General features: G+C 33.5%; 6 protein-coding genes and 4 pseudogenes across 6 annotated transcripts; 1 reads left to right on the top strand and 9 right to left on the bottom strand.

The window, feature by feature from the left end:
* Nucleotides 1–65: 65 nt before the first annotated feature.
* Nucleotides 66–5,047, bottom strand: LOC114732372 (kinetochore protein NUF2 homolog). The gene is made up of 7 exons (XM_028919660.1): nucleotides 4,781–5,047; nucleotides 3,763–3,975; nucleotides 3,356–3,446; nucleotides 3,090–3,269; nucleotides 2,105–2,194; nucleotides 585–692; nucleotides 66–247 (listed from the first exon to the last, which is right to left on the bottom strand). Exons 1-7 carry the CDS (start codon nucleotides 4,942–4,944, stop codon nucleotides 173–175), a joined length of 921 nt encoding a protein of 306 aa, XP_028775493.1. The 5' UTR covers nucleotides 4,945–5,047; the 3' UTR covers nucleotides 66–172.
* Nucleotides 5,048–6,157: 1,110 nt separating this feature from the next.
* LOC114732381 (cocosin 1-like) lies at nucleotides 6,158–17,609 on the bottom strand. Its single transcript, XM_028919665.1, has 3 exons — nucleotides 17,391–17,609; nucleotides 16,571–17,303; nucleotides 6,158–6,460 (listed from the first exon to the last, which is right to left on the bottom strand). The coding sequence occupies exons 1-3, from the start codon at nucleotides 17,584–17,586 to the stop codon at nucleotides 6,340–6,342; spliced, it is 1,050 nt and encodes a 349-aa protein (XP_028775498.1). The 5' UTR covers nucleotides 17,587–17,609; the 3' UTR covers nucleotides 6,158–6,339.
* A 15,255-nt stretch (nucleotides 17,610–32,864) lies between these two features.
* LOC114732382 (legumin B-like) lies at nucleotides 32,865–34,893 on the bottom strand. The gene is made up of 4 exons (XM_028919666.1): nucleotides 34,879–34,893; nucleotides 34,528–34,740; nucleotides 33,368–34,100; nucleotides 32,865–32,989 (listed from the first exon to the last, which is right to left on the bottom strand). The coding sequence occupies exons 2-4, from the start codon at nucleotides 34,721–34,723 to the stop codon at nucleotides 32,881–32,883; spliced, it is 1,038 nt and encodes a 345-aa protein (XP_028775499.1). The 5' UTR covers nucleotides 34,724–34,740; nucleotides 34,879–34,893; the 3' UTR covers nucleotides 32,865–32,880.
* Nucleotides 34,894–41,069: 6,176 nt separating this feature from the next.
* On the bottom strand, nucleotides 41,070–42,228 carry LOC114732378 (glutelin type-B 5-like; annotated as a pseudogene).
* A 197-nt stretch (nucleotides 42,229–42,425) lies between these two features.
* Nucleotides 42,426–45,489, top strand: LOC114732377 (uncharacterized). Its single transcript, XM_028919662.1, has 6 exons — nucleotides 42,426–42,456; nucleotides 42,590–42,673; nucleotides 43,783–43,866; nucleotides 44,274–44,432; nucleotides 44,613–45,122; nucleotides 45,428–45,489. The coding sequence occupies exons 1-6, from the start codon at nucleotides 42,426–42,428 to the stop codon at nucleotides 45,475–45,477; spliced, it is 918 nt and encodes a 305-aa protein (XP_028775495.1). The 3' UTR covers nucleotides 45,478–45,489.
* A 1,238-nt stretch (nucleotides 45,490–46,727) lies between these two features.
* On the bottom strand, nucleotides 46,728–48,535 carry LOC114732375 (11S globulin seed storage protein 2-like). The gene is made up of 3 exons (XM_028919661.1): nucleotides 48,340–48,535; nucleotides 47,220–47,913; nucleotides 46,728–46,836 (listed from the first exon to the last, which is right to left on the bottom strand). Exons 1-3 carry the CDS (start codon nucleotides 48,533–48,535, stop codon nucleotides 46,728–46,730), a joined length of 999 nt encoding a protein of 332 aa, XP_028775494.1.
* A 2,086-nt stretch (nucleotides 48,536–50,621) lies between these two features.
* LOC114732374 (uncharacterized) lies at nucleotides 50,622–52,844 on the bottom strand (annotated as a pseudogene).
* Nucleotides 52,845–58,380: 5,536 nt separating this feature from the next.
* On the bottom strand, nucleotides 58,381–60,218 carry LOC114732373 (11S globulin seed storage protein 2-like; annotated as a pseudogene).
* Nucleotides 60,219–62,623: 2,405 nt separating this feature from the next.
* On the bottom strand, nucleotides 62,624–65,252 carry LOC114732380 (cocosin 1-like). The gene is made up of 4 exons (XM_028919664.1): nucleotides 65,036–65,252; nucleotides 64,220–64,952; nucleotides 63,954–64,125; nucleotides 62,624–62,861 (listed from the first exon to the last, which is right to left on the bottom strand). The coding sequence occupies exons 1-3, from the start codon at nucleotides 65,229–65,231 to the stop codon at nucleotides 63,966–63,968; spliced, it is 1,089 nt and encodes a 362-aa protein (XP_028775497.1). The 5' UTR covers nucleotides 65,232–65,252; the 3' UTR covers nucleotides 62,624–62,861; nucleotides 63,954–63,965.
* Nucleotides 65,253–69,128: 3,876 nt separating this feature from the next.
* Nucleotides 69,129–69,766, bottom strand: LOC114732379 (probable 3-hydroxyisobutyrate dehydrogenase-like 3, mitochondrial; annotated as a pseudogene).
* Nucleotides 69,767–69,771: the final 5 nt, after the last annotated feature.

Genomic DNA, 69,771 nt, shown 5'->3' with positions numbered 1-69,771 from the left:
TCAAACAAGGTGTTTGGAGTTGAGTTAACAAGGACAGGAAATATTACATCCACAATATATCTCATATCTTGAGTAGAGCCGCTCTTGTATGAACTTAATTCAAATCAAAACTAACAAAAATAAAAGGTTTCAGTCTCCCATATTCATGCAGAATTCACAGCAACTAAACAAATCAAAATGTTAGAGGCAACACCTGATCTTGTATGGCTTGCATCTGAGCAAAGTGCTTTGACATTTTCTTCTCAACCTGAGAAAAACAATAGTAAGAAATATATCAGATCTGGCATGGCCTGTATGCATTCTTATATTTATCAGCAGTTGCATTATAAGATTTAAAAAAAGCCTAAACCTCTCATAGGGATATGAAACTGAAATTATTAAACCAATTGAAAACAAATAAAGAAATGAACAAGGTCTATAAGTTCAACTTTGAACTCTTTATCCAAGATTAACGTTCAAGAATTAAGGAAAATACTTTTTTTCACTTAGATAAAATATAGACCTCATAATATAATCGACAGAAGGGAAAAAAAAAAGAACATGCATATGAAGTTGAATAATTACCATGGAAATGAATAAAATACCTTTGAATAAAGGTCAACAAGGGCATTCTTCTCATGGAAAGTTTGCATGGCTGATCTTTCCGCATTCTTAGCTTCTTCTCGAGCTAGTTTTTGTTCCTCCAATGCTCTCTGAGCGAAATTGTGCAAGAGAATTTACGAGTCAAAGTTGGAAAACAAGTATTAGGTATCAAAAACAACCCAAAAGACTTCAACAAGCATCTATCTTTAGTCAGGTCAACATTTTATTTCGTTCTTTATGTCCTTGTAAACATACCTTGATTAAGTTTTTCCTTAAGCTTAATTTATCAATATTTTTCCTCATCCTAGAGGGCCTAAATAAAACCCCTTGTTCAGACTGGAATCATGAGAGAATCAGAGCATTAATTACTGAACCCTCGAATGATATCACAGCCTCATAGGCCTGATCCCTTTTTATGCCAAAATATGGTCAACAGCCAATGAAGGGATTGCCAATAACATACCAACGAATATCACTATTGACAAACCAACAAATTTAGTTACTTTGAATAGACTCAATCGCTGTCATATTCATCTGCAAGAAAGAGAAGGATGACTGCCTAAACAGAGAAGCTGCCCAGAAATGACTCAATGTAATGTTTGGAAAGCCAAGAACAAGCGAGTGATGTCTTAGCTTATAAGCTTGATGAAAACCAATATTGGAAAGAAGATTGATTATGCCATCCGAGTTGTCCCCAAAAGTTCTGGAGATCACATTTAATATATGATTAATTGCCGCAAATCACATTTAAAATGTCATATTCTATGTTTTAAGGTGTTTTTAACTTGTTACTGAATGTTACAATCAGACACATCTTACAATAAATTATACAATTCAGGAGTAAAAAATGTTTTCCAAGTCATGATACATGTCACAATCTGACAACTGTGGTTGTGTGTATTAAATCCCCTCTTGTGGGGAGCAAACCACATCTAAAACTTGTCTACCTTGTTGCAATATGTTAGGGTGGGAACAACCTGTTTCAGAGGGATAGGTGAGAAGTGGCTTGCGCAAATATCATAACCCTATACATGACTTAGTTCAAAGGTGCAGCTTACTGTAATACAGCTAGCACCAGCCAAGTGCAAATTCTTTCTTTCCATACTTCAACAATTGACAACAACTAATTAAGCGCTTATAACAATTGTAGCTTCAAGACAACACTAAAAAAAAAAAAAAATCTTGATTATGTAAATTTAAAGTAAGCATTAAAGGAAAAGGGAAACACTACCAAAACCAGCTACTTCATCAAAATTAGAAAAAGAATTAGATCTTACTGTGGTGAATGGTACCAACAAGAATGAAAATAATCCAATAACTGCAATAAAGAAAACTTCAGAAAAGCAAATCACGGCAGGAAAAGTAAAACTATATAACCTACTAATTGCTAAATGAGACACATAAAACTAATTGGTTCAATCATGCCTGCAGAAGTACCAGAGTTATTAACACCAATAAACTTGATGGACAAACATTTTTAACTGATGCCCATTGAAAACTAAGAAACGACTAAAAATAGTACCTGCAATTTATCAGGGGACTGAACAACTTTTGATCGTAGGTTTGCATTTTCTTGAACACTTTGTACAAGGGTAAACTCAGCAGAAGAGATCTGCGGTCAGAAAAGGGAAATGGATAATTGAGGACTAATATGACTGAGGAAAAAAAGCCAACCCCCCCCCCCCAAAAAAAAAAAACGCAGTGTTCTGACTGGAGGGAAGAGAGAATGGGAACTAACAACAAAGACTAAGTAAATCTCAATAATTAAATTGAAACAAAGCTAGAAGCAAGTAAAGTAGCAAGCTACAATGAGGCATGCAATGAAAACCCATCTGCTGGAACTATCTGGAAATAGAGTCATCTTCACACGAATGAATGATAACTTATCCAGAGAAATACAATGGAATTGCTGATTCTTACAAGCAGAAAATGGATATTGTAAGTACAGTGAGATCTGTCATAAATTTGGCTCTCCTATTTCCAAATGCTCTACAAAATAACCAAATTAAGACACAAAAATATAATCAGTCTTGCCACATATTTAATAACTCGCTCTGATAAAATTCCATTATCAGTCAGAGCAGTAAGAGATCTGCATCTACTATCAGTCAAAAGGCCCACTGTTGATATTAACATGGTGGAAAATTAAATGACATCTTGAAATACATACTTGCGGAAATTTGGTGGTCTGTATTTTTCATGTGTAACATATCTACAGTGCAAATGGGTTGAAGGGTATCTTAACGAGTGAGGTGTTTTGGCAAATAAGTATTGAGATGTAGTTTAACTGAAAGAATAGATGACTACGTGGGAGATTTATGACAAACTGAGTCAAAGAGTTCTGGTGAAATAATTTCCGATAAGAGGATTTCGTTGTAGAAATGAAAGTACAAAGTTTGCCTGAGAGACTCAACTCAATGGTGGAAATAAAAAGTTTCAGATGGAGGTGCTGGAAAAAAAATACTTGGGCTTTATCATTCATCTACTAAGTTCTAGCCAAGATTCACCTTCCCATCCATTTCCCCTGTCTTCTCCTTCAACTTCCGAAAAGTAGCTCTAAGTGACATCTGGTTGGTGTTAAGGGCAGCAATGGTTTGACGCAGTTCTTTAACTTTTGCATCCACCTCTTGAACAAGAGTTGCCTCCCTTTCCCTGGCTTCATTGTAGCCATCAATTTCTGACTTCAACTGTAATGGAAAACTGAAAGCATTCAATGAAATCTGATGCCCTGAAAATAGGTAAAATAAAAACAATTTTGGTATCAACTATAAACCTGCAAGATCTTTGTTTCCTGATCTCTCTGCTGTTCCTCAAGAAGGTTGACTTCATCCACTATGTCTGTAATCGAATTCAATCTCGTTTCTCTAAGATTACAAAAAAAAAAAAAGGTGCCATAAGATAATTGAAAAGCAATAACAGAAAACGCTGTGTGCCAGCTACTTTGAAGTCCTCGACAGTGCCTCCATGACGCAACTGACCTCTTGAGAGTTTCAACCCATCACCAAAGGTTTTTCCCCAAGTAGTTAACACACACAGAAAATCTCCATTCTAAACCAAGAACCCAACTTCATTAGCTCACTAAGGAATGTATTTTCTTCCCCTCTACATTTTAAGGCTTCTACTTTCTATGTTTACCTAATTTCCCACAAGTACATGGAGCCAAGGCAAAAAAACATTCACCTATGCAGACAGAAATTTAGAAGTGCGCCCAGGAAAAACTCTGTTCTATCAGCCTCGGGTGTTAAAAGATCTTTGAGGGTAAAGTTCCTCGGGCAATCCAACGAGGCCACTACTTCCTTTATTCTGCTGTACATCTTCATTACCCGAACAGAGTCAACATGGAAGTCTGGGTTCTCAAGATGCTCTAGAGCAGCAAACTCAACATGGTCTTCCCTGTCCAAATTAGAGACTTTGTAAGTAAAAGAAGGCAGCAGGCACTAAAGAAAAAGTAACATGGGATTTCCAATACTATAAAGACTTGAACAGAGGGAACAACATGAGAGCAACAATAATTTTAAAATTGAAATGTTCTGATTTCCAAATGGATAAGCCCTAGATTACAAATGGTCCAAATACATATGTAGTTATATATACCTATCATCAAATGAAGCATAACAATTTCATTTTTCCTATAACAATATGAAAAGTGCATGGTTTAATTGGAGAAACATACATTTGTTCAATTATTATTATTAGAGACTCATAAGCTTGTTGTTTTTTAATTGGAGAGCCTAATGGCAAGAATGTAGAAAATTGCACATAATTTTTATCCATTGCATGTAACGGAAGAAGCAAGTTGGGAAGATCCACTTTTCCGAGTCTTACAAGTGCATACTGAACTTTTGGGGAAGAGGAGATTATTCAACACGTTACTTACGGATATTTGTCTCTTGGATTCAAATTATTTAATAGTATACAGTTTCTGTATAATATAAAACTAAATCTGCTAAAAGTGCCCACCCCGCATTCAAAAAGCCCTCCTTGGCGTCTGTATGACATCCCTTTACATGAAAACATTCAGTTCAAGCTCACATTTCCTTTCCGTAAGCCATTACCGGAGCATGAGAACAAAAGCCCTCTTTGAAATTGCAAGGGGAAAAAAAACTTAAAGCCAACTGGACAGAAAACCAACACAGTCATGTCTGACAAAAATGAGCGAGAATGACAATAGGGTTAAAGCGGAGTGTGGAGATGTTACTCGGGAAGAGAGTCGAGGTGATTGAGGATCCGGAAGTAGAGGTCCCAAACAAAGTCCATGTTCGGGGTCATGAGTTGATGTTCGGACACATTTGCAATCTGAAATTGCGCCAAAATAGCAGTGATCTCGGGGCGCGAAAGCCTGGGGTACTCGAACTTGGACATCGCTCTGGGTTTTCGTTCGGTGACAACGTATGGATTATGGAGGAGAAAGAAACAATAGGGTTGATTCAGAGCAAAAAGGGAAAGGAAATTCAACTCTACATGTGAGCCGGTGAGACGAAAAGAACCAGGCGAGCGACGCAAGAAGAGACCTTTCCCGCCCTTTTCCTGTATTCATTTTCCCCTCTCTGGAAGTATTTAAAATAGTAAAGCGAGGCTCAATTATTTCCCTCATTCTTTGATATAATAACTACTATTCCCGGTGCTAATTATAAGAGTTAATTAATTAATTTAAAAAGATTAAAAAATAATTTAAATTAGTTATTTGTAATAAATAAATGTTGTTTTTTCTAAAATATCATTGCTAATCAAATGTGTTGCCTAAAACTATCATTATTAGAAGGATTATCTTAAAAAAATACATAAATATAAGAGATAAAGTGGATTGAGTTCTTATATTTAGAACCAAATAAAAGTCAAATAAGGTTTTATATTAAGGACCAGAGATAGTGTTTAATTAATTTAAATAAATTTAAAAACTCAAATAAATTATGTATTAGTTTATGAGTTAGGAAAATTATTTTTTTAAAAAAATAATAAATATGATAAATAAAATAAATCATAATATATTTACAATAAAATTCAATCTCTAAATATTTTTGACATTTGAGAGCAAAGGGAGTAACTAGATGTTGGGGAAAATAAACTATAATGTGTTGGTGAAACAATAAAATAATTTACCATTACATGAAGTTTGGCGTGAGATAAGTTACTCTTTTTATTGAATAGATATTTCCATTTTAGACCTTTTGTTTGGAATTGTTTTAGGAATACGAGGTCCAGTCAATATTTTCCACTATTCATCCTTTTCTTTTATTAATCTTATTCAGCCTTCTTTATATAAATAAATAATGCGTGTAAACTAAATTGTCTCCTTGGTAAATTATGAATGTTAAATAATGAAGGTGGCAGTTGTAAATTATTGTTATCTTGATGTCAAAAAATTGTTATCTTAATAAATAATAAATTTAGCACTTATTTTTAAATACACAATGCCAATGGGCCTTTATTTTTTATTTCTCTAAGATTGTAAATATTTACAACTTCTACTTCCAATATTTAACAAATAAAATAAACTAGATATTATATATTCAACTGAAACCATCGCATGTACATATAGTACTTATCTTTATTTGGACACAAGCATAAACATTTATTGAGTTTTGCTGAAATATATATAATATGCAAATGAAAACTCCATTCACTTCTAAAACTTGCTCAAATATTTTGAGTAAATTTTATTCTGACTCTTACTGGAATCACACAAATCACGCCCTTGTCTTCTTTGAAAATTAAAAGACACAATTCAATTAATTATTGAGATTTGTGGCTTCAATCCTAGTTATTGGACAAGAAGGGTTTCACAAAATCAGAATCCACATTGAGAGCCACTTCTAGCACTTGAGGAGACATGGCCTCCCATATTGACGGCTTCCCTGCTAACTCTTCAAACACAGGCCTGCAAATAATTCAATTGACATGAATATGATAATAATTGGAAAATATTAATATCTGAGGAACTGTATAGTTCATAATTTGTACATAATAGAACTTGCTATTAATTATATATATAATTGAGAAAGATATTTGAAGTCATTTAATGAAGTTTTTTAGTGAATGACATATCCAAAGAGCTAATTGTTAATAGATATGCTGCGTGATTCATATAACCAATGTGATGTTCTTATTATACTACCTCCAGTCCTAACTATAAAAGCCAGTTGACTAATTTGAAGAGAGTAAGGAAGTAAGTTGAGTTAGTTATTTGTCCTAAATAGGTGTTGTTTTTCCTAAAATATTCTTACTAATCAAGTGTATTGACTAGAACTATTATTATTAGAAGGGCCACTTTGAAAAAAAATACATATAAATATGAGAGACAAAGTGGGTTGGGTTCTTATATTTATGACCAAAATAAAAATCAATTAACAGGGTGTTATATTAAGGACCAGAGATAGTATATGTTTTGAATTTTCAAATGCGACATGTGTTTTTATAAAAGAGGAAAACTGTTTGGAACTGTGGTTGGATCTTTCAAGGCTTTCTTTGGTTTCGCGATTTAATAGTAGAAAAAGCAGCTTATTTAGCTCACAAGTATATTTTGGGGAAAAAAATTTTTAGTTATTTGGGTGAGTTTTTGACCCATCCTACTTATAGACCAAAAGGTGGATTGTGAAACATAATTATCGAAGTATTTAGATAGAATCAAAACCATGATTTTAAAAGCTTTTTTATACGAAGTAAAGATGTAGAGAAATTTATCTTGATTTGCGGAAAAGTGCTTTTCAGAAGCACTTCTGATACTTCCCAAACATCAAGCATATAAGATCTAAAAGCAACTTTTCAATTATGATTTACGTGATATGAGATAAGCATGTGAGGGGAGCTTTGTATTGGCACTACAAGAAAATGTTGAGTTAGCAGCGGAACACTTCTAGCGGTTCAAGCAAAACCGCTAGAAACTCCAACATTTCTAGCGGTTTTAAGAAAAACCGCTGCAAATTAGCGACGCTTTGACCATTGCCCGCATATTTCTAGCGGTTATAACCTAACCGCTAGAAATTCAGAGCTAGAAAATTTCCCGGGGTTTGGCGGGAACTTGGCGCCAAAATTGTAGTGTTTATTTTCTAGCGGTTCGGGCCAATAAACCGCTAGATTAGGAACATTTCTAGCGGTTAACACATGAACCGCTAGAAACTTTTTAATTTCCCGAGGAGTTTTTATGTGACCGTTGCAATGCAGAGAAACCGAGAGAAATTTCTAGCGGTTCATGTAAAAACCGCTAGAAATTACTAGCGGTTTGTCTAAAAACCGCTAGTAATTTCTAGCGGTTTTTACATGAACCGCTAGAAATTTCTGTAAATTCCCGAGGTGCGGTAAATGGGTTGGTGACCGTTAGGCTTTTATAGCGATTTTTCCCAGAACCGCTAGAAATTTCTAGCGGTTTCTACATAAACCGGTAGAAATGCTCGGCCTATATATACCCCCCTTCACTTTCACTTCTTCAATCGTTCAGGAAGCGAAGCTCTACTGAATTTTCTCCACAAAATATATCCGAGTTCTGGTTTAGTTGCAAATCCTTATTTTCAGGTAGAAGTAGTAATTTATTGATAGATAATTTTTATTTTTATGTTTTATTTTATTTAATTTATTATGTTGTGGCTTATAAATAATTTTTCTTTTTATTTTATTTATAAATAATTACTATCTGTTGTTATTAGGATGAGTCGTCGGCCAGGGAAGGAGCCAGTTGATCCTGAGAGAGCTGGACCCAGTGAGGATCATCATGATGCTGGTGAGCCATTCCCCAGCATTATGACTACGATCTCAGCGAGGAGGATATCCTCAGTTTTATGGAGCAGGATGATATTGAGCGGACTGAGGAGGCTCATTTTACTGGGGATGAGCAACCTCATGCTGATGCTGATGCTGCTAACGAAGAGGAGGAGGAGGAGCAGGATCAGGGGAATGAGAACCCCCAGGCTGCGCAGCGTCCTGCTCCCAGACGTCAGGCTGGTTTTGAGGTGGAATTTGTCGGTAAGTATTTATTTAACTTTTTTAAATTTTGATAAGTATTTAATTTATATAGAAATTGAATTAATTCATTGATATATAATTTATTTCTTAATTAAATTTTGCAGACACTGAGGGGAACAGGTCCTATAGGAGGCTGACAGCCAGAGAGCTGTCGATGATGACGAGCAGACGAGTGGTTGTGCCGCTCAATGAGTTGGGCCAACCGATGAAAAAAGGTGGCCAGTTGTACAACAAGTACGTGCGCCTCCTTGGTCAGCAGTGGACGCTGTTCCCCATCTACGTGCAGGACTGGAAGAAGATCACCTCAGAGAAGAAGCAGCAAGGTTGGGAAATGATGAAGGTAATATAAAATTGTTATTTATAATTTTTTTAATTTAAATAAATGATTATATATTTTTTTCAAATAATTTAATTGTTTGATTATAATTTTTTATTTATTTAATTTGTTTGTTATTTATAATATTTTTAAAAGTAGTTAAATGAATATATATTTTTTATTTAAATTATTTAAAAGTAGTTAAATGAAAATAATTTGTTATTGATTTCATTAATTTATTACTTATAATAATTTTAAATTTAGTTGAGTAAAAATATTTTTTCATTTAAATTACTTAATTGTTTAATTATTATTTGTTTTTGATATAATTTATATTTTATTTATAATATTTTTAAATTAGTTAAAAACTAAATATTTTTATTGAAATTGTTTAATTGTTTGTTTATAATTTGTTATTTAGTTAATTTATTATTTTAATCATAGAGTAAATTTATTCTGGGGGAGGAGTTGAGGGCTGACACGATCAAGAGGCTTGGGATGGCATGGAAGAACAGGAGGGCCGACCTATGGAGGGAGAAGAAAGGTGACGGGACGAGGCCCCTCCAGGAGATACTGGCAGATGTACCTGGTGGAGTCCCAGAGCAAGACTGGTCCAGTTACGTCTATTTTAGGATGACGGCTGACCAGATGGTATGATAATATTGTATTAATTATAATTTCTTTATTTTTTATCCGACTTGACTGATTTAATTTAATTTTTTTACATTTTGCTTCAGGCTCTTTCTAGGAGAAATGCTGGGAGCGTCAGGCATCAGACGATACGTCATAGGACTGGATGCAGGAGCTTTGCGATAACTTATGACGAGATTGTGAGTACTTGAAATAAATTTATTAAATATGTATATGTATTTAATTTGTAACTAATTATTTCTTTGGTTTCATTTACAGAGGGAAAAGATACGGCAGGAGAGGGGATACACGGCCACTTATGGCGAGATGTGGCCGATGGTGTATAGACCTCGAGACGGGCGTGCGTTGGATGAGGTTGAGGAGATAGCAGTAAGTAATAAATTAAATATTAATATAATATCACAGTGTAAATATCATTATATTATAATTAACTTCTTTATATTAATTTTGGTAGGCACGGATGACTCAGGTCGATACTGAGTTGCGTGAGTCTCAGGGGTCTGCCTTGGACCCCACCGCCTCACTTTTAGCGGGTCGTGGCCGGCCGTAGCACCCTGGTCGAGTTAGCGGGCTTGGGCTTGGACCTACACCGACTAGGTTGCCCCACTCAAGTGGCGCTGGCCCTTCATATACTGCCAAGAGCTCTCAGGCAAGTGCGAGAGCGAAGCGGCCGGGTTCCTCATCCTCAAAGGAGTTGCGAGAGGAGCTCAAACAAGAGTTAGAGGCCAGCATCGAGGCCAGGGTGGGGGCCAGGATCGAGGAGCGTGATTGTCAGCTGCAGGAGCGTGATGCTCAGTTCCAAGAGCAGCTTGACCAGCTCTTGGCAGCTGCTACGACTATGCGTCATGTGGTGGTCAGTATGGCTCCAAACATCTCAATTCCAGAGATCCCCGACCTACGCCTGCTACCAGTCCCGCCCCTACCCCCCATCCGCCATTCCAGTCCTAGCAGGTTGAGCGGCCTGCCCACCCCCAGCCGGAGGATTCAGCGGAGGATGATCACGATGATGCTGCTTCTACCCCTCACCCATGATTTATCTTGCTTTCATTGTATCGGATTTTATTAGAATTTTGATTTTATGATTTTACTCAGAATTTAGATATTTATTTAAATTTTATATTTATTTGTTTACTTTATTTATTTATTTCTATAATTTTATTTATGTCAAGTATTAATTAATATTGAAATATTTATTTATTTATTACAACATGAACATTACAATTTATTAAACACGTTAAACATGTTAATTAACCAAAATAATTCTATAATTAAATATTAATTTAATAAATATTTATTTTTGTAATGTTATTAATTTATTGCGCAGTATTTATATTTAATATTTAAAAATAATATAATTTCTAGCGGTTAATAAACCGCAAGAAAATCAAGGCGAAATATTTCTAGCGGTTCTAAAATCGCTAGAAAATTCAACCTAATCTCATCTGGTTTTGAAACAACCGAAACTTTTCTAGCGGTTACAAAACCGCTAGAAAATTATAATTTTCTAGCGGTTTTGTAACCGCTAGAAATGTCAAAACCGTTGGAAATAAAATTCCCGTTAAAACCGCTAGAAATTTCTATCGGTTTGTAACTGATATTTTGAATTTCTAGCGGTTAATAACCGCTAGAAAATGAAAATTTCCGTTAAAACCGCTACAAATTTGTAGCGGTTTTGTAACCGCTACAAAAAAATGACCGTTCCACTTCGTTGGCAGCCTCCTTTATAAGCTGAAGCACTTCAACTGAATTCCATTTTAACTTCTCTTTGAGCTTCCTGTGTCATATTTTCACGAAATTTGAGCAATATTAGTGATGGATAATTCGTGGATCAACTTGTACCGGTCGACTCCGCAATACTTGGCTGGTCTAAACTATTTCTTGGATTTTGCTTTCGCCAATGCTGCCGTAAATGGTAAGATTCAGTGTCCCTGTCCTAAATGTAATTTCAAAAAGTAGCATCCTAAAGATATTGTTAGAGAACATTTAATCTTTAAGCCCTTTCCGCGAGAGTATGTATTTTGGCAACTACATGGGGAACGGCTAGATATGGGTGCTGAGTCAGTTCCAGTAATTTCACGGATGGGAGTTCGAGTGGATGAAGCCGATGCCGTGAATGATGCTGTGCGTGATGCTTTTGGTGTTCACGAAAGCCCGAATCCCAATGAAGATGAAGTAGAGGGACCTCAACCGGAGTTTCTAAGAAACGAAACTGCTCGGGAATTTTTTGACCTCATGACCGAAGCTGACAAGCCTCTTTATTCTGGGTGCACAAAGTATTCAAAGTTGTCATTCTTGGTGAGGCTGTATCACATCAAATGCTTGTGCGGTATGACTGACAAGGCAATGTCCATGTTGCTAGAATTACTGGGAGATGCTTTCCCCTAAGCTAAATTCCCTCCATCTTTTTACGAAGCAAAAAAGATTATTAACAAGCTTGGCTTGAACTATAAGAAGATAGATGCATGCCCAAACGACTGTATGCTATACTGGGGAGATGATGCCAACAAAGAGATTTGTACGAGATGCAAGACGTCACGCTATAAGTCGGTACGGAAGGATAAGAAGCAAAAGAAGAAACCGGCCAAAATTCTCAGGTACAAATTATTACAGTGTGTTACTTGTTCCGTCTCTAAATATTCGATATTTGAAATTCTTAAAACTATTGATTATGTCATCAATTTTTTTAAATTGAGTCGATATTTAGTATTTAAATATTCGGTATTTTAAATTTTTAATATATTATTTTCTTAGATACTTTCCTTTGAAACCACGGTTGCAAAGAATGTATATATCATCAAAAATGGCTCAGCACATGAGGTGGCATGCGACTGAGGAAAATCTAGATGGTAGGTTAAGGCACCCACGAGACTCGGAGGCGTGGAAAGCATTTGATGCGAAATTTCCAGACTTTGCCAATGATCCTAGAAATGTACGTCTTGCATTGGCAACCGATGGTTTCAATCCCTTCGGAAACATGAGCACAAGTTACAGTATCTGGCCGGTGGTGTTAATTCTATACAATTCACCACCTTGGATGTGCATGAAGCAGAGCTTTTTTTGCTTTCCATGATCATTCCTGGCAAGAAAGCACCAGGAAATGATATTGACGTATACCTACAACCGTTGATACACGAATTGATCGACCTATGGACGAATGATGTTGAGGCATATGACTTACATGACAAGCAACTATTCAATCTCCGTGCAGCCTTGATGTGGACAATAAGTGATTTTTCCGGTTTGGGAACTTTGTCTAGCTAGAATGTGCATACTGGGTTGGCCTGTCCTGAGTGCAATTTTGATTCTGTGCCATGTCGCCTTCCACACAGTCGCAAGTGGTGCTTCATAGGACATCGACGGTTTCTTGATTCCAAGCACAGACTTAGATTGCAACGGATTCGCTTTGATGGGAAATAGGAGAAGAGAGATCCTCCTGTTACTTTGTCTGGTATGGATATTTTGCGGCAGTTAGAAGATGTTAATGTCGAGTTTGGTAAGAGTGTGGATCCCGAACGATTGGGACGACGATCTCGTGGGACATCTGATACGCAACCTATGCAATGGCGGAAGAGAAGCATATTTTTCACTCTTCTTTATTGGGAATCTAATTTGCTACGACACAGTTTGGATGTTATGCACATTGAAAAAAATGTGTGCGATAATGTGCTATATACGTTGATCAATGAAGCTGGAAAGTCCAAAGACCATCTCGCAGCTAGAAAAGATTTACGGGCCTGGGGAATTCGTGAAGAGGCTTGGCCTGATGAAAACGACAAGTTTCAACCAGCTAAATTCACCTTGACAAAGCAGAACAAGGATATCTTCCTCTCGACGTTGAAGAACGTAAAAGTACCAGATGGATATTCTAGCAACATCTCAAGGTGTATCGATCTGCAGGCTCGAAAGATTACTAGGTTGAAAAGTCATGACTCTCATGTTCTTATGCAACAGTTACTTCCATTGGCCTTGAAAAACACACTTCCTTCTGATGTATCAGTGGTTTTAGTAGAATTATGTTCATTTTTCAAGAAGTTGTGTGTGAAGGTCTTGATAGCGAAAGAGTTTGATCAGCTGCAAAATAAAATTATTCTTACACTTTGTCACTTGGAGATGATATTTCCTCCATCATTCTTTACTGTTATGGTTCAATTGACTGTCCACCTTGTTCGAGAAGCAAAGGTTGCTGGCCCAGTTCACTATCGATGGATGTACCCTATAGAGAGGTACTAGAGTATCTTTTATTCTCGCCTCTTTAAATTTCATATTGTTCTTTCATTTACTCGTAATTATTAATGCAATTTTAACTTATAGGTACTTGGAAAAATTAAAATCATATGTTAGGAATAAGGCATGGCCTGAGGGGTCAATAGCAGAAGGTTATTCCGAAGATGAGGTCCTAACTTTCTGTTCAAGGTACTTTGATGACATGGAGACATCTTTTAACCGCTCGCGTCGCGTAGATGATTCTCCTCCTGGTCCTTCCACGTCAACTTTATTTCCTCCTGTTGGGAAACCAGTTGGAGGATATGAATTCTTCAGACTCACTCCTACAGAGAAACTCCAGGCACACAGACACGTTTTGATAAATTGCAGCCAAGTTGAACCCTTCATGCAGTAAGTATATATATCATATAAGCTCACTAGCTTTTACACTTTATATTTGTTTCTTACTGACTCTTCTAACAAATTACACTTTACTGTAGTGAGTTTAGGAGTTACCTCAGGCGTCAGCTACGGGGGCATGCGCGTTCTGCTGACATTGATAAAAGAGTCCACAAAGAGTTTCCCAGTTGGTTTACACGTCGAATACGTAATGACAACAGCCCATACACAGATGAATTCAAAGCTCTTTTTCTCGGTCCGTTAGACCATGCACGAAGGTTTACCGCGTGCAATGTCGACGGCTTCAAGTTCTGTACGGTTGGACGTGATCAGGGATTGCTCACACAAAACTCTGGAGTTTGCGGGACATTCGGAACGAGATGTTATGCTAGCAGTAGTGATGGCGATATGCGCTTTGGAGGCGTCACTTACTATGGAAAGCTAATTGACATTATTGAGTTGAGTTACCAGCTTTTCACTGTGACACTGTTCAAGTGCTCCTGGGCAAATACGACAACTTCACAGGGACTCGCTACTGACCATTTGGGCATCACCTCAGTTAATTTCTCTAAACTTATTCATACGGGGGCATCTGAAGATGATGAGCCATATATCCTTGCTTCTGAGGCACACCAAATTTACTATGTCGAGGAGGAGAAACATAAAGACTGGAATATGGTCGTTCACCTCAAGCCACGGGATCTTTATGATATGGGTGATGGTGACATTATTTACGACAGTGAACCCTTCCAACCCTCGAATTTCAAAGACTTCTTTCCTCAAGGAGATGATGATTTGCCAATTATCAGGTACACGTCTTTTCTTAAATTATTTAAATAATTAACTACTAATTACTAATTTTTTCCAAATACATTATAAATTTAACAAATTTTTTTAAAATGTGTCCTTTCAGGCCGGATGATAATGGAGAATAGCAGCATCCAAAATTTTTATTATTAAAAAAATTTTCCGTCTATAAATACATATGTATAAATTAAAATTCGTACAGATTTTTTAAAAATAAAAAAAAATTTATAGCGGTTACATAACCGCTACAAATACATATGTATAAATTAAAATTTATTATACAGAATTCTAATTTGTAGCGGTTATTAACCGCTACAAATACATATGTATAAATTAAAATTCGTACAGATTTTTTTTTAAAAAAAATTGTAGCGGTTACATAACCGCTACAAATTTATTATACAAAATTATAATTTGTAGCGGTTATTAACCGCTACAAATATAACCGCTACAAAATACTAGCGGTTAGGTATACGCTAGAAAATGACTAACAGCTACAAAATGCAATAAAACGCTACAAAAACACCGCTACAAATGTGTCGCTGATCTCTATAAATATCATATCTTCTCTACATTCATTTACTCCATCTCTTTTCTTTCCTCTCCTATTCTTCTTCATAATTCTCTCTTTTTTTCTTACTCTCTCATATGGTGGTTTCTTTCTCTTTACTGTATGGTAAGTGAATTTTATTTTATAATTCATTGTATCTTTTATTTGTTTTTACTTAAAATTTACTAACATATTTATTTCTCCTTTTCTTTCAGATTTTTCTTCTTCACACTTGTCATACCCTCCTCAACTGATTCAAATACTCCTCAACTTAACACTATAGGTTCAATATTACAAACTATCTCATCTTCAATTCAACTATCTTATTAAATATTCAATTCAATTATCTTATTAAATTAAATTCACTTCTTTTGACACACTCATAATTTAATTACATATTGTTTATTACAAAATTTAAATATATAAAATGTAACATATTACTAATTATACAAATTAACAAAAATTCTTCAACATAATTTATTTAATGGTTTGTAAAATTATAATATGAAAAACCACAAATTTTTTTCTGGCACGGTAAAAATTTCTAGCGGTTCAAAACCGCTACAAATATTTCATGAAATTTAAATTTTGCGCCAAAATTTCTAGCGGTTCAAACCGTTAGAAAATTTTTTTGGCGCCATTCCAAAAATTTAATTGGCGGGAAAATTTAATTTCCCAGAAATTTCTAGCGGTTCTATAACCGCTAGAAATTTTGGCACGCTAATGAAATTATTTAATTCTCGGCAAAATGAGATTTGGCTTATAATGTTTCTAGCAGTTATAAAACCGCTAGAAATTTTTTTCCTTTAAGCATTTTCTAGCGGTTATGAACCGCTAGAAATTCTCTAGCGTTTTGACCATGCTGTGTAGCGGTTGCCGTAACCGCTAGAAATTTTTTCTTGCGCCTGGTTTTCTAGCGGTTTTGTTAACCGCTACAAATGTTATTTGTTGCGGTTAGAACCGCTAGAAATGTGTCACTTTAACCACTATAATTGACATATTTTTTTTGTAGTGTGGCTTACATAAAAGTGTTTATAAGTACTTATTATCACAAGCAAATCCAAACAGGTCATCGTTCACTTTAGTATTAGAAGAGATGAACTCACTTTTTTGTTGTGACGATAGAGTAGAACTCCATTCCATCTTCGCCAGCAATCTGTGCAGCCACAAACAACTTAGGCACAACAGTTAAATGACCAGCTTCAACTTTATATTCCAACACAAGCTTGCCTTTCAACCCCACAATCTCAATCTTCCCGCTTCCTCTAGCAACATAAATCAATTGAACTGCAGGGTTGGTTAGATATTGTGGTGCCTTAACAGCATTAGGTTCAAGCTTCACTCTGATCACACTCAGCCCAACATCTCCAACAAAAGGGAAATCTAAGTCAGTCAAAGTTTTGACCAACCCTCCATTATTTTTGATCCCATGGTCTGGTTCTGCAGAATCAATGTTGTATACCATCTGTTTGGTCTTGTCCATCTGGGGTTCTGGCATTTTGTGTTGGCCTTTCTGAAGCTTAATGATCAAAGCTCCTTGTTGGCTCTTTGTGAGTTTGTTTGCTTCTTTGTTGTTCAAATTGTAAGCTTTGGTTATGACCTCAGAGGAAAAGCCGCCCATAATTCCTTGAGTTCCACTAAGAAAGAAGTAAGTGAACTGCCCAGGAACATAAGCCTGAGATGTTTCACCCAGAAACTCTATGATCAGTTCAGAATCTCCATTGTTGAACCACCATGAGAGTGCTCCCAAAGGTACTGGGATTACATCTCCTTTCTTCAGCCCCAAAACGACCTCTTTATCAGCGTTTGGGAGCACCATCCCAGCTACGCCATCAGTTCCTGCGTTCAAGATCAAAACTTTAAGGTTAACATATTGATATAAAAGGGTGAATGCTTATATATACAGATACAAAGTTCTTAAGCTACCTCGGAGGACATAGCCAATTTTGGAAGAATCTGCATAGTGAGGGAGAGCAAAGCCTTGAGGTTGAAGAACAAATCGACTAGCACCAACGCTGTTGCTAGCCAGAGCAGGTACCTGAGAAGGTGGCCATAAGTAGTAAGATCCACCATCTCCTTCAAACATGGGTACCGCCTTCTGGGGTGTTAAGTCCATCTCCATTTGCTTTCTCTAATTGGTTTCCGCCAAACGAGAAAAATTTAAACACTTTCAGTGAAAATGTATAGAGACAATGAATATTCTTTCTAACTGTTTCTCTTAATAACTCTTTATCAGGAACATAAAGTCACAGAGAGAGAGTGAGAGAGAGAAGAGAAGAAGAAGAGGAAGAGGGAGAGGTACCTTGTTTTGGAGGAAAAATGGCAGTGAGAGGTACAAGTTATGGGTTTTTATTACAGAGCCAAAGGCGAGTGCTTTATAGATAGAGCCATGCACAGGCCTTTTTTTTTTTCTTTGAAATATGCGTGATCCCTAACTTTTTTTTGGTTGAAATTCCCATTTGTTAGACACCGACGGTAAATCTTAATCACAGATTGATGTAAAAGGACTAGTTTTTGTCTTCATCTTTGCCTCACTTTATGATTTTTCTCATCTGAAGATATCACTAATATCGTTATTTTCTTTTATGTTTGTCCCAAAATGCACGTCATATCATAAATGTTTTCATTTGACCAAAGAGAAATGGAATTTTTATTTCAATAATGCAATGTCACATGGAAGTGTTCAGACCTTTGAAGGACAAGATATAATTGATCTTGCTGTTCTACAGCATTTTAACGTGCCTGAAGTGAACAATTTGAAAATGATTTGGTAAATAGTTAATTATATACATAATTTGATAATACACTAGCGCAAAATAAAATTTTTGCATCAATCCTTCTGCACCAGTTGTTGCAACGGGATGGTAAGTGTAATCAGTGACATTTTCGTACGAGACACTTTTTGCGTTAGTTAACTTAAATAAGATAATCATATAATTATCTAATTTTGTTTAAAGGTAATACTCCAATCCTTAATATAAAAACTAATTTGACTCTCAATATGATCCTAAATATTAAACATCAATCTATTTTATCTTTTATATTTGTATATTTTTCTCAAACATAATCCTTATAGTAATTACACATGTTAAATATTTTATCAAATGATAGTTCTACGTAATACACATGATTAATAAAGGTATTTTAAAAAAGACAATACATATTTCTTACAAGATACCCATTAAGTCATAAATAAGATAACCATTGCTTGGATCTTTAAATACATTATTCATTGAAAGATAGGAGAGTATATATAGTTGGATATTCTTGTTTGTGAGAAGTTCCAAGTTATGTTGAAAGATCCTTCCTGCATACGTACAAGTCTCAAATCAGTTATCTTTTTATTGTATTCAAGAAGAAAATGCAATTGAAAGAAATTTGATTTGAAGATTATTGCTTATGATCATGGAAGAACTCATCAGGACTAGCTTGTTTTTTAGGTAAGCTATTTGACCATTAATAGATACATTAATAAGAGTTTGGCCCAAAAAAAAAAAGTACATTAATAAGAGGTAAAAATAGAAAATAAAGCTTTGGCCTAAAAAAAAATAAAGCATTTGATAGCTTTTTTAGAGCCTAAATTGACAGGAAAGGTAGAAAAGAGATTTTCTTTTTTATTATCAATTAATTTGCCAAGGCTCGCCGGAATTTCGTTTATTAGAAAAATATTCTATTAGTTTTATCTATATTAATCTATATAAATCTATGGTCTATATATAGATAACTTATAATCAATAAATTTCTTACTACCTCCAATCCTAAATATTAGAGCCAGATAAGGAATTAATCACTTTAATCTTAAATATAATACCTCAATCACTTTACATCATAAATTTTTAATTTTTTTTCAGAATATTCTTATTAATTGCATGTAACAAGAGAGTTCTCATTTAGTTACAATATACATGTTTAGAAAAGGATATTCTTAAAAGTTTGACATATATTTGTTGTAAATAATAAACTTAACTAATTTTTAGTTATATCTTTTTGGTGATTTTATAATTTGCACTTTGTTTTGACTAAAAAAAATCTCACAAAGCATGACATATGATCTTCACCATTTAACTAGCTAGTTCAATAGTCAAAATCAAATAGGGTCGGTATATATTGACGAGAATTTATCATTACTATAAAATTTTAAGAAAAGAATATAATCACTAAAAATTTTTATAATAACTAAATAGTATATAATGAAAAATTTCAATACTAGAAATAATAACAGATATTCATGCTATTCATTTGTTATTGCAACTTTTTAATTTAGATTTCCCATATAAGGGGTGTTTTTGGGAACATGCATTGATTACGCCTAAAAATTTGAATGTAGAAATGTAAAAACTGGGACTTATGTTAAAGGACTAATGAAGTACTACCATAAGATTAAGAAAAAAAGATATCGTGAATATTAATTTGGTTTTTTTTAATCATTCTTCACCTCTCAAGTAGAACTGGCGTATTCACGTATTCATTATGGTCATAAAAAGTCCAACATACAGTATCATGCTTAATTAAAATTTAAAGAGATACTTAATATAATTTGGGCCAAACTGCATGACCCTAATATACTCCTCCAATTTTAAGTATAAGATCCATTGTGTATTAATCCCTCTGATCCTGAATATAAAACCCATTTTATTGTACAATTTGCACTACAAAATAAGTCTTATATTTAGGACTAGAGGAATACCTTTGATTTTTAATATAAGATCCAATTAATTTATTTGAGAAGATTAATGAAGTTAATAAATTATCTTAAAGTATATTCATATTTATTGTTTTTTTTAAACTAATTTGCTGCTTTTATAACTTGATAGATAATATAATGATTCACGTAAGTATCTTAAAAAGATCATGTAACATAGGTTGTAATTAAATAATTTAGTAGCTTTCTTAATCTCTCTAAATTAGTCAAGTGGATCTTACATTAGTGACTAAATAGAGTATTACTTTTTTTTAAAAAAACATATGTTTCTGCTGAAAATTTTAATTTCACCGTATGATCACTGATCCCCACCCTGAAAAAGACTCAAATAGAAGTTGTCGAAAAACATACAAAACTATCTCTATCGTTCAATCCAATGAATCAGTTTTGGTATCCAATGAATCAATAAATTACGGATCTTGTTTGTTTCTTCAAGTCTTTGTCGAGTTGTGTACTAGGCGTCTAGGATGTATGGACATATATTATCAACCTAAATGAAAAGGACCCCACACACATGTGACCCGTAATTATATTCGAAGAAGCAAATTAAAACTGTACAAATTATATCTCTCACATGTGCACAATTAATTAACATCAATATCTTCAACATATATCTAAACAAAGTGTAAACTGTATAAAAAAATAATGCTATCTATGCTTCCTCATTTTTCAAGCTTCATGCAATGGATTTCTCCAAGTGAAAATACTATATGAAGTATGAAATCCTCTTAACTCGTCATAATTATATGCAAGAATGATATTTAAATCTTTAAAAAAATTAATCTAATGACATTTTGGAATTAAATTTGCCCATCTTTATCTTTAATACCATAAATTACATGTGAGAAGTCATAGAAGTTGCAATTAATGATATTTTAAATAGGGAAACTTAAAAAGTTATGATTAATATCCTATCTAGCAACTCATAATAAAGATGATATATTTTTTTTGGTCCAAAAGAAGTGCCCCATAATAAGAATTGGAGAAAATAGAGAGAAAAATAGATTTGAGTCTTATAACTCATGGAGGAGGATATTTTAGCCAATATACTTAATTAGTAATGATATTTTATGAAAAATAATATCTATTTATTACAAATAACTAATGTAACTAATTTTATTAATCAACTAAATTAGTCAATTAGTTCTTATATTAAAAACTGGAGTTAGTATTAATTAGTTACAACTACTTGCATGTATTGGTTAAAAAAAAAAATGGCATGTATGGTACAAGAAAAGGAGGGGCAGCCATGGCGAAGGAGGACAAAAGCTTCGGCAGGTGAGAGTGGATAAAAAAAAGCCTCAAATGCGTTAAATAAAATTACTATATACCATCCTTAATATAAAACTTAGATAATTAATTTATAAATAATAAAAAAATTAATTAAGTTAGTTACTTATAATAAATATATACCTGACTTTTAAGAATATCCTTTTCTAAACATGTGTATTGTAACTAAATGAGAACTTTCTTATTATGTACAATCAATAAAGATATTTAAAACAAAATTTATGATATAAAGTAATTGGGGTGTTATATTTAACACCAAAATGATTACTTCCTTATTTGGCTTTTATATTTAGGATTGGAGGTGGTAAGAAATTTATTGATTGTGAGTTATCTATATATAGACCATAGATTATACTCCTCCGGTCCTAATTATAAGACCCAATTGACTTATTTGAGGAGATTAAGGAAGTAAGTTAAGTTGGTTATTTATAATAAATAAGTGTTGTCATTCCTAAAATATCCTTGCTAATTAAGTATATTGGCTAAAACTATCATTATTAGAAGGATTATCTTGGGAAAAAATGCATAAATATAAGAGACAAAATGGATTGGGTCTTATAATTAGGACCAAATAAAAAGTCAAATTGGGTCTTATAATAAGGACCGGAGGAGTATATAGATTAATATAGATAAAACTAATAAAATATATTTCTAATAAATGAAATTACGGCGAGCCTTGGCAAAATAATTGATCATAAAAAAAAAATCTCTTTTCTACTTGTCCTGTCAATTTAGGCTTTAAAAAACTATCAAATGCTTTATTTTCTTTCTTTCTTTCTTTTTTTTGGCCAAAGATTTATTTTCTATTTTTACCTCTTATTAATGTACCTATTAATTGTCACAAAGCTTGTTTCAAAAACAAGCTAGTCTCGATGAGGCCTTCCATGATCATAAACAATAATATTCAAATCAAAATTCTTTCAATTGCATTTTCTTCTTGAATACAATAAAAAGACAACTGATTTGAGAGTTGTACGTACGCAGGAAAGATAGTTCAACATAACTTGGAACTTCTCACAAACAAGAACATCCAAATGTATATACTCTCCTATCTTTCAATGAATAATGTATTTAAAGATCCAAGCAATGGTTATCTTATTTATGATTCAAATAAGACGTGCCTAGTCCAAATGATCATAACCAGACATATCCAAATTGCTTGCCCCATTTTACAATTACTTCAATTATTTTCTGCATCCCTTGTTTTTAAATCTGGCGTTGAAAACACTTTCTACACTAGTTGGATGAACAATGGGAGTAGAAAGTTACTACCTCCTGTTTTAAATATAAAAACTAATTGACTAATTTGAGTAAATTAAAAAAGTTTGTTGAGGTAGTTACTTGTAATAAATATGTGTTCTCTTTTCTAAAATACCTTTACTAATCATATGTATTACCTTGAACTATCATTTGATGAAACATTTAATATGTGTAACTACTACAAGGACTACTTTGAAAAAAAAAATATAAAAGACAAAGTGAATTGAGGTCTTATATTTAGGATCTAATTGAAAGTCAAACTAGCTCTTATATTAAAAACCAGACGTGGTACTGTCAAATATTTGATTATTTGACTTTTTTTTAATGATATACTCTTTGAGAAAACCACTACAAAGTTCTTATTTAGAAAATTTTGTATAAAAAAATATATCAGATCTTTTTAATCAATAAAATTTCCAAATAAGATGTTTTGGCTGATTTTTCTTCCTATATCTTTCTCCTGACATTTTCCATTTTGTCATGTGATCGAGTTCTGTAATTGGATGTATATATGCATTATCAACATAAAGGAATAAGGGCCACAAATTATTTTTGTAACTCATCATCGTTAAAGAAAATGCAAATTGGACAACAAGTTATATTATTTATAATTCATGAATCATGTGCTTTATGAAATGAATCTTTTCAAGTTAAAATATTATCAAATCCTTTTATCTCAGTAAAATTATAATATGCGTGCATGATATCCAGATCTCAAAAAATTAATTGAATTCAGTAAAATTTTTGTTTTACCAGAATTGCTCTGTTTCTAATAATGATTTGCGATCGCCATTCTTTATATTAATTAATTTTCAGAGTATATATTTATAACTAATTTTTCAAGTAAATCTTTAATTTGTAACTTGATCATCTTTAAATTGATCTTTTTGGGCTCAGGTTTTATTTCCTTTTCCCCCTTAACATTTCTCATGTTTAAAAATTTGTCTTGGACGGCTTAGCCAGTTAAATAAGCCATCATATTATGTGGCTTTTCTTTTTTATTGTTTATTTTGCTTTTATTTTGTAAAGCTGCTCTATGATATTTCTATCTTTTTGGTGATTTTATAATTTGCATTTTGTTTTGACTAAAAAAAAAAAATCTCACAAAACATGACATATGATCTTCGCCATTTAAGTAGCTAGTTCAATAGTCAAAATCAAATAGGGTCGGTCCATATATTGACGAGAATTTATCAATGAGAGAATTACTATAAAACTTAAAAAAAGAATATAATTACTAAATTTTTTTGTAATAACTGATCAGTATATAATGACAAATTTTTTCAGTGTAAGAAATAATACTCCTCCGGTCCTAATTATAAGACCCAATTGACTTATTTGAGGAAATTAAGGAAGTAAGTTAAGTTGGTTATTTATAATAAATAAGTGTTGTCATTCCTAAAATATCTTTGCTAATTAAGTATATTGGCTAAAACTATCATTATTAGAAGGATTATCTTGGAAAAAAATGCATAAATATAAGAGACAAAATGGATTGGATCTTATAATTAGGACCAAATAAAAAGTCAAATTGGGTCTTATAATAAGGACCGGAGGAGTAACAGATATTCACGCTATTCATTTTCTTTCTGCACCTTTTTAATTTAGATTTCCATATAAGGGGTGTTTTTGGAAACATGCATTGATTACAACTAAAAATTTGTATGTAGAAATATAAAAATTGGGACTTATGTTAAAGGACTAATGAAGTAATACCATAAGATTTTAAAAAAAAAGGTGTCATGAATATTTATTTGTTTTTTTTAATCATTCTTCACCTCTCAAATAGAACTCACGTATCGACGTATTCATTATGGTCATGAAAAGTTCAACATACAACATCATGCTTAACTAAGATTTAAAGAGATACTTAATATAATTTACGCCAAACCGCATGACTTATAAGATCCAGTTAATTTAGTTGGGAAGACTAATGAAGTTAATAACTCATATTATAGTATATTCATATTTATTGTTTTTTAAACTAATCACGGAAGTATTTCAAAAATATCATATAACGTATGTTGTAATTAAGTAATTTAATAACTTTTTTAATCTCTCCAAATTATTCAAATAAGATCTTATATTAATGACCAGAGATCTTATATTAAGGACCAGAGATAGTATTACTTTTGTTTTAAACAAATGTTTCTGCTGAAAGTTTTAATTTCACCATCTGATCACTGATCCCCACCATGAAAAAGACTCAAATAGAAGTTGTCGAACAAAACACAAAACTGCCTCTATCTTTCCCTCTATCTCCATCATATAAAAGTGGCTCGGGTTGCTGAAAGAGTTATTCAAGTTTTTGTCCTCCTTTACCGCAAGGGCACAGCCTACTATTGGTATCATCATCCATCCCTTTCTCTCTCTATCTCCATTAGAAGGATCAGACGTATTCAAAAAATTGTAACTTTCATCAGTTTTGCTATTTAATGAATCAATAAATTATGGATCTTGTTTGTTTCTTTATTTCTTTGTCAAATTGTGTACTAGGATGTATGGGAATATATTCTCAGCATAAATGAAAAGGACCCCACGTACATGGGACCCATAGACCCTAGTTATAATCGAAGAAGCAAGTTAAAAGGGGAAATCACAAATAAAGACCCTTGAATTAGCAAAATTACTCTATGGTCACCTGAATATGCTAAATTACTATGAGGGACCCGGTCTCAAATTGTAATTATGAAATCATGGCCAAATTACCAAAATACCCCTCTTTAATTTTTTTTTTTTAAAGAAAGCCACTGCCTCACCGGAATCCGGCCACCGGCGCCGGAGCTCCGGCGGCCGCTTCCGGCCATTGTCGGCGGCAGGACGCCGGAGTCCGGCCGCCGGAGCTCCGGTGCCGGCGGCCGCTTCCGGCGGTCTTCCTTTGTTTTTTTTTTTGAAACTGTTTTTTTTTTTAAATTGGGGGGAAGTGAGGTTGGGGGGATTTGATCCCCCAACCTAATGCTTCCCAAAATAAGGAATGACCATTGAGCCAACAAATTTTTGTTAACATTATGATGCAAAAAAAAAAAAAAGTTAACTCATTTACTCTTGTTCCAGGTGATAACAACAATACATTTGGAAATAACAAGTTCTGATTGTAAAATAACACGTCTGGAATAAAAATTTAACAATATGTTTTTTTTATAACAATAAATTTTGTTGCAGGCAATAACAACAATACATTTAAAAATAACAAGTTCTGATTATAAAATAACAAGTTTGGGATTAAAATTTAACAACACGTTTTTTTTATAACAACACACTTTATTTCAAGTGATAACAACAATACATTTAAAAATAACAAGTTCTGATTATAAGATAATAAGTCTGGGATTAAAATTTAACATGTTTTTTTATAACAACACACTTTGTTTTAAGTGATAACAACAATACATTTGGAAATAACAAGTTCTGATTATAAAATAACAAGTCTGGAATTAAAATTCAACAGCACCTTTTTTTTATAACAATTAATTATTTTATACTTTTGGAAAATAAATTATTTATAACTTATAAAAAGTACTTGTAATCTATTTAATTTGCTAAAAAAATAATTTTTATCTCCAATTTATAATCAGAACTTGAAGTATAATTTTTTATAGATTAAAAATACTTTTTTATTGTTCAAATTTATAAATAAAATTTAGGGAAAATGGCAACACACTTTTTTAATTTTTTTTTTAAATTTTTAATCTATATATCTATACAACTTATTATAAATCAAACTACTTCTTATAAATTATAAATAGTACAATTTATTATGGATTAAAAATACTTTTTGACTGCTTAAATTTATAAATGAAATTTATCTCTAATTTATAATTAAAAATACTATTTTATTCTTTAAATATAAAAACTATTTTTAATATTTAAAGAATGAAATAATATAAAATTTATACTATGATTAATAAATCAAAAATGCCTTATTATAAATACTTTATAATTTATAAGAAGTAGTTTGATTTATAATGAGTTGTATAGATATACAGATTAAAAAGTATTTTTTTAGAGAAATAAATATATTAAAAATATTTTTTATAAGTTATAAATAATTTATTTTTTAAAAGTATAAAATAATTAATTGTTATAAAAAAACGTGTTGTTAAATTTTAATCCTAGACTTATTATCTTATAATCAGAATTTGTTATTTTTAAATGTATTGTTGTTATCACTTGAAACAAAGTGTATTGTTATAAAAAAAACGTGTTATTAAATTTTAATCCCAAACTTGTTATTTTATAATCAGAACTTGTTATTTTTAAATGTATTGTTGTTATTACCTACAATAAAATTTATTGTTATAAAAAAAACATATTGTTAAATTTTTATTCTAGACGTGTTATTTTACAATCAGAACTTGTTATTTCCAAATGTATTGTTGTTATCACCTGGAACAAGAGTAAATGAGTTAACTTATTTTTTTTTTTGCATCATAATGTTAACAAAAATTTGTTGGCTCAATGGTCATTCCTTATTTTGGGAAGCATTAGGTTGGGGGATCAAATCCCCCCAACCTCACTTCCCCTCAATTTAAAAAACAAAACAGTTTCAAAAAAAAAAACAAAGGAAGACCGCCGGAAGCGGCCGCCGGCGCCGGAGCTCCGGCGGCCGGACCCCGGCGTCCGGCCGCTGACAGTGGCCGGAAGCGGCCGCCGGAGCTCCGGCGCCGGTGGCCGGATTCCGGTGAGGCAGTGGCTTTCTTTTTTAAAAAAAAAAATTAAAGAGGGGTATTTTGGTAATTTAGCTATGATTTATAATTACAATTTGAGACCGGGTCCCTCATAGTAATTTAGCATATTCAGGTGACCATAGAGTGATTTTGCTAATTCGAGGGTCTTTATTTGTGATTTCCCCAAGTTAAAATTGTACGAAATTATATCTCTCACATGTGCACAATTAATTAACATCAATATCTTCAACATAGACTAAATGAAATGTAAATTGTATAACAAATCGTACTATCTATGCTTCCTCATCTTTCAAGCTTCATGCAATGAATTTCTCCAAGCGAAAATACTATGAAGTATCAAATCCTTTTAACTCGTCATAATTATATGCAAGAATGATATTTAAATCTTAAAAAAATTAATTTAATGACATTTTGGCCTTAAATTTGCCCATATTTAATACCACAAAATTACATGAGAGAAGTCATAGAAGTTGCAATTAATGATATTTTAAATAGGGAAACTTAAAAAGATATAATTAATATCCCATTTAGCAACTTATAATAAACATGATATATTTTTTCCCAAAAAAATGCCTCATAAGAAATTTAATATTCTTTTTTAAACCTGTACTGTTTAGAATTTGTTTTGGACGATTTAAATAATATTGAACTTGCTGAAATAATCGTAGCATTGTGTGGCTGAAACAAGAAAGGATCTTATCACAAAAAATGTACACCTGTAGTGTACTATTTACAACAAGGCCGCGGATCGAGTTAGAAGTTTTTATTCATTTGTTTTCTAATTCTCTTTGCAATGTCTTAACCTTTTAAATGTTTTTATTTTTATGAAATAATAACGCAGTCTTGAATTTTTTTTAAAAAATACTAAAATTGTGTGGTTTTATTTTTGGAAGAATTACAATGAGATCCCAAGCAAGGAAAACAATTAAAAAACAAGTCCCAGATGTTGTTATTATCACTATAGGACTTGTCATTATAGGCTGTCGAAGTTGTTATTGGGATTTTTTGATAATTATTTCTTTTCTGTAGGACTTGATTATAATTCTCTTTTATTTTTTTAAGAATTGTGAAAAAAATTTAAAACTATACCAATTTATGTCTGTAAGATATTAAAAATATCGCTCATTTTATGCATGAACACCATAAGCTCCAATAGGGACTAATCCCATTTAATTTGTGATCATCTATTACAAAAGCAGCAAGAGGTTTATAAAGCTTAGAACACGATATTTTTTTTAGCAAAAAGGAGAGATTTTTCAAAGGACCCATATGCTAATGAAAAAGATATAACCTTCCATCCATTTAACTTAGCTTCCTTCTAACTCTATCTTCAATGTGGCTATAGGGGGACCCTCCAAATATTCCCCTATTGATTAGCCAACACAATTAGTTGATGGAGTATTTATAGGGCTAATTTAGAGAAAATTGATAAATATGAGAAATAGGTCTTATATTTAAGGCCAAAACCAACTCAATAATTGGGTCATATATTAAGGACCGGAGGAGTATTAGATATAGTGGCGTATTTTTCATGTGCTTTTCAATAATATCCTTCACACACACACATATTTATATTAGTAATTTATATGGTTGAAAGAGGGATCGAGAAAAGTTAGTAAGATTGGATTAGAATTCTTTATATTTAATTAAGGATATTTTTGAAAAGATTGAATAATTTTTTTTATAAAAAAAATCAACTAATTTTAATTTATATTTAAATTTTATTTGAATTAGCTAAGAACGACTTTAAATAGTAATTCCTTGAAGCTTAAGGATCAGGGCTCCTTGTTGGCTCTTTGTGAGTTTGTCAGCTTCTTTGTTGGTCAAGTTGTAAGCTTTGGTTATGACCTCAGTGGAAAAGCCTCCCATAATTCCTTGAGTTCCACTAAGAAGGAACTAAGTGAACTGGCCAGGAACATGAGCATGAGATGTTTCACGCAAAAAAACACTATGCTCAGTTCAGAATCTCTATAGTTGGACCACCACCATGAGACTGCTTCCATAGGCACTGGGATTACATCTCCTTTCTTCAGCCCCAAAACGACCTCTTTATGTGCGTTTGGGAGTACCATCCCAACTACGCCATTAGTTCCTTCGTTGAAGATCAAAACTGTAAGGTTAGAAGAATCCGCACAGTGAGAGAGAGCAAAGCCTTGAGGCTGAAGAACAAGCCGACCAGCACCAATGTTGTTGTTAGCCAGAGCAGGAACCTGAGAAATTGACCATAAGTGCGAAGTAAGATCCACCATCTCCTTCAAACATGGCTTCTGCTTTCTTGGGTGTCAAGTCCATCTCCATTTGCCTTCTTTAATTGATTTCCTTCAAACAAGAAAAAAAAAAATTCAACACTTTCAATGAAAATATGCAGAGAGACAGTGAATATTACATTCTTCAAACAGTTTCTCTTAATAACTCTTTACAAATCATTAGAAGTAACATAATGTGAGACACTAAATTTGAGTATTTCTCGTTGGCAGGGATTCAAATCTTGGTTTGTTATGTTGTGAAGCACTAATTCCTTTGTGCAACTCATTAGTAGCATATTACACCTTAATATGCCTAATTAAAGTGAACACAGCTTGAAAATGATTTGATAAATAATCCTTTTACCTAATGCGTAGGGTAATGGAATCACCGATCGTCCAGCCTTTTGTGGTCAAGGTTGATATATAGTCATTTCCAATTTTATCTTCCAGTTATATACATGTAGCATTAATTAACACTTGAACAATCAGGGGATGGAGGGGTAGTAAACGTATTTGTATAGAATACGCATATAAAATTTAAGACTTTTTCTTTATCTGAAAAATTTAAGACTTGTTTGGTCCACTCTCATTTCACCACAACACAAAACTAGATAAACGCTGTGTCCATCTCCATCATAACGGAAGGGGCTATATATTGACTTTGTCGTTCTTCACCACCCATCGACAATTATTTGTACCGTCATCCATACACGTAGCTGTAAATAATTTTAATATTTCATATTTAATCATCTTTAATATATATATATATATATATCTTTCTGATGAAACTTTCCATATTTTTGTCCATGCCCACTAGTAGTTTCCAACTTTTTTATCTGTAATTAATGAACCAATAAATTATGGGTCGAGTTGTACACATTTTCAAGATATAGGAATAAGGACCACAGTACACACACACACACGTGGCCCCTGGTTATTCTGGTGAAACAATATTCTTGCCTTTCATCACTAATATACCTGTCAAAACTAATTAACAAACGTGTTTTCGAAAAACTGTCTGTTAAACAAAGATCCAATTTCTACTTCCCATATGCACCCACTGCTTTTCTCTGTTCTCAAATTGTATACAAAATCAAGATGATCCCTTTAGTGAATCATCTGCGTACATGTCATTTCTGACATCAACCTGAGCTAATCATTTTTTAAGCCAAGTGATTATATCCTCTTGCTAAACGACATCGGTGTTGGGTTCAGCTCATTTTAAGTGATTTTGTGATGTACCTGAGAAGAGTTTTATTTCATATGATACAAAAGTGATTTTTGATAGTGGTCATTAGAGATGCAAATTAAACCAGAAAGGGCTATGCATATGAGAAGGAGAGAGACAAGCAATGGGTTTTTGTTACAGAGCCAAAGGTGAGTGTTTTATATATAGAGGACATGCACATATATATATATAGACTTTTTTTTCTTGAAATATGTGTACCAAACTTGTTTTGGTTAAATTTGTACTGCTAATTACAATTTGTTTTGGGCGATTTAAATAATATAGAATTTGCCAAAATAGTCGTAGTATTGTATGGATGAAACAAGAAAGAATGTTATCACAAAAAATGTACATCAGTAGTATACTATTTACAACAGAGTTTGATTTCAGAAGTTTTATTCATTTGTTCTCTAATGCTCTTTGTAACGTACTAAATTTTTAAATGTTTTTATTTTTATGAAATAATGGTGCGGTCTTCTGATTTTTTAAAAAAAAAAAATCTAAAATTGTGGGGTTTTTTTTTGAAGAATTGTTAAAAAAATTTTTATGTTTGTAACACATCAAAATATCACTCAGAATTTAATGACTAATAAAACTAAAAGACACGTGATATGATCCAATAGGGGCCAATCCCGTTTGTGATCATTTGTTACAAAAGCAACAAGAGGTTTAGAAAGCATAGAACATGATTTTTTTTTGGGCCAAGGAGAGATTTTCAAAGGGCCCATATGCAAGTGAAAAAGACAACCTTCCATTCCATCCATATAACTCAACTTCCTTCTAGCTCGATCTTCAATGTGGCTACTGGGGGGCCCCAGATATTTCTCCAACCGATTATCCAACTCAACATGTTATGTTACGAATAAGAGTTAGTCCAATAAATAAACAGTCAGTTTATAATTTATAAGATTGTAAGTTCAAATCTCACTATCAATTGGAAGACTTTATTAGTGGGTGATCTGTATGTAAATATCTTTGTAAGAGCTCTTTAAACCTATAGACATATCTAAACCCTAACGAACTCTTAAAATCTAACTCATCTAAACTTTTACAGAACCAAAAAGAACCAACTTGTGTATTGGCTCAAAAAAAATTGTAAAATGTTTCCTTCCTTGCCCGCAATAGGTATTAGCTATAGGGGCATATCTTTCATGTGCTTTCAATACTATCCTTCATATATATGCATCAGTAATTTATATGGTTGAAAGAGGGATCTAGAAAATTAGTAAGATTGGATTAGAATTCTTTATATTTAATTAAGGGTATTTTTGAAAGGATTGAATAATTTTAACAAAATCAATTAATTTTAAGTTATCTTTGAAATCCATTTGAATTAGTTAAAAACGACTTTAAATAGTAAGAAATGCCGTCATGAATGTCGGTATGTTTTAAACAGCAGCATATCTGCATGTGACCACTGATTCCCCCCATGAAAAAGACTCAACAGAAGTTGTCAACTTTTTTAGCAAAGACATATGAAGCTATATATAAGGGGACAATAATGGTGGATGGGGACCATATTTTTTTGAAGAAAATAATTAACACATGTGGGCATATAATTTTTTTTATTTCACTAATATAAAAAAAATCTAATAATAGTTTATAACTTTTAATTCTTTTTTTAAATAATTAAAAGCCAATTTGAGTCCTTAATTAAGGATATGCTTCTCACAAATCATCTGTGATCAACAGTACAGTCTCCCATAAAATAACTTGCTAAAGATTTCTTCTCCTCCCTCACTTACTGCATCAATGTTCTACACATCCATTTTCTTTTAACTCAATCTTAACACTATTACACTCATCACACGTGTGTCTGTGCGTGCATGCTCTCTCTCCATATATGCAAGAAAGTCAAAGCACAATACAGACTTATTGTAGAAATAACATTACATACATGCATGCATACATACATATATTCATGTTCGTGCGTAGGATGCAACATGTGAAGCACAAGAGACTATTAATTAGTTGGAGGAAGGAGATTTGAGGTTGGGCGAGATCAAAGCTTCTCTAAATCTGCAGGATCCACATTAAGAACCACTTGTTGCACTTGAGGAGACATAGCCTCCCATATTGATGACTTCCCAGCTAACTCTTCAAACATAGGCCTGCAAGTGATCCGTGTATGTATAAACATGAATAATACTACCTCTACTCCTTAATATAAGAACTAGTTTAACGTTTAATTTGGTCATAAATATAAGACCCCTATCTACTTTGTCTCTCATATTTGTCTATTTTTTCTAAAGTAATTATTGTAGTAGTTGTACAAGTTAAAAATTCCATCGAATGGTAGTTCTAGTTAATATACATAATTAGAAAAGATATTCTAAGGAAGATAACATTTACTTATTACAAACAATTAACTTAACAAACTTTCTTAATTTACTCAAATTAGTTAATTGGGTCTTATATTAAAGATCAAAAGTAATAATAATTAATGATTTGATTAAGAATTCAGACGAGAAGCTAGACAAGTTACGTGCCTCTTTGCCGTGACGATGGAGTAGAACTCCATTCCAACTTCACTAGCAATCTGTGCAGAGACAAAGAACTTTGGCACAACTATCAGTTGACCAGCTTCAACCTTAGAATCCAACACAAGCTTCCCGTTGAACCCCACAATCTCAATCTTCCCACTTCCTCTAGCAACATAAATCAATTGAGTTGAAGGGATGGTTAGATAGAGCGGTGCCTTAGTGGCATTCGGTTCAAGCTTCACTCTGATCACACTCAGCCCAGCTTCTGCAACAAAAGGGAAATCTAAGTCAGTCACAGTTGTGACTAATCCTCCATTATTTTTGATCCCATGGTCTGGTTTTGCAGAATCAATGTTGTACACCATCTGTTTGGTCTTGTCCATCTGGGGTTCTGGAATTTTGTGTTGGTCTTTCTGAAGCTTAAGGATCATAGATCCTTGTTGGCTCTTTGTGAGTTTGTTTGCTCCTTCGTTGGTCAAATTGTAGGCTTTGGTTATGACCTCAGTGGAAAAGCCTCCCATAATTCCTAGAGTTCCACTTAGAATGAAGTAGGTGAACTGGCCAGGAACATAAGCCTGAGATGTTTCACCCAGAAATACCATGATCAGCTCAGAATCTCCATTGTTAAAGCACCATGAGAGTGCTCCTATAGGTATTGGGATTACATCTCCTTTCTTCAGCTTCAAAACCACCTCTTTTCCTGCGTTTGGGAGCACCATCCCAACTATGCCATCTGTCCCTGCATTGGCCAAGCCGTTCACATTAAGACTCAAGACTATGATGCAGAGACTGCACAGTTAGGAAATAGCCATGTATATTACCAAAAAAAAAATTACTGCATTCGGTACTTAATATAAGAGTTAGTTGACTTATTTGAGTAAATTAAGAAAATTTATTAAATTAGTTATTTATAATAAATGTCTTATCTTTCTTAAGATATCCTTAACAATCATATGCATTAGCTAAAACTACTATTTGATGGAACTTTTAGCATATACATTTATCACAGGGATTACTTTGAAAAAAATTGATAAATATAAGAGACAAAATGAATTGGATTCTTATATTTAGGACCAAATTAATCGTCAAATTACCTTTTATATTGAAGACCGGGAATAGCACTTATGAAAAACAGTACTGTATGGCTTGAAAAGATTGTAAGCTACCTTGAAGAATACAGCCAATTTTAGAAGAATCTGCATAGTGAGGAAGAGCAAAGCCTTGAGGTTGAAGAACAAGGAGACCAGCGCCAACGTTGTTGCTGGCCAGTGCAGGAACTTGAGAAGTTGACCATAAGTAGTAAGATCCACCATCCCCTTCAAACATGGCTTCGGCCTTCTTGGGTGTCAAGTCCATCTCCATTTGCTTTCTTTTGTTTCCTTCAAGTACAGCAGGGAAAAATCGCACATGTCAATGAAAATCTATAGAGACAGTGAATATTCTTTCAAACTCTTAATAACTCTTAGCAGATCATATTCATCAGGAAGATAGTGTCACAGAGAGGAAGAGAGAGGCACCTGTTGTTTTGGAGGAAAATGGCAATGAGAGAGACAAGTGATGAGTTTTTATTACAGAGCCAAAGGTAAGTGTTTTATAGAGCCATGCGTTTATATAGACTCAATCTCAGACACACACAGTGGTCCGATCGAAAGGATTAGCCTTTGTTTTCTTCTTCGCCTTGCTTTAATTATGATGTTTTGTTTTTAATTTGAAGTTATTAATACTCCTTCCTTTCCTGGTCTGAAAAATTGGTATGATGCAAAGCACCAGAAAAAGCACAAGACAATAAGGACAATCTGATTTTTGGGGTTTGAGTAGACCATTTGAAATGATTTGATAAATCCATGACACCTAATAGGTAAGATCCATGCAATCACCGATCGCCACCCTTCAGTGATTAAAGTTGATATATAGTCATTTCCCATTTTATCTTCCATTTATTTACATGCACGTAGCATTAATTAACACCTGAAAAATTGTGCGGTGGAGGGGGAAGTAAGCATATTATCAGGGAAAAAGGGTGTCTCCACTTTCTTTTCCTTCCATTTTCATCCACTTCTTATCTCAGTCATAAGATGGAGATTTTAACAGTTCAGATTTTATATTTATAAAATTATAAATAAAATATTAAATTTTCAAAAATAAATAAATAAAGTTAAATAAAACTACTAAATTTTAGTCAGTATGTAATTCAAAACAATAATAAAAAATACTTTATAAAATTATTTTCACAAGAATGGCATCTAGACCATTAAACTTTTAATCTTAATAGTTGAGATGGGAAGTGGATGGAAATGGAGAGGAAGAGAAGTGGAGAGAGTCTTTGCCAGTATTATCAAATATTAGGGGTGTTCATGAGGCTTAATAGCCCGGTGTGCCTGCCCGAGCCTGTCTAAAAAATGCCCTGCCCAGCCCAGTCCAAAAAAAACTAACCCAAAGAAAAAATAAGCATTTTTGGGTAGGGCTAATCACAGGCAAGGCTGGGCCGCAGGCAAGGCATGCAGCCTTTCTCATTTGCCCCTACCCGAAATATATATATATAATTATTTATATGATAATATATATTTTTTCAGAATCATAAGATATATAGTGTAATATTAGTATATTTTATTTTATTCTATTCCAATACCCAAAATAAATATTACTCCCTTATATTATTAGACTTTACATTTTTAAAGTTCTAATTTTTTTAAAATATACCACATATTTTAATTTTTCTGAATTACCTTACTGTGTATAATTGTCTTTTGACTTTTTCAAGTTAATATTACTTCATATGTCATGAAGTGATACTAACTATACTAATTTAAATGTAATATATAGATCTCTATAAATTATATTAAACCATAAGTTAATAACATAATTGAATATGTTAATATAGTTTGAATTCTTTTTATATGCTTCGTCATTTTCTCAATTTTGTGGAGATTGATTCAAATCATTTGATCTTTAAGGTTTTAATTATAATTTTTTATTGTCTTGTTTTTAATAATTGTGGATGTTGTTTAATTCTTGAAGCATAGATATTTGTTAAAATATATGGTAGTATCTTAAATTTCATAAGTTGTAAATTTAGACAAGAAAAGCCCACCCTACCCAACCGGCATTAGTCTAGCTCAAAATAGGTAGGGCTTCTACCGAGTAGGGTCAGGGAACGAGTTGCATTTTGCAACCTTTTCATCCTTCAGCCTGGGTATCAGACAAGGGTCATGTCCTGCCCCATGCGCACCCCTATAATATCAATGTTGTGTGCATATGGCTTGCAACATCTAAGAGCATCTTAAATGTTTAATACTATCTCCGCTCCTTAATATAAGAGTCAATTTACTAATTTGAGTAGATTAAAAAAAATTAATTAATTTAGTTTTTGTAATAAATAGATGTTGTTTTTCCTAAAATACTTTTACTAATCAAGTGTAATTTGATAAAATATTTAATATGTATAATTAATACAAGGATTATCTTAGAAAAAATTGATAAATATGAGAAGTAAAATAGATTTGGATTTTATATTTAGGATCAAATTAAAAGTCAAACAAGTTTTTATATTAAGGACCAAAAGTATTATTTAATTCTCTTTTATATATATATATATATATATATATATAAATCTTTCTTTCTCCCGAAACTTGCCATATTTTTGTCCATGCCCACCAGTAGTTTTCGGTTTTGTTATGTAATGAATCAAGAAATTACGGGTCTTGTTTGCTTTTAATTCTTGGCCGATCGAGTTACATCTTATTCTGGTGAAACCCAATTCTCGCATTAACAAAAATTTTCTTGAAAAACTGTCTGTTAAACAAGGCTAAGGCATTTTAATTAAGCCTATTTCTCCTTCCCCAGCCCCATTACTTTTCAATATTCCCAAATACTGCCCCTAATCTTTAATATAAGAGCTAGTTGAAAGTTAAACTTAGTTCTAAACACCACATTCAGTTCTAAATATAAAACCTAATTGACTAATGTGTGGTCCACTCTTATTTACCAGATTTATAATTTTTTTCTTCAAAATATCCCTAGTGATTATAAGGGATCTTTACCAAAGAATAGTTTCAATACACTAATTTAAACAAGTCAACACATATTTATCACAAATAACTAACTTAACTAATTTTTTTAATATTTTTAAATTAATTATCTAGTTCTTATATTATGGACTGGAAATAATAATATGCCAATTAAAGTCACGATGATGCTCTTAGTGAAATCCATCCACATGCTATTTCTGACATCAACCGCTGAACTAACCATTTTTGAAGTCAAGGAATTAAATCCTCTTACTCGGCGACTCAGACTTAATTAATGGCCATTGGAGATGCAAACCGAAAACTTCTTAGTCACTGATATTGCAAGCCAAAAAAAAAAAAAAAGATGTATTGATCGATTTTTCTTACCCACTGGAATTGCAGAGTTGAGAATTATTTTACAAGTACGCAAAATGATCCTATGAGTTGACAATTTCCTCATTGAGCTGCTAACTTAATTATATGTCTTCTTCGCCGAAAAACATTCCCACAATCAACTGATGATCCTACTTATCAAGACAAAAAAAAAGGGAATTTGATAATATACCATTACAAGCTCGGGGAGAGAGAATAAATTTGGCTGGGAATCCGCAGAAGTTCCACCTCTCTCTCTCCATTAATAAAATTTGACAGCATGTTATATTTATAACACCACCCGGTGGAGAAGACAGCATAGAGCACCATAGATAATGGTTGATTGGGATATTTTCTTCGGAACCTACTATACAACCGATTATTATTCAAGCAAACAAAATTATATTGTACTCCCCCGCTCCTTAATGTATTATCTAATTAACTAATTTGAATAAATTAAAGATGTTAATTAAATTAGTTAATATGATATGTTCTTTTCAAAACACCCTAAACATCTCCCTTAATTTCCTCCCCCCTCTCCTACTTGATTATTATTGAAAAAATATCAATAGGATTAATTTGAGAAAAAATTGATAAACATGTGAAATAAGTCTTATGTATAAAACCAGCATTAACACTCCAATTAGATCCTATATTAAGGATTGCAGGAATACTATATATATCACTACAAAAATTGACTTTCAACAACAAAAAGTCATTGCTAAAAATAAAAGTTGTTGCTGAAAATGCTATAGCGACCGTGACTAAAAAGTCTCGGCATTTAATGATGACTTTTGTAGACTTTCAGCGGTGACATTTTTTGTTGCCGCTAAAAGAGATACAGTAGAAAAATGGCTTCGCCAGCGCCACGTCATCACCAGGCAGCCGCATGTCAATGTCACGTCACCACCTCACCACCACATCATGATCCAAATATTTTCAACTTAAATATGTCCTCTTCAATATTCGAACTCGTGACCACCTCCTTCGATGTCCAATCTTCTTGTCATTGAGTTGGACTGAATTTGTTGATTATTATTGTAAAATAAAAAATATATATTATCATATTATACTTTCAGTGGCAACTTTAGAGAAAGTTTGATCTTCAGTAGCGACTTTCTAAAGTCGCCGCTAAAAGTCTAAAGCTAAATGAATGCCTTAAAGACTTTTAATGACAATACTAATAGTCACTACTAAAAGTAAGTCTTTCAACAGCAAATCTAGGATGTCGCCACTGAATGTATGCCCTTTAAAGGCATTCAGTGGCAACTTTTTGTATCGCTACCCAAAGTTGTTGCTAGAAGTCTTTTTTTTTTTTCTATAGTGTACATAGGGAAAATTAAATTATATTGTAATCTCAAGAAAGGAACATAATTATTGTAAAGTCTCATAACTAGTCAATGAGAAGTTCTAGTATAGAGAAAATAACAACAAATTTCAAATTGCTCACTTATTATTGGGAGTTTTTAGTCGTTATATTTTTTTATTTGGAAGCTGATAGTGATTTCCCAACACACACACATATCATCTTTTTCAGCCTCACATATGCACATCAATAAACTTCAATATCATCGACATCAAACATGATCGTATTTATAACTCATGAATCACATGTTTTGATGATGGTCGGATTGTAGGCCTGACACAAAGGCTCAAATGTACACAGCTTGTGGGATTTCGGACTTGAAGGTGTGTTACTATGTTTGAAGCTTGTGCCAGGCTCTCATTCCATTTTTTTTTAGTTGCCCACTCAGTTCACTAGAGCTTTACTCCAACTACATCTGGATCCGACCCACGTCATACACCTGGCTGTGGTGGGTGAGTTTCCCAACAGGGATTTCTGCATACGCTGAGGCTCGAACTCGAGACCTCGCTTAAACGGTGTCAAACTGCTTACCACTTGGACCAACCCTTTTTGGTGGCTCTCATTCCCTTTGCTTAACTATTTACGTGTTTTTTCTAAGTCTCAAGATATGTTTTGGTCATAGTGAGTCTCCCAATCCAGCTCACCTAAAGTGTGCATGACAAGCCAGCAGAGTTCATTAGGCCCACTATCTGCGTTAGACAAACTACCTTGTCTGAGAAATGGCCCATTCGGCCCTACTTTGAATTGGCTTCATCATAATCCTCACTTGTGATCTTTCTACAAGAAAGAATTATATAAATTAAAAAAATTAGTTAAACACAATAACTTGTAAATATATATTTTACTTTTTAAAAATACTCTTATAGAAAGAGGGAGTAAGTAAGAGAGAGAATGAACAGAAAAAAAGGATGATAATTATTGCAATGATATATATTCTATATGGAAGGATATATAAATATATAATATATACACATACATAAAGTGAAAAAATTACATAGATGAAAATTTTTTGGATAAAATTGATTAAAGACAACAAATATTAAGAAATATATGGTTTTATTTTCAAATATACCCAATCATATTTGGAAAAATGATAATAAAAAAACTTGTTAAATTTCAAAAAGACAAAGGTCGCATTGGCCACTTTTATAATGGCTTTTATATGTCAAAATATATCAAAATTACTTATTTGTCATTTAAAATTTAGGGTTTTTTTGGTTATTTTTTCATGATAGTTTTCTGTTAAAATATCAATCGTTATTATTTCGTTTGTCTGCATTATATGCAATTCTTGGCCACAAATGTCAAGATAAGGGGAGCATCTGCGTATGCGCGGCACATGTATCCTTGTTGGCCACAAATGTCACAATTCTTGTTGAAGTGAAGTTTTGTAAACTTCTATGAGATGATCGTTATCTTTGTTAGCCAGGTCGTCGGTTTTATATAATCATTACCACCTCCGGTTCTAATTATAAGGCCTTTCTTACAGACTATAAATGATGTCTTATAAGTAGGACATGAAGTAATACCATATATTATTATTTACGGTTTGTGAATATCCCCACAATTTTTCATTTTTGATGTATATTAACAATTTTTTTTCCCAGAAAGTATATTAACATTGATGATACTTTTTTTTTTTTACGCAAAAAGTGACTCATTTTGAATTAAACTTCACCAGCTTTAATTAATTTAGCCGATTTAAAAGTTGTATTCTTTAACATTAAAGATAATTTTCTGCTAAAATCTCCATCTTTAATTTGCTCACCTAGGCCCAAATCAATCTCCACCCTTAATGGATCCATATCCATTAAAACTTGATTCTTTTTGTTCCTCCTCGTACAAACCACAAACTCATTTTAGTCCTACTCTATTATTGGCTGCAATATTATCAAAATAAAGTGGGCCCTATATGTGGCCTGTAATTATTCAAAGAAGCAAAATTGTAAATTGCGTGTGTGTGTTCTTACCGAACCAGCCAATTATTCTGAGTTGGTGGGAGGAATGATATTTGTGGAGTTGTTGATGTTGAGCAAGAAAAGCTTCTCAAAATTTGGATCCACGTTAAGGCCACTTGTTGCACTTGTGGAGATATGGCCTCCCATATTGATGACTTCCCAGCTAGCTCTTTAAACACAGGCCTGCAATTAAATTTTTTAATGCTTTAAAGTTTTGAGCTAAGATGTAGTGTCAAAGTTACACACATATTAGATTTATTTACCTTTCAAAATTCACCTTTTTGTGGTGAGGATAGAGTAGAACTCCATTCCATCTTCACCAGCAATCTGTGCAGCCACAAAGAACTTAGGAACAAGAAGCAAATGGCCAGCTTCAACTTGAGAATCCAACACAAGCTTGCCATTGAACCCCACAATCTCAATCTTCCCACTTCCTCTAACAACGTAAATCAATTGAATTGCTGGGTTGGTTAGATAGGCTGGTGCCTTCGTAGCATTAGGTTCAAGCTTCGCTCTCATCACACTCATCCCAACTTCTGCAACAAAAGGGAAATCTAGGTCAGTCAAAGTTTTGACCAACCCTCCATTTTTGACCCCACCATGGTCTGGTTCTGCAGAATCAATGTTGTACACCATCTGTTTGGTCTTTTCCATCTGGGGTTCTGGCATTTTGTGTTGGCCATTTTTAAACTTAAGGATCAAAGCTTCTTGCTGGCTCTTGGTGAGTTTGTGTGCTTCTTTGTTGTTCAAATTGTAAGCTTTGGTTATGACTTCAGAGGAAAAGCCTCCCATAATTCCTTGAGTTCCACTTGGAAAGAAGTATGTGAACTGGCCAGGAACAAAAGCCTGAGATGTTTCTCCCAGAAACACTACGACCAGTTCAGAATCTCCATTGTTGAACCACCATGAGATTGACCCCAGAGGTAGTGGGATTACAAGATGTCCATTACTGAAATAGTCAGTCAACTCCAAAGTCGTTCCTTCCCCCTTCTCTCTCCTCACTATGCGTTGCTCTCTGCCTGCAATTTCTATTTTGATCTCTCACACTCTCTCCTTCTCTCTTGCTTTGCCTTCAAAATAGATACTTATCTTGGCATGGAGCTCCTGGAGTTACTGAATAAGGAGCAAATCCTGCAGATTCTCTCTGATACCTTCTGCAACCATTTTGAAGCTCGCCTATATAAAAAAATTTCAAATCTCTGTAAAAGTAATCAAACTTGTCTTTTCCTCTATTTCTTTTAAAATGAATGGTTCTCATGGGTTTCGTTGTGTTCTGCCCATGAAGTTTTGTTTTCTTTATTATTGTTTCACTCTCTCTGTTATTCCTCAACTCCTCCGTTCTGGTTCAAGGAGTTAAGTTTATGGCTTTCTGTTTTTTGCCAATCTCGTTGGGTACTTCTGTATTTTGTGCATTGATATTATAAAAGCACTTGATTCTAAATTTTATTTAAAATAATCTCAGGCAAAAGCCTTCTCTGTTATATTTGATGTTGTTCATAAATTTAGTATTTCGCTTGAACCCCAGGAAACCACTATGAAGCCTCACATGCTGCTGCTGATGATGACTACTATGGATCTTCTAGACATACATCCTACGAGTTCAGGAATGGTAATGCATGCATTATTTGTTATCTTTTTTATTGATTGATGATTGATTAACTAGCTTTAACCATGTGAAAAATAATACAAAGATTCAAGTAAGCAAATCAATTGATTTTTTTTTTTTGGTGGGGGGTTTACACAGAAGTAGAACCGGTAATATGAGTTGAGCCCGCGGGCTCAACCCGCCAACCCGCCAACAAGTGGCGGGTTGGGTTGATAAAAATTAGGACCATTTTAAAATGGAAGTTTTGAGCCCATAACCACCAAGCCCAAACCCGCGGCGGGCTAACCCGCAGGGTTGGCGGGCCAACCCGCAGGGTTGGCGGGCCAACCCGTTTAACCATTTTTTTTTTTTTTTTGCAAATTTTTCCCCTTGCCTCTCAGTCTCTACACTCTCAACCCAGTCCATAGTTCAATAGTGAGCAGTCCATGTCCAACATGACAACACCAACACGATCCCATTTTCACATTTTGCTTGCGTGTCGCACTCCTCCCAGTCTCCCAGTTGCCCTCGACCAGTCCCAACTCCCAAGCCCCAAGATCTCCACTTTTTGTCTCTGCTTTGCGCCTTTGCCCTAGCTCACGAGTGATGATTGAGCACTTGATAGTTAATACTTGATAGTGATTTGTGTAGTGACTTGTGTTTGTAACTTTGTGGTAGTGTTAATTTGGATTTATGTTTTAATTTAAGATGTTTGTTAAATTATTAAGGACATAACATGTTCATTTAATCATATGTTTAATATTTTGATATATTTGAAACTTGAAACTTGAAACTTTGGATGGATTTCATGTTTAATTTATGATAATTTCTATTTGCATGTTTTATTTTAGGTATTTAGGTTTTATTAAAAAAAAGTAAAAAAAATTACAAATTTTGGCGGGTTGGCAGGCCTAACTCGCCAGCCCACCCTAGCGGGCTGGGTTGAAAAAATTCTAGCCCGCCAAAAAGTGGTCCTAAAAAGCCCAACCCGCCAAGCTTCAGGCCCGCCACTGGCCAACCCATAATCGGTGGGTTGGCCCATATTACCGGCTCTACACAGAAGTGAATGGGGAAATATTTTTCATTGCATGTTTATATAAATTAAATTTATTTAGCTTTTCTTCTGGATGCAGGAAAGTACTATGAAACCCCTCATGCTGAGGATGAGGATGATTATTATGTTTCCTCTACATGTGCATCCTACAAGTCTAGGAATGGTAATGCATTGCTGTTATATATCTTTCAACTGATAGACTAGCTTCAACCCTGTGCATTTGCATTGGGATCTAGAATTTTTAGGAAAAATAATACTCCTCCGGTCCTTAATATATAGTATCTAATTGTCAAGTTAATTTTGGTCCTAAATAAAAGACCTATTTCTCATATTTATTAATTTTTCCTAAATTATCACTATGATACTCCTTCAACCATAATCAAGTAAGTGAAGGAGGAAAGATATTAAGAAAGATGATTATGATGTTTTAGGAAAACATGTCACATTTCTTAATTTACCTAACTTTCTTAATATAATCAAATTATTTAAATAGATATTATATTAAGAACCGGAGGAGTACTAAGTTTAAAATAAAGAAATAAGTTGATAAAAAAATTGGCAGTTCCACAGAAATGAATAGTGAAGTATTTTTCATTCTATGTTTATATAATATATATATATATATAGCTTTTCTTTTAAATGCAGGAAAGTTTTATGAAAACCCTTATGCTGAGGATGAAGATGATTATCACGTTTCCTCTACTGATGCATCCTGCACGTCCAGGAATGGTAATGCATTACTGTTATCTTTCTATTGATAAACTAGCTTCAACTCTGTGCATTTATAATTTTTATTGAAAAAATAGATTTTAAAATTTATCAAAAAAACAAATTGACAGTTACTGAAATGAATAATGATTTTTTTTATTCTATGTTTATATATTTATTTAGTGCTTCTTTTGAATGCAGGGAAGCACTATGAAACGTCTTATGCTGATAATGATGACTATGCATATTCTAGAGATGCATACTTCCACTCCAGAAATGGTGATGCTTTGGTGTTTCACCATCGAAATCATAGAGAAGAAGAGGATAGTACAAGAAGCTATATCCAAAGGCATGAAACTCCCTGGTTGAGGAAGCATGATAATAGACTTGCTTTTGATTCCACACCTAAATATTTGAATCGCAAACGGCAATCTATAGTGCCATCTGATTTTGAGTTGCTACTAAGTGATGGAATCGGTGGAGTCTCATTGTTTGAATGCGGATTGTCTGAGGAACAAAAGGAGCATATCAGGTTTTCACTGGTTGGTAGAAAAAAGAACTTTGTTTACATTGAAAGAATTGGTGGGAGGGACACAAATGTTCTCCAAGGACTTGAACTTCATAGTCAAGTATTCAATGCTGAGGAGCAAAGGAATATTATCAAGTATGTCTATAAATTGCAAAAGATGGGTCAAAAAGGGCAATTTAAAGGTATATGGATTGAACTTCCGCCTTCCTATTCTTTTCCAGTTCTTTAATTCAGTGATTCTGCATTTAACTATTTCATATGCTCGGAATTGTACTTTTTCTGCATTTTTTCTGCATTTCTAGTCTTTGTTGTTTTTCCCCATTATGCTTATGGCTCCTTTTGGCACATCTTTAGAACTTACTTTATTTTTTTTAAAGAATTGTTAAAAAAATTTAAAACTGCACCATTTCATGTTTGCAAGATATCAAAATATCACTCACAATTTAATGCCTAATAAAACTAAAGGACACCTGATATGATCCAATAGGGGCCGAAGCCATTTGTGATCATTTGTTACAAAAGCAACAAGAGGCTTAGAAAGCATAGAACGTGATCCCCCCCCCCCCCCCCGGGCGAAGGTGAGATTTCAAAGGGCCCATATGCAAGCGAAAAAGATATAGCCCTTCTGTCCATCCATATGGCTTAACTTCCTTCTAACTCGATCCTCAATGTGGCTATAGGGGAACCCCCAAATATTTTCCCAACCGATTATCCAACTCAACATGTTATGTTGCAAACAGAAGTCAGTCTAATTAGTAAGGAGTTAGTTTATAATCTACAACATCGTGAGTTTAAATCTACTATTGATGTGAAAACCTTGTTGGTACGTGATCTGTAAACACCTCTGTAAGAGCTCTAGAAGCCTGGAGGCATATCCAAGCTCTAATGAATTCTCAAAACCTAACTCATCTAAACATTTGTGAAACCAAAAAAAAAAAAAATCAACCTGTGTGTTGGCCAAAAAAAAAAAATTGTAGTGTGTTTCCTTCTTTGCCCCACAATAGCTATTAGCTATAGGGGCATTTTTTTCATGTGCATTCAATAATATCCTTCTTATTATATTATGCATTAGTAATTTATATGATTGAAAGAGGGATCTAGAAAATTAGTAAGATTGGATTAGAATTCTTTATATTTAATTAAGGGTATTTTGAAAAGACTGAATAATTTTTAAAAAATCAACTAATTTTAATGTCGGTATGTTTTAAACAGCAGCATATCTGCATATGACCACCGATTCCCACCATTAAAAAAAGTCATTAGAAGTTGTCAATTTTTTTAGCAAAAACATACATAGCTATATAGAAGGGGACAATAATGGTGGGGGCCATACTTTTTTGAAGAAAATAATTAACACGTGGGCATATAATTCTTTTTATTTCACTAATATAAAAAATCTAATGATGGTTTATAATTTTTAATTCTTTTTTAATAATTAAAAGCCAATTTGAGTCCTTAATTAAGGATATGCTCCTAACAAATCATCTGTGATCGACAGTACAGTCTCCCATACAATAACTTGCTAAACATTTCTTCTCCTCCCCCACTTACTGCATCAATGTTCTACACATCCATTTTCTTTTAACTTAATCTTAACACTATTAGACTCGTCACACTTGTGTCTATGTGTGCATGCTCACTCTTCATGAAAGAGAGTCAAAGCACAATACAGACTTATTGTAGAAATAACATTACATACGTACGTACGTACATGTTCGTACGTAGGATGCAACATGAAGCACAAGAGATTAATTAGTTGGAGGAAGGAGATTTGAGGTTGGACGAGATCAAAGCTTCTCTAAAATTGCAGGATCCACATTGAGAGCCACTTGTTGCACTTGATGAGACATGGCCTCCCATATTGATGACTTCCCAGCTAACTCTTCAAACATAGGCCTGCAAGTGATCCATATATATATATATATATAAACATGAATAATACTACATCTTCTCTTTAATATAAGAATTAATTTGATATTCGATTTGTTTCTATATACAATACTCCAACTCACTTTGTCTTTCATATTTGTCTATTTTTTTCAAAATATTCATTATAGTGGTTGTACATGTTAAAGATTCTATTAGATGGTATTTCTAGCTAATATACATTATTAGAAAGGGCATTCTAAAAGAGATAATACTTATTTAATATAAATAACTAACTTAATCAAACTTTCTTAATCTACTCAAATTAGTCAATTAGCTTCTATATTAACGACTTGAAGTAGTAATAATGATTTGATTAAGACTTTAGACAAGAAGCTAGACAAGTTACATGCCTTTTTGCTGTGACGATGGAGTAGAAATCCATTCCAACTTCACCAGCAATCTGTGTAGAGACAAAGAACTTTGGCACAACTATCAGTTGACCGGCTTCAACCTTAGAATCCAACACAAGCTTCCCGTTGAACCCCACAATCTCAATCTTCCCACTTCCTCTAGCAACATAAATCAATTGAGTTGAAGGGATGGTTAGATAGAGTGGTGCCTTAGTGGCATTAGGTTCAAGCTTCACTTTGATCACACTCAGCCCAGCTTCTGCAACAAAAGGGAAAGCTAAGTCAGTCACAGTTGTGACTAATCCTCCATTATTTTTGATCCCATGGTCTGGTTTTGCAGAATCAATGCTGTACACCATCTGTTTGGTCTTGTCCATCTGGGGTTCTGGCATTTTTTGTTGGCCTTTCTGAAGCTTAAGGATCATAGATCCTTGTTGGCTCTTTGTGAGCTTGTTTGCTTCTTCGTTGGTCAAATTGTAAGCTTGGGTTATGACCTCAGTGGAAAAGCCTCCCATAATTCCTAGAGTTCCACTTAGAATGAAGTAGGTGAACTGGCCAGGAACATAAGCCTGAGATGTTTCACCCAAAAGCACAATGATTAGTTCAGAATCTCCGTTGTTGAACCACCATGAGAGTGCTCCTATAGGTACTGGGATTACATCTCCCTTCTTCAGCTTTAAAACGACCTCTTTTCCTGCATTTGGGAGCACCATCCCAACGTTGACAATAAGACTTAAGATTATGATGCAGAGACTATACAGTTAGGAAACAATCATGTATATTACAAAATATACACACACACACTACCGTTCTTAATATATATGTAAAAACTAATTTGACTAATTTAAATAGATTAAAAAAGTTTGTTAAGTTAATAAATGTGTTATCTTTTTGAAGATACCCTTAATAATCATGTGTGCTGCCTAAAATTATCATTTAATAGAATATTTAACACGTACAATTACTATAGAGACTATTTTAGGAAAATAAATAAACATAAGGGACAAAGTGGATTGAGTTCTTATATTTGAACTAAATTAATTGTCAAACTGATTCTAATATTAAAGACTGGATACTTATGAAAAACATTACTATATGGCTTGAGAAGATATTGAGCTACCTTCAAGAACACAGCCAATTTTAGAAGAATCTGTGTAGTGAGGAAGAGCAAAGCCTTGAGGTTGAAGAACAAGGAGACCAGCACCAACGTTGTTGCTGGCCAAAGCAGGAACTTGAGAAGTTGACCATAAGTAGTAAGATCCACCATCTCCCTCAAACATGGCTTCGGCCTTCTGGGGTGTCAAGTCCATCTCCATTTGCTTTCTTTTGTTTCCTTCAAGTACAACAGGGAAAAATCGCACATGTCAATGAAAATCTATAGAGACAATGAATATTCTTTCAAACTCTTAAAAGCTCTTAGCAGTTCATTTTCATCAGGAGGATAATGTCACAGAGAGAAAGAGAGAGGCACCTGTTGTTTTGGAGGAAAATGACAATGAGAGAGACAAGTGATGAGTTTTTATTACAGAGCCAAAGGTAAGTGTTTTATAGAGCCTTGCGTATGTATGGACTCAACCTCAAACAGAGAGTGGTCCGATCGAAATGATTAGCTTTTGTTTTCTTCTTCGCCTTGCTTTAATTGTGATGGTTTTTTTCTTTAAAAAAATGTGAAGTTATTAGCTTTTGTTTTCTTCTTCGCCTTGCTTTAATTATTATTATTATTCCTCCGGTCCTTAATATAGGATCCAATTGTTGAGTTGGTTTTGGTCCTAAATATAAGACCCATTTGTCATATTTATCAATCTTCTCTAAATTACCCTTATAGATACTCCCTCAACCATAATCAAGTAGAAGAGGGAGAGAGGGTATTAAAAAAGATGATTATGGTATTTTAAGAAAAATATGTCACATTTATTATAATTAACTAACTTACCTAACTTCCTTAATCTAATCAAATTAGTTAAATGGTTTTTATATTAAGGACTGGACGAGTATTTTTTAATTTGAAGTTATCAATACTCCTGTTCCTGGTCTGAAAAATTGGTACAATGCAAAACGCCAGAAAAAGCAGAAGACTGATTTTTGGGGTTTGAGCAGACCATTTGAAATGATTTGTATAGAATACGCATATAAAATTTAAGACTTGTTTTTTTTTTTTCGCCTGAAAAATTTAAGACTTGATTTGGTCCCCTCTCATTTCACCACAACACAAAACTAGATAAACGCTGTGTCCATCTCCATCATAACGGAAGGGGCTCTATATTGACTTTGTCGTTCTTCACCACCGGTCGGCTATTATTTGTACCATCATCCAGGCACGCAGCTGTAAATAATATTAATATTTCATATTTAATTCTCTTTAGAGTGTGTGTACGTGTAGAGCTTTCTACTGAAACTTTTCCATATTTTGGTCCATGCCCACTAACAGTTTCCAACTTTTTTATGTGTAATTAATGAATCAATAAATTACGGGTCTTGTTTGTTTTGAATTCTTCATCGAGTTGTGCACAAGTTTTCAAGATATAGGAACAACAACCACATATATATGTGGCCCCTAGTTATTCTGGTGAACCAATATTCTTGCCTTTCATCACTGACATACCTATCAAAACTAATTAACAAACGTGTTTTCAAAAAACTGTCCGTTAAACAGAGATCCAATTTCTACTTCCCATAGGCACCCATTGCTTTTCTCTTTCTCAAATTGTATACAAAATAAAGATGATCCCTTTAGTTAATCATCTACGTACATGTCATTTCTGACGTCAACCTGAGCTAACCATTTTTTAAGCTAAGTGATTAAATCCTCTTGCTCGACCACATCGGTGTTAGGTTCAGCTCATTTTAAGTGATTTTGTAAATACGTGGAACGAGTTTTATTTCATATAATACGAAAGTGATTTTTGAGAGTGGCCATTAAAGATGCAAATTAAACCAAAAAGGACCGCGCATATGAGAAGGAGAGACAAGTAATGGGTTTTTGTTAGAGAGCCAAAGTTGAGTGTTTTATACGCAGAGGCTATGCACATATATATAGAGAGACTTAGTTTTCTTGAAATATGTGTACCTAACTTGTTTTGGTTAAATTAATAAATATGATAAATACGTTTTATATTTAGAATCAAAATCAACTTAATAATTAGGTCTTATATTAAAAACCAGAGAAGTAGAAAAATTAGTGAGATTGGATTAGAATTCTTGATATTTAATTAAGGGTATTTTTGAAAAGATTGAATTTTTTTGAAAAAAATCAACTTCTTTGAAAATATTAAATTTAATTATATTTAATTAAGGGTATTTTTGAAAAGATTGTGAGTTTGTCAGCTTCTATGTTGGTAAAAAATTGTAAGCTTTGGTTATGACCTAAGTAAAGAAGCCTCCCATAATTCCTTGAGTTTCCACTTAGAAAAAGTAAGTGAACTGGCCAGGAACATAATTAAGCCTGACATGTTTCACCCAGAAACACTATGATCAATTCAGAATCTCCATCACTTCACCAAAAAATAAAAATTTCAGAATCTCCATTTGTTGAACCACCATGAGACTGCTTCCATGGGTTCTGGAATTGCATCTCCTTTCTTCAGCCCCAAAATGACCTCTTTATCTGCGTTTGAGGTTCAAGAACACGCCGACCAGCACCAACGTTGTTGCTAGCCAGAGTATGAACCTGAGAAGTTGGCCATAAGTAGTAAGATCCACCATCTCCTTCAAACATGGGTACCGCCTTCCTAGGTGTGAAGTCCATCTCTATTTGCTTGCTTTAATTGGTTTCGTCCAAACAAAAAATAAAAAATAAACACTTTCAATGAAAATCTGCAGAGATAATGATATTCTTTCAAACAGTTTTTCTTATTTATAAATCACTTCTAATATACGAACTAAAAAAAATTTAAATTTTATTAACTCTCATTTAAAATTCAATAACTTTTTAATTTTATCCCTATTTAATATACATTATATCTCATGTAAACAAAGTTAACACAGTCATAAGTAAATAATAAAATTGTATATCCATATAAAAAATTTCTCTCAGTACCCTATAAATAAGACTAAAAAATATTTTCTCTTTCTGCCCTATAAATAAAACCAGAAAAGTAACATGTGAGACACTAAATGCAGGTATCTTTCGCTATCAAGGACTTAAAGTTGTGAGAGACTAATCATTCTTGCAACTCATTGGGAGCATACGACACCTTAATAGGCCTAATTGAAGTGAACAGCTTGGAAACGATTTGATAAATAATCCATTTACCTACTACGTAGGATAATGCAATCACCAATCGTCCAGCCTTTCGTGGTCAAGGTTGATATATAATAGTCATTTCCAATTTTATCTTCCAGTTATATACATGTGGCATTAATTAACACTTGACCAATTGGGGGAGGGAGGGGTAGTAAACGTATTTGAATAGAATACGCATATAAAATTCAGGACTGGTTTTTTTTTTTTCACGTGAAAAATTTAAGACTTGTTTGGTCCGCTCTCATTTCACCACAACACAACGATATATATGATGTGTCCATCTCCATCACAGCGGAAGGGGCTATATATTGACTTTGTCGTTCTTCACCACCGATCCATGCACGTAGTTGTAAATAATTTTAATATTTCATATTTAATCATCTTTAATATATATATATATATCTTTCTGATGAAACTTTCCATATTTTTGTCCATGCCCACTAGTAGTTTCCAACTTTTTAATGTGTAATTAATGAATCAATAACTTATCGGTATTGTTTGTTTTGAATTCTTCATCGATTGTACACATATTTTCAAGATATAGCTAGGAATAAGGACCACATATACCTATGGCGCCCCTAGTTATTCTGGTGAACCAATATTCTTGCCTTTCATCACTGATATGCTTGTCAAAACTAATTAACAAACGTGTTTTCAAAGAACTGTCTGTTAAACAAAGATCCAATTTCTACTTCCATATGCGCCCATTGCTTTTCTCTGTTCTCCAATTGTATACGGAATAAAGATTATCCCTTTAGTGAATCATCTACGTACATGTCATTTTCTGACATTAATTTGAGCTAACCATTTTTTAAGCTAAGTGATTAAATCCTCTTGCTCGACTACATCGGTGTTAGGTTCAGCTCATTTTAGGTGATTTTGTGCTGCACAGTGCAAATGTTTTGTTTCTTCAGTAAACAAACATTTGAATTGTGGTATTATCGGAAGATACCATATTACCTTCAAATGTTGCCCTTTATTTGCCTCAAATGTTGCCCTTTATTTGCCTCATTAGCATCACTATCACTACCTATGTTCTTTTCCACTTTATATCATGAAGATTGGCATTTTGAACACTCATCACTAAGATTAGCATACTCTTCCTTATATAATATGAAATCATTAGGATAAGTGTGTATCTTTTCATAGTCCATACTCATCTGAGACAAGATTTTCTTTGCCTCATACATACTATTTGGAAGAACATTGTCAGCTGGAAGCATATCACCCAGCAATTGAAATAACTCCATAAAACTTTTATCTGTCCACCCATTAGTTGCCTTCAAATTAAATAATTCCAATACAACTGTCAACCTTGTATAAGTAGAACACCCAGAATATAAAGCTATTTCTACATTACTTTGCAAGCTGTCATTCCCCATTCCAATGATGAATCATATCACCCATTCTATCATTCAATCCACCCTGCACAACTTCCTCTTCTTCAACCAATGGCGTTGTTTCTCTTTCGTCATGCCATATCCATCTTGTATATCAAAAATTTATCCTCTCACAAAATAAGTGATCCCTTATACCATCAATAGTTAATCGTTTCCATCTAAACAATTAACACAGGGGCAAAAATACTTTCTACTTTTGTTGTAAGCATTCCTTTTAGTACCATATTCTCATACTCCTTACTTATTCTCAAAGCACTCATCTAACTACGATTCATTCTGTTAATATATAAATAATACTAAATAATTTAATTTAATTCAAAACCAAAATCAGTAATACTTTAATTCCATCGAGCTAAATTCTAAGAAAAGTAAAGCAACTCAAAACTAATTTCAACAATTTAATCTTGCAAATTAAGCAATTTAGAAAATTTACAAATAAGGAACATAAATTAAAGCCTTTTACAAGAAATAAAAGATTATCTAATATTAAACTTTTATAAACAAAAATAAAATTTCTTAATTGCACTGTTAGTATTTTAACATAAACATTTATTTTATGTATTAATAATATTGATAATATTTGCATGATTTATCTAAAGATGAACAACTTGGTCCCTCGATCTTGAAATTTTGCACGGCACCATAATCAAATTTTTATTCATTTTCAACAAATAAACTTTATCATCCAAAAAACTTTTTACAATAAGTGAAACATGTTTTTTTCTATTTAAACTCACTAATTTATTTAATGTAATCATTATTAATTGTTTTTAGCTCAAATTCATGTAATTCATACATATAGCCGTTTCATCAAACATCTAAACTATAACAATAAAATCTTTAAAACCACTCATTCTTCATAATTCATGGCTATAATAATTTTTTAAAAAAACCAAATAACATAAAATCCCAAAACTCAATTCCATTTCATTGGTTATACATGGAGGTATTTCATCAAACATCTAAATTGCAATACAATCACAAACCTCCTAATTCTAACGGATTCAACTACAGCAACACAAGCAATATATACCACCAATTAAACCTTCAACCTAGAGAAGATATCTAGCTTATCTATGAAGTGAACAATAAAAATGCAGGAGGAGTTGTAGACTACCCACTTACAGTGAGCTGATTTGGGAACAGACAAGGAACAAAATGTGAGCAAGGAAAGAGAAAGAGAAGAAGAAAATATGAAATGGGGGAGGGGAGACTGTTGACCTTGAGCTGGAAATTTGGGGTGCAAGCTGGAAAATGGAGGGACAGAGCACGAAATTTGGGGGGGTGAAGGTCGTGGCGGGGGGGGAGCTGAGGCCGTTTAGGGGGGTTGGGTTACGAAGTGGTGGGGGGGGAGCTGAAGGCCACAGGGTGGGTGGGTTGTGAAATAGTGTTGGGGGAGCTGAAGGTGGGGAAGCTTGGGAAGGCAACTCGCGTTAGGGGAAGGGGGAGCTAGGCCGCAGTGGGGTAGGGTTTGTGAAATGGCGGTGGGGGTTGCGAAATTTGGGATGGGGAGGAGGAGCTGAAGGTTGGGGAAACTTGAGGTGGGGAGTGAAACTGAAGATGCTGTCTGCGAAAATTTGGGAGGGGGGAGCTGGAGGGAATGAGAGCGAATTTGGGTTAGGGGGGAGCTGGAGGGAAAGTCAATTTTTGGTGGGGGGAGGCGTGCAAAGGGCCCTAAAACAGGGCCCATAGTGGACCAAACCAGACAAGTATGAGCCCATATACTCATTTGGTCACTAGACCATATGAATATATGCACCCCATACTCATTTGTTATGGTCTAACAGACAAGTATGAAGCCATATATTCCTCTGCTTGGCTTAACCAGGCAAATATATCATCTTTTTTTTCTTTCTTTTTTCAATTTCAGATGAAAATGGGGGACAAAAATGAACCTTTTTGTAGTAGTGAACGCTGATTTTTGAAAGTGGCCATTAGAGATGCAAATTAAACCAAAGGGCCATGCCTATGAAAAGGATAGAGACAAGTAATGGGTTTTTGTTACTGAGCCAAAGGTGAGTGTTTTAACCAATGAGGATTGGATTTAGCAGAATGAGCTAGTCCTTCGCAATATGGAAAATCAAGGTTTGAATCCTTGCTAAGAGAGGTGCCCATATTTAGTGTCTGATAGTGTCTCGAATAGAATTGCCTCAAATAGCAGAATACTTGTACTTTACCAAAAAAAAAAAAAGGTGAGTGATTTATATATAGAGGCCATGCACGCGCGCACACACATATATATAGACATGTTTTTCTTGAAATATGTGTGCCTAACTTGCTTTGGTTAAATTTGTGCTGCTAATTAGAATTTGTTTTGGGCGATCTAAATAATATAGAATTTGCCAAATGGTCGTGGTATTGTATGGGTGAAACAAGAAAGAATCTCATCACAAAAAATGTACATCAGTAGTATACTATTTACATCAGCGTTTGATTTCAGAAGTTTTATTCATTCGTTCTCTAATGCTCTTTGTAATGTACTAAAATTTTAAATGTTTTTATTTTTAACGAAATAATGGTGGTTTTTTTTTTTTTTAAAGAATTGTTTAAAAAAATTAAAACTGCACCATTTTATGTTTGCAAGATATCACCCAGAATTTAATGACTAATAAAACTAAGGACACCGATATGATCCAATAGGGGCCAATCCCATTTGTGATCATTTGTTACAAAAGCAACAAGAGGCTTAGAAAGCATAAAAGCTGTTTTTTTTTTTTTGTCGAAGGAGAGACTTTCAAAGGGCCCATATGCAAGTGAAAAAGATAAAACCCTCCATTCCATCCATATGGCTTAAATTCCTTCTAACTCGATCTTCAATGTAGCTATAGGGGGACCCCCAAATATTTCACCAATCGATTATCCAACTCAACCTGATATGTTTGCGAATAAGAGTTAGTCTAATTAATAAGGAGTCAGTTTATAATCTGTAAAATCGTGAGTTCAAATCCATTATTGATGTGAGGACCTTGTTAGTGGATGATCTGTAAATACCTTTGTAAGAGCTCTCGAAACCTGGAGACATATCTAAGCTCTAATGAATTCCCAAAACCTAACTCATTTAAACATTTGTGAAACCAAAAAAAAAATCAACCTGTCTTTTGGCTAAAAAAAAAATTGTAAAATGTTTCCTTCTGTGCCCCACAATAGCTATTAGCTATAAGGGCATTTTTCCATGTGCATTCAATAATATCCTTCATATTATATTATGCATTAGTAATTTATATGGTTGAAAGAGGGATCTAGAAAATTACCAAGATTGTATTAGAACTCTTTATATTTAATTAAGGGTATTTTTTAAAAAGACTGAATGATTTTTTTAAAAATAAACTAATTTAAATGTCGGTATGTTTTAAACAGCAGCATATCTGCATATGACCACTGATTCCCACCATTAAAAAAAACTCAATAGAAGTTGTCAATTTTTTTAGCAAAGACGTACATAGCTATATATAAGGGGACAATAATGGTGGGGGCCATACTTTTTTGAAGAAAATAATTAACACATGTGGGCATATAATTCTTTTTATTTCACTAATATAAAAAAATCTAATAATAGTTTATAATTTTTAATTCTTTTTTTAATAATTAAAAGCCAATTTGAGTCCTTAATTAAGGATATGCTCCTAACAAATCATCTGTGATCGACAGTACAGTCTCCCATACAATAACTTGCTAAAGATTTCTTCTCCTCCCTCACTTACTGCATCAATGTTCTACACATCCATTTTCTTTTAACTTAATCTTAACACTATTACACTCGTCACACGTGTGTCTGTGTGTGCATGCTCTCTCTTCATGAAAGAAATCTATTAATATATAAAAATAGAGTACAAAGCAGGAATTGCTGACAGACCGACACATGGCATCACCTATGCATAGATAAATGGTCTTTATTTTTTATTTTGATTATTTTTTTAAAAGCCATGTTTCCATGTTTCTACCCATGTTCCCCACATTCCTGCATATAACTCACATGCGGTGTTAGATAAATGTGTTTTATTTTTCTATTTTTTACAAAAACCGAAATTCCCTACACGTCTCTATGTATAACTCACCTAATATCCAATATATGAGCTTCTAATTCTAATTCCTTTCATGTCATCACAAATCATGGCACATATATAAGATGAAAGTAATCATTTATTCATGCAAGTAATTTTCGGGTGGTTATGTAATTTCAAATTCGATTTATGAACATAGAGATTATATTAGATTTCAAATTCGATTTGTAAACATAGAGACTATGCCAACCATGATGTATTGTACATATTTTCAATCTTGCATTAATTTCTTAGTGTGATTTAATCTATCTATCTATTACTATTATAAGGGAGTGGTCTCTGTAAGGCTATTTAGAAGTGCGACAAGTGCTAATTCAACTTTGGTTTCCATTCAGGTATCTGCTTGATTAGTATTGTAGATTTTTAATTCTAAAAAGTTTCTTCTTTTGTCCCTTGCTGTTTCAATTTTTTCTACCATGCACCTCGAAATACTAATCAAATATAGGTATATACATTTAGTTCTGGAAAATTAAAAAAGGATGGACCTAGTGCATGACGATCCTTTGGAAGCTGCTTTTGACAAAGTACTATGAATTTATATCTACTACAGTCATTGTAAGATTTTATAACTACAAGAAATCTATCTTTTATCAATCAGTTGCCTCTGTCCAAGATTCATTTACTGATGCTTGTCATTTTCTACAGGTGAAAGATTTAATGAGATAGTTAGATTTGTCTTGTGAATAGTGTATTTCAGCTCATGACAATTGAATTTTTAATGGCTAAGAATTAAATTTAAAGTCACTATGGATATGCTGTTAGAAGAAAATAAATGCTTGTCTTCAAACGGCTTCAATGTGGTCAGAAAAGAGTAGTCTATTTGCTTCTCAAGTAACAAATATATCTTGTCTATGCCATCTGAATTTTTGCCAAGGGTTTTGCTAGATAAGAGTCAGATTTGTTTGGTAAATCAACAACATTTATTGACTTCTATGCTCCTAATCTAGTCACTGTGCTTGCTTTGGTCTCAGATTGCGACTAAATGGGTGCTCTTGAGCTTAGAAAATAGCTTCATACTTACCAACATGGTCTGTTGCTTGATCATAGTTCCACGTCTTTGTCAACGTCTTAAAGCTAAATGTCGAGCTACAACTAACTATTTAGTTTTGTGTGGATCCAACTGAAAATATAAATATTATTAAATCAAGAACTTAAACTGATTTTTTATTTGAGTTATCATCCTTCCATATCTATCAGTTTTTTTTCTTCCCAACAATTATTACATGTAGGAAAAAAAAAGATGAAAAGCGCGAGTTGTAAAAAATTTTATTTGCCTTGAACATATCCTGTGCATTGCACGGGCATTGAACTAGTTAAAGTCAAAGCACAATACAGACTAATTGTGGAAATAACTTTACATACGTGTACACACACATTCATGTTCGTACGTAGGATGCAACATGAAGCACAAGAGGTTATTGATTAGTTGGAGGAGAGAGATTTGATGTTGGACGAGATCAAAGCTTCTCTAAAACTGCAGGATCCACATTAAGAACCACTTGTTGCCCTTGAAGAGACGTGGCCTCCCATATTGATGACTTCCCAGCTAACACTTCAAACATAGGCCTGCAAGTGATCCATATATATATGTAAACATGAATAATGTTATCTTTATTTTTTAATATAAGAACTAATTTGACATTCAATTTGGTCATAAATATAATATCCCAATTCACTTTATCTCTTATATTTATCTATTTTTTTCAAAATAGTTATTATAATAGTTGTCCATGTTAAAGATTCCATCAAATGATAGTTACACATGATTAGAAAGGGTATTTTTAGAAAGATAATACCTTCTTATTACAAATAACTAACTCAACAAACTTCTTTAATCCACTCAAATTAGTTAATTAGCTTTTATATTAAAGACCAAAAGTGGTAATAATGATTTGATTAAAAATTCAGACGAGAAGCTAGACAAGTTACATGCCTTTTCGCTGTGACGATGGAGTAGAAATCCATTCCAACATCGCCAGCAACCTGTGCAGAGATCGACAAAGAACTTTGGCACAACTATCAGTTGACCGGCTTCAACCTTAGAATCCAACACAAGCTTCCCGTTGAACCCCACAATCTCAATCTTCCCACTTCCTCTAGCAACATAAATCAATTGAGTTGAAGGAATGGTTAGATAGAGTGGTGCCTTAGTGGCATTAGGTTCAAGCTTCACTCTGATCACACGCAGCCCAACTTCTACAACAAAAGGGAGATCTAAGTCAGTCACAATTGTGACTAATCCTCCATTATTTTTTACCCCATGGTCTGGTTTTGCAAAATCAATGTTGTACACCATCTGTTTGGTCTTGTCCATCTGGGGTTCTGGAATTTTGTGTAGGCCTTTCTGAAGCTTAAGGATCATAGATCCTTGTTGGCTCGTTGTGAGCTTGTTTGCTTCTTCGTTGGTCAAATTGTAGGCTTTGGTTATGACCTCTGTGGAAAAGCCTCCCATAATTCCTAGAGTTCCACTTAGAATGAAGTAGGTGAACTGGCCAGGAACATAAGCCTGAGATGTTTCACCCAGAAGCACCATGATCAGTTCAGAATCTCCATTGTTGAACCACCATGAGAGTGCTCCTATAGGTACTGGGATTACATCTCCCTTCTTCAGCTTTAAAACGACCTCTTTTCCTGCGTTTGGGAGCAACATCCTAGCTATGCCATCTGTCCCTGCATTGGCCAAGACGTTGACAATAAGACTTAAGACTATGATGCAGAGACTATACAATTAGGAAACAATCATGTATATTACAATATATATACACATATTACCCGTTCTTAATATAAAAGCTAGTTGACTAATTTAAATATATTAAGAAAGTTTGTTAAGTTAATTATTTGTAATAAATGTGTTATCTATTCTAAGATGCCCCTGATAATCATATGTACTACCTAGAATTATCATTTAATAGAATATTTAACACGTACAATTACTGTAGAGACTATTTTAGAAAAATGGATAAACATGAAAGACAAAGTGAATTAGGTTCTTATATTTAGAACCAAATTAAATATCAAACTAGCTCTAATATTAAAAACCGGATACTTATGAAAAACAATACTATATGGCTTGAGAAGATAGTGAGCTACCTTCAAGAACACAGCCAATTTTAGAAGAATCTGCGTAGTGAGGAAGAGCAAAGCCTTGAGGTTGAAGAACAAGGGGACCAGCACCAACGTTGTTGCTGGCCAAAGCAGGAACTCGAGAAGTTGACCATAAGTAGTAAGATCCACCATCTCACTCAAACATGGCTTCGGCCTTCTTGGGTGTCAAGTCGATCTCCATTTGGTTTCTTTTGTTTCCTTCAAGTACAGCAGGGAAAAATCGCACATGTCAATAAAAATCCATAGAGACAATGAATATGCTTTTAAACCCTTAATAACTCTTAGCAGATCACATTCATCAGGAAGATAATGTCACAGAGAGAAAGAGAGAGGTACCTGTTGTTTTGGAGGAAAATGACAATGAGAGAGACAAGTGATGAGTTTTTATTGCAGAGCCAGAGGTAAGTGTTTTATGGAGCCTTGCGTATATATAGACTCAATCTAAAACGCATAGAGTGGTCCGATCGAAAGGATTAGCTTTTGTTTTCTTCTTCGCCTTGCTTTAATTATGATGTTTGTTTCTTTTAATTTGAAGTTATTAGCTTTTGTTTTCTTCTTCACCTTGTTTTTAAGGAGTGTTTGGATGGAAATCAAATTATAGTTTTAAAAGTAATTTTATAATATACAAAGTTAATATATAAAGAAGTTTGTCTCAATTTACAGAAAAATATTTTTAGAAAGTACTTTTAGCCAAACCCAAACACCCCTTAATTATGATTTTTTTTAAAATTTTTTTGAAGTTATCAATACTCCTTCTATTCCTGGTCTGAAAAATTGGTATGATCAAGACACCAAAAAAAGCACAAGACTGATTTTTTGGGGTTTGAGCAGACCATTTGGAATGATTTGATAAATCCATTACACTAATATACGCACCATGCATGCAATCACCGATCGCCACCTTTCTGTGATTAAAGTTGATATATAGTCAATTCCTATTTTATCTTCCATTTATTAATTATCACTTGAAAAATTGTGGGGTGGAGGAAGAGTAGGCTTATTATCAGTGTAGTGTGCGGCCTACAACATCTAAGAGCATCTTAAATGTTTAATATTTAATTCCCTTATATTACTTCTGATCCTAATTATAAGACCTTACTTATAATCTATAAATAAAGTCTTATAAAATTTAATTCTCTTATATATAAATAAATATATATATATGATCTTTCTTTCTGCCGAAACTTTCCATATTTAGGTCCATTGCCCGCCGGGAGTTTTGAGTTTTGTTATGCAATGAATCAAGAAATTATGGGTCTTGTTTGTTTTTAATTCTTGGTCGATCGAGTTATATATTATTCTGATGAACCCCAACTCTCGCATTAACAAAAGTGTTCTTGAAATACAGTCTGTTTGACAAAGCTAAGGCATTTTAATTAAGCCAATTTCTCCTTCCCACGCGCCATAGCTTTTCAATGTTCCCAAGTACTACCTCCAATCTTTAAAAAGTTAGTTAGAAGTTGAATTTGATTCTAAGACCAATTGACTCATATTATCTCCCTGATTTATAATTTTTTCTCAAAATATCATATTGATTGTAAGAGATTCCTACTAAGAAATAGTTTTAAAGTAGATAATCAAAATGATAATTTAATTTAAGCAAGCAAACACACATTAAACACAAATAACTAACTTAACTAATTTTCTTAATATTTCTAAATTAATTATTTAGCTCTTATTTTAAGGATAGGAAATAATAATGTACCAATTAAAGTCCCGATAATGCACTTAGTGAAATACATCTAGGACCGAAGGACTGCTATATATATCACTACAAACAAAATGACTTTTAACAGGACAAAAAGTTGTCGCTAAAAATATAAAAGTCACTGTGAAAATGCCATGGCGAATGTGACTGGAAAGTTTCAGTGGCAAAAAAAAAGTTGCCGCTGAAAGACATTTTAAACAGTGACTTTTGTAGCCACTAAAATTATTGTCGCTACCAGAAGTGATTTTCAACGGCAACTTTTTTGTTGTTGCTAAAAGTGATGCAGGAGAAAAATGGCTTCACAGTGTCATGTCATCATCTAGTGGTTGCCACATCACCACTCTCATAGCATGTCACCATCCAAATATTTTCAACTTAAATATGTCTTCTTTAATATTCAACCCGTGACCACCTCCTTTGATGTCCAATTTTCTTACTATTGAGCTAGATTGAATTTGCTGATTATTATTGTAAAATAATATATATCATTATATTATATTTTTAGCAAGTGACATTCTGAAAGTATGACCTTCAAAAAGTCACTGCTAAAAATCTAAAGCTAAATGAATATCCCAAAGACTTTCAGTGATGATAATTTGGTGGCAACATTGACAGTCGCCATTGAAAGTCAACTTTCAGCAGCGAGCCTAAAAAGTCACCACTGAAAGTATGCTTTTCAGTAGTGGAAAAAAAGGTCATTGCTGAAAGTGAGTCCTTCAGCAGCAAATCTAGGATGTCACCGATAAATGTATGCCCTCTAAAGACATTTAGAGGTGACTTTTTGTGTTGCCACTGTAAGATACTTTTAGTGATGATTTTCAGTTGCGACAAAAAAAGTCCTCACCGAAAGCTTTTTTTATAACATAAAATTAAATTATATTGTAATCTCAAGAAAGAAACATAATTCCTGTGAAGTATCATAACTAGTTAATGACAAATTCTAGCATGAAGATACGTTCTAGGCTTAATGAGTCCCATGATCTAGCTCGCCTAAAGTGTGCATGACAAGGCAACAGAGTCCATTAGGCCCAATATATACATTAGACAAACAAACGTGTCTGAGAAATAGTCCCTTCGGCCCCACTTTGAATGGGCTACATTATATAATCCTCACTTGTGATCTTCCTGCAAGATAGAATTATATAAATTAAAAAATTAGTTAAACACAATAACTTGTAAATATATATTTTACTTTTTAAAAATAATCTTACAGAAAGAGGGAGTAAGTAAGAGAAAGAATGAATAGAAAAAGAGATGATAGTTATTGCAATGATATATATTCTATATGGAAGGATGTACAAAAATATAATATACACATATATATAAGTAGAAAAATTGCACAGATAAAAAAAATTTGGATAAAATTCATTAAATACAAAAAATACTAAAAAAATATATGGTTTTATTTTCAAATATACCCAATGATATTTGAAAAAAAAATTGACAAAAAATACTTGTTAAATTTCAAAAGATAAAAATCGTACTGACAACTTTTATAACAGTTTTGACTATTTTTATAGTAGTTTTTACATGTCAAAATATGTCAAAATTACCTAATGTCATTTAAAATTTATTTATTTTGGTTATTTTTTCATGATAGTTTGCTGTTAAAACATCAATCGTTATTATTTCGTTTGTCTGCATTATATGCAGTTCTTGGCCACAAATTCAAGATAAGGGGAGCATCTGCACATATGTGGCGTATATATCCTTGTTGGCCACAAATGTCCCAATTCTTGTTGAAGTGAAATTTTGTAGATAATCTTCATGTTTGTTAGCCAGGTCGTCGGTTTTATAAAATCATTAGCATATATTATTATTATTTACGGTTGTGAATATCCCCACAATTTTTCATTTTTTGTGTATATTAACATTGATGATACTTTTTATCACACAAGAAGTGACTCATTTTGAATCAAACTTCACCAACTTTAATTAATTTAGCCGATTTAAATGTTGTATTTTTTTATATTAAAGATAATTTTCTGCTAAAATCTCCATCTTTAATTTGCTCACGTACTCCCAAATCAATCTCCACCCTTGATGGATCCATATCCATTAAAGTATTCTTTTTCTTCCTCCTCGTACAAACCATAAATTAATTTTCGTCCTACTCTATTATTGGCTGCAATATTATCAAAGAAAAGTGGGCCCTATATGTGGCCTGTAATTATTCAAAGAAGCAAAATTGTAAATTGCGTTTGTGTGTGTTCTTACTGAACCAGACAATTATTCTGAGTTGGTGGGAGGAATGATATTTGTGGAGTTGTTGATGTTGAGCAAGAAAAGCTTCTCAAAATTTGGATCCACGTTAAGAGCCACTTGTTGCACTTGTGGAGATATGGCCTCCCATATTGATGACTTCCCAGCTAGCTCTTTAAACACAGGCCTGCAAGTAAATTTTTTAACGCTTAAGAGTTTTGGGCTAAGATGTTGTGTCAAAATTACACACATAGTATATTTATTTACGTTTCAAAATTCACCTTTTTGTGGTGAGGATAGAGTAGAACTCCATTCCATCTTCACCAGCAATCTGTGCAGTCACAAAGAACTTAGGAACAAGAAGCAAATGGCCGGCTTCAACTTTAGAATCCAACACAAGCTTGCCATTGAACCCCACAATCTCAATCTTCCCACTTCCTCTAACAACATAAATCAATTGAATTGCTGGGTTGGTTAGATAGGCTGGTGCCTTCATAGCATTAGGTTCAAGCTTCACTCTCATCACACTCATCCCAACTTCTGCAACAAAAGGGAAATCTAGGTCAGTCAAAGTTTTGACCAACCCTCCATTTTTGACCCCACCATGGTCTGGTTCTGCAGAATCAACGTTATACACCATCTGTTTGGTCTTATCCATGTGGGGTTCTGGCATTTTGTGTTGGCCATTTTTAAGCTTAAAAATCAAAGCTTCTTGCTGGCTCTTGGTGAGTTTGTTTGCTTCCTTGTTGTTCAAATTGTAAGCTTTGGTTATGACCTCAGAGGAAAAGCCTCCCATAATTCCTTGAGATCCACTTAGAAAGAAGTATGTGAACTGGCCAGGAACATAAGCATGAGATGTTTCCCCCAGAAACACCACGACCAGGTCAGAATCTCCATTGTTGAACCACCATGAGATTGACCCCAGAGGAAGTGGGATTACATCTCCTTTCTTCAGCTTCAAAACGACCTCTTTTTCTGCATCTGGGAGAACCATCCCAACTATTCCATCCGTTCCTGCGGAGACTATACAGTCAGATTACAGATATTTAGTAATGAAAAACAATATATGGCTAGAAAAGATTATGAGCTATATACACCTTGAAGAACACAGCCAATTTTAGCAGAATCTGCATGGTGAGGAAGAGCAAAGCCTTGAGGTTGAAGAAGGAGCCGACCAGCACCAACGTTGTTGCTAGCCAGAAGAGGCAGCTGAGAAGCTGACCATGTGAAGTAAGCTCCACCATCTCCTTCAAACATGAGCTGTGGCTTTTTGGGTGTCAAGTCCATCTCCATTATGAATTGCTTTTCTTCTGTTCTATCTTGCTGAAACAAGAAGCACCTCAATGAAAAAAGTTCATATAAACACATCCATTCAAACTAGCTTCTCTAATTACTTCTTCATCTATTTCAGTAACATGATGCTATATTTACATGTATAAAGATACAGATCTGAGTTTTCAGTGAGATGTGTATTGTTTAATAAAGTGAGAAAAAACAATAAATAGCATAAAAGAAAATAAAACTTGAACATATTTCTACCCTTTAAATTATATGCTACACCTTTACTTTTTTTTGTTTTTTTGTGATCAATATTCTTAGCTATGATAAGTACCTGTTATGTTGGAGGAAAAAAAGGTAAGAAAAAGATGGTGAGTTTTGGAATAGCAGGGAAGGGAGGAGAGAGACACAAGTGATATACCTGAAGAAGAGGAAGGCATTCGCTTGGATGATCTTAAGAAGACGAGGTTGTGATATTTATAGAGAAAGATGACAATGATGTTCTAACTAGTTACTAATAACACATGAATAAGCCAAAACACCGGTTTACCATTCTTTGAAAGGCAACAAAAAAAAGAGTTGTTAAAGTGGTCTGTTCAAAATTTTCTTGCATTAATGGCTGACCATCTTATCTGAAGCTATACCCATATTTTGTGTGTGAATATATATATATATAGATTAAATTAATAACAGAAAAAACATAAGATTCTGGCTAGATATGATATTCATTTTTTTATCTAAAGGTGAATATGAAATTTTGAGAAAAAGGAAAATGAGAGAATTTAGATCCGTTTGAAAGAAGAGAAGAATGAATGGAATGATGCATAATCCCAGAGAAAGATAAAACCCGGCCAAGGGCACTGGTATTATGATAAATTGATCAAAGAAAAGAAGTGAGATTTGAGAAAATAGTCAATGAATAATTGCTCCACCAAATATCCATGAGATGCTTTGTCTTACTCCTCCGGTCCTAAATATAAATATAAGACCATTTTTGTAGTATAAAAATATAAAACTCTTTTTGTAGTGTAATTTATACTACAAAAGAGGTATTATATTTAGGACCGAAAGAATATTTCAATGTTTGCCATTAAGAAGCACTGAATGTTCTTTCCTTTCAAATAGGCTCGGAACAAAGAAGAAGAGCGGATGTTGGTCCATTTAGAAATGCCAGATGAAGTTCGTAAGAGATCTAATCTTATAAATTAATTAACGTCAAACGCTTTCTCTAACGCTTCAAGTCCTTATTTGAACTGGTTTTTTTTATTCATTTTTAAAAAATTTTATGCAATTCATAACTCTCCACTAATTTTAATTAGGACAAAACACAGGTTAAATTTATCATGTTCATTATGTTCATTGCTCCAATATTATTCCGCCACTTATATGATTTTTTCCCCCATAAGCATTTATTAGTTCTTGAAAAGTCTAGAAAAACGTTTTTGTTTCTAAAAATAAATGACAGAACTCTAGGTTTAGGGCCTGTTTGTTTATGTTCTTTGTTTTCTTGTTTTCAAAAAATTTTATAAAATTGTTTTTTAGAATTTTTTGAAAACAAAAAACAAAAGAATTTGTTTGGATAATAATTTTAAAAAAATCATGTTTGAAAAAATATATATAAAAAAATCATATTTAGTAAATGATAGTGGTCGCTGGCACTAGTAAACAGTAGATGGTAGGTGAGAAGAGAAGAAGATGTCTCAAAATTTTTTAAACAAAAAATTAGAAAAAAACAAAAGCAAAAACAATAAAACATACAAAAGTTGTTTTAGTGTTTTAGTTTTTAAACACATGTTAATTGTACGGTCCCTTCTCTTTGAAACAGAGCGCATGAGATCATGTTTTATATATTTCGCATGAGTCACACACGTTTCGTACATTTTGCATATTTGTGATTGTTTTAGTTAGCCATTTAATTACGCAATTATTCACTTAATCAGTTATTCAGGGAAACAAACACAAAGATTCATTGTACATTGCATAATACTAATCCGGTCCTTAATATAAAACCTAGTTGTGAAATTGATTTTAGTCCTAAATATAAGACTCATTTATTATATTTATCAATTTTTTTCCAAATCATTCCTATTGATACTCCCTCAATCATAATCAAGTATGAGAAGGAGAGAGGATATAATGAAGATAATTGAGGTATTTTAAGAAAAACATGTCATATTTATTAGAGTTAACTGACTTATCTAACTTTCTTAATCTAATCAAATTAACTAAATATGTCTTATATTAAGGATCGGAGGAGTAATTTTTCATACTAATGGCCCAAAAGTTAGCCTCCCCTCAAACAGATCTCATTTCCTGCAAGGCCCTCCTCAGGAAAGCTTGTGGAAGAACATTGCCATGAGATGAGTGAAAGGGAAAAAAAATGGCAAAGATAAATATGAGGCACAGACAGCTGAAACAGCCACTCCAAAAACGCATCTTGAAACCCCTTTTAACGTTTTTGAATTAGAGAACAAACACTATCGGCTTATTGTTACAAACAGAAGTGAACCTACAACCTCCCACTGTAGATGTAAATATTCATGCCATTAGATTACAAGGTCATTAATACACATCCTGATATGACCTTAGGATGAGAACCATACCAAAAAAAGCTAATTCATAATGCAGAAGAGCGCGAAGTTCATATAAGCTTATATTAGAATCACATGCTTGCAATCGTAGAATAAATCAGATACCTTAAAATTGAGCAGTGAAATGTTTTGATACCATTACTATCAATCTTAGGGAGACCCTGCCCTAAAGGTTACTTGTGAGATTAAAGATCCCAAGGTTCACACAATTCCCAAACAGTCTCAGTGAGAAGTAGATACAGAAGCACAGATTTTTTTTTTATTGTTGCAAACAACTTATTTTAGAATAAATTGATACCCTCTCTTAAAAATTTGTAATTTGATAATAATTACTCATTCGGTTCTTAATATAGGACATATTATTGAATTGATTTTAATCCTAAATATAAGATCTATTTATCATATTTATCAATTTTCTCTAAGTTACCCCTATGGATACCCCCTTAACCATAGTCAAGTAGAAGAAGGAAGGGATATTAAGGAAGATGATTATAGCATTTTAGGAAAAACATTCATATTTCTTATAATTAACTAGCTTACCTAACTTCTTTAATCTAATCAAATTTAATTAAATAATATTATATTAACGACCGGAGAAGTAATTAGAGTATGATACAACTCTTTTTGAAAAGTTTTTAAGCCAAATATATTCACTCCCGGCAATAAGTTAAACTCCATTCAGGAATGCATCAGTCTCAGTTACCATCTAAGGTACTTCTCGTTCTCATGTATAATACGGAACAGGACACCTAAAATCTATCGACCTAACTTCAGCATAAAAGTTATGTAATCACACTTCCCATTTCGCAGGATACCACATCATATATTCATATTCTTAACATCTTGTTTCGTTTTACATTTGGTGTTGGCATTTTATTACAGTAAAGCTTATACCCTGCTGCCATTTTGATCTCTCTGGTTGTCTCCAAATAAAATGTTCTTGCAATAAAAAACTTTGGGCATGTTCAGAGTCATAGATCCAGCATAAGCTAAATGAAACCTCAGGCACTGTTGTAGCCACAACGATTTACTATATTTACCAGATGATCAAAATGCATCTATTTTCCTCAACGCCTCTCAAGGCTCAAGACTTGTCCAATAAAATGAATCTTGGATGACGCTCCTCTTGCAGTTTTCAAACAAGAATGGGAAGCCAAAGATACAAGATTCATGCTTTTCGTGTAAGAGCTCATACTCCAGCTGCTTAGGCCAAGCAAATTTGCAAGACACATCCAAACGTATGACCTAATATGAAATTCTTAACCGACCACACAATGTTAAGTTCTTATTGCAAAAATACAACAATACAAGTTAGAATAACTTAACCTGCAAGATGCTGATATCCACCGTTCAAAGTAATGGGGAATAAGAAACTCATAGCCCATTGATTCTGAATGACAGTGATAAGACCTTGACCCCCAAGCTTTCCATCTCCATTAGCTACCATACTAGAGTACAGTTGCTTGCAAAGTGAAGCTTCAGGCAACCACAACCTTATCATCCTCACTCTTCTCTACTATATCCACCCCCATTCCCAAATCCTTCACCATATACTCAGCAAACCCACCAGGCCTAAAATCCTTCTCAATCATTCTCTCTCCAAATAACTCCAACGCCTTGGTACAAGCAGATCCACCTCTGATTGCTTCCACAAACTGCTTCAAATTCAACCCTGCTCGTTCTGCAAACACCAAACCTTCGCTCAAACCAGTCAGATTCGCCCCAATTGTAATCTGATTCCCTATTTTGCAGCTCTGTCCACACCCTGCTTGACCCACGTACGTTGCCTTCCCTAGAATCTGAAATAAGGGTTCTAACCACTTCACCACGGCTTGTTCACCCCAGCAAATATAGCTAATTTCCATCTCTCGCACCAATGTCGCCTCCAGAGACTGGTGCGTCCACAGACCAACAATTTCTCTCGCGCGCTGAGGTGAAAATCTCTCTGGCGAGATCAGGGTGGC

Source organism: Neltuma alba, unplaced genomic scaffold (assembly GCF_004799145.2).
Source record: "Neltuma alba isolate B1F8T4 unplaced genomic scaffold, ASM479914v2 tig00012909_pilon, whole genome shotgun sequence".
Classification (NCBI taxonomy): Eukaryota; Viridiplantae; Streptophyta; class Magnoliopsida; order Fabales; family Fabaceae; genus Neltuma; species Neltuma alba.
This window is presented reverse-complemented; position numbering and strand designations above follow the sequence as displayed.

Coding starts and splice junctions, on each gene's coding strand:
- LOC114732375 (XM_028919661.1), bottom strand. CDS start 48,535: ATGGAGATGGACTTGACACCCCAGAAGGCCGAAGCCATGTTTGAGGGA. Junction 47,914..48,339: donor AATTGGCTGTGTTCTTGAAG/GTAGCTCAATAT, acceptor TCCCAAATGCAG/GAAAAGAGGTCGTTTTAAAG. Junction 46,837..47,219: donor TCCATCGTCACAGCAAAAAG/GCATGTAACTTG, acceptor GATCACTTGCAG/GCCTATGTTTGAAGAGTTAG.
- LOC114732381 (XM_028919665.1), bottom strand. CDS start 17,586: ATGGAGATGGACTTAACACCCCAGAAGGCGGTACCCATGTTTGAAGGA. Junction 17,304..17,390: donor AATTGGCTATGTCCTCCGAG/GTAGCTTAAGAA, acceptor TCTTGAACGCAG/GAACTGATGGCGTAGCTGGG. Junction 6,461..16,570: donor TCTATCGTCACAACAAAAAA/GTGAGTTCATCT, acceptor AATTATTTGCAG/GCCTGTGTTTGAAGAGTTAG.
- LOC114732382 (XM_028919666.1), bottom strand. CDS start 34,723: ATGGAGATGGACTTGACACCCAAGAAGGCCGAAGCCATGTTTGAAGGG. Junction 34,101..34,527: donor AATTGGCTGTATTCTTCAAG/GTAGCTTACAAT, acceptor TGGCCAATGCAG/GGACAGATGGCATAGTTGGG. Junction 32,990..33,367: donor TCCATCGTCACGGCAAAGAG/GCACGTAACTTG, acceptor GATCACTTGCAG/GCCTATGTTTGAAGAGTTAG.
- LOC114732377 (XM_028919662.1), top strand. CDS start 42,426: ATGGCTTTCTGTTTTTTGCCAATCTCGTTGG. Junction 43,867..44,273: donor ATCCTACAAGTCTAGGAATG/GTAATGCATTGC, acceptor GCAGTTCCACAG/AAATGAATAGTGAAGTATTT. Junction 45,123..45,427: donor TCAAAAAGGGCAATTTAAAG/GTATATGGATTG, acceptor ATGATCCAATAG/GGGCCGAAGCCATTTGTGAT.
- LOC114732380 (XM_028919664.1), bottom strand. CDS start 65,231: ATGGAGATGGACTTGACACCCAAAAAGCCACAGCTCATGTTTGAAGGA. Junction 64,953..65,035: donor AATTGGCTGTGTTCTTCAAG/GTGTATATAGCT, acceptor TAGTCTCCGCAG/GAACGGATGGAATAGTTGGG. Junction 64,126..64,219: donor TCTATCCTCACCACAAAAAG/GTGAATTTTGAA, acceptor ATTTACTTGCAG/GCCTGTGTTTAAAGAGCTAG.
- LOC114732372 (XM_028919660.1), bottom strand. CDS start 4,944: ATGTCCAAGTTCGAGTACCCCAGGCTTTCGCGCCCCGAGATCACTGCT. Junction 2,195..3,089: donor CAGGGGAAATGGATGGGAAG/GTGAATCTTGGC, acceptor TTCTGACCGCAG/ATCTCTTCTGCTGAGTTTAC. Junction 693..2,104: donor AGTCCCCTGATAAATTGCAG/GTACTATTTTTA, acceptor AATTTCGCTCAG/AGAGCATTGGAGGAACAAAA.